Source organism: Anastrepha ludens, chromosome 3, assembly GCF_028408465.1.
Source record: "Anastrepha ludens isolate Willacy chromosome 3, idAnaLude1.1, whole genome shotgun sequence".
Classification (NCBI taxonomy): domain Eukaryota; kingdom Metazoa; phylum Arthropoda; class Insecta; order Diptera; family Tephritidae; genus Anastrepha; species Anastrepha ludens.
Window position 1 is genome coordinate 101,365,960 of NC_071499.1, and position 72,089 is coordinate 101,438,048.

At 37.2% G+C, this 72,089-nt stretch overlaps 1 protein-coding gene across 1 annotated transcript; it reads left to right on the forward strand.

Annotated features, from left to right (window-relative positions):
• Positions 1–15,321: 15,321 nt before the first annotated feature.
• Positions 15,322–41,503, forward strand: LOC128857621 (uncharacterized). Its single transcript, XM_054093371.1, has 2 exons — positions 15,322–16,216; positions 41,223–41,503. Exons 1-2 carry the CDS (start codon positions 15,322–15,324, stop codon positions 41,501–41,503), a joined length of 1,176 nt encoding a protein of 391 aa, XP_053949346.1.
• The last annotated feature ends 30,586 nt before the right edge of the window (positions 41,504–72,089 follow it).

A 72,089-nucleotide genomic window follows, 5' to 3' on the forward strand; every position in this document is an offset into this window, starting at 1 on the left:
AGATTTGTTGTATAAAGTCAATGTGTAGCCCACAAAAAGATACAAACAAGTGATGACAGTTCTTGTCATACTACAAGAAAAGGAGCTTTACGGCTAAGGTATTTTTCAGTGTTACACAGTGTAATACATATACTTTTTTAATTTAACCGATTAGTAAAACAAATTATTATACATTTCTAGTTACTAAACAGTTTTAAGACGATATATGCAGTCAAATATTTTTGGCCGCCTAAATCTTCAAAATCTACCTGTGTGCGGTATTTGACAAAGTATCACATTGCATTTAATTGCGAAGCACTAGAGCATTGGATTTCATTCCACATTTCATGATTGCCTTAAGTCCAACTTTAGTAACCGACATTCGGTAGTAGTTGTGGATAACGCTAAATCCTTTCAATTCGGTGCATCGTCAGATGTTCCAATTTCCTCTGTTCATTAGTTATATTCCTCAATGTTTTGTAATTGCACAGTGTGCCTTATTTACCGATGATGTAATAATCTTCATAAGAGTATGTTATCGCAGTATGTATCTCGATGGTCCTTATAGTTGGTGCAACAAAAAAAAAAAAATCCCTAAAATCATCCTTTCTAAGCTTTGCTCATGTTTTTAGTCGTCGTACCATCTTGGAAGCATTGTTTTAGCCTTGGCATTGCTGAACTCCTTTAAGTTTTGTTTTTGAGTCTCGATTTTGTTAATACTAAAGCTTATTTGATTTGGTTCAACGTAAGAGCAATTTTACTGAATTTACTGATATTCACATTCTAAAACTCATTTATGTTATGTTTGTTTGCTCAAAGTTTGAATATTCCTCTTTGAGTATGTATAGGAACCGCCATAGAACTTTACGGAATTAAAAATGCTATAAAAAAAAAAACTACTCAATATTTTCCAAAATGTTTTTTTTATTTTGAAGTACAATTCTTCCGGTTAATGATGGAACACAACTTCATTCATATGGCATATCAGAATTTCGGCTGATAATGCGATCTTCGAAGACAGTGCGCAAAAGATTGTTCGGAGCATTCGCTGTGTGGCAAGTAGCGCCATCTTGTTGGAACCAAATGCCACCAATACCCTCCTCTTCAATTTCTCGGAACAAAAATTCGTTCAACATGGCTCGGTAACGCTCTGCATTGACGCTTACGGCCACTCCTCGCTCATTTTCGAAGAAGAATGGGCCAATGATGCCTCTCGAGCCCCAAATGCGGCAATTTTGTTTGTTAACATACCCGCTTCATACGCTTCATTCGGTGCTTTTCTTCTTCCCATTGCCGTACGTAATTTTCGTACACATTCTGCAACATTACCATGATTTTCAAAGTAATGTCGCAATATTTCCCAGCGTTCTTTGAGCGTATACTGAACCATTTTCGATCAGCGGAAGAATAAAATTAATTTTCTGTCAAATCAGATGACAGCAAAGTGTTACCATTCTTCAAATAATATCTAGTTCAAATCCGTAATGATAGATGGCGGGCCCTGTACTCCCGAATGGTGGTCACAAATCAACCATTCGGCTACGGCGGTCGCCACACATAACAATATTTGTATAAATTTACATTGAAGCACTTATGCTTTCAATGAACCCCACGCAAAAAAAAAATACTTTTTAGGCATTTCATTGCATGGAAATTTTATCAAATGGGAATTAAATAACGCCACAGAAAATTCCATTTAAACCTACTTATTGCTATTATAATTTTTATAATCTATATGAATTGTAATCTTAGTCTGTAAGGAAGTATTAATCCAGTGGCTTGACTAAATAATATCCGCGCAATCGGAACAAATAAATAAAAATCAAAAGTATACATCATTGGCGTTATTGTGTTTGCCGAAAGTAGGGAATAGGTCCCCCATTTCTTGATGCGCATCCATTCTGCATACGTGCATAGCTTACAGGAAATCACAAGCTTTGAAGCAGTAAATGCTTTTACACCACCAGCTGCAAGTTTGTCACATGAACAACGTACAGCTGCGAGCTGTTTCTGGCAGCAAAGGCAACACAAATCATATTCCTAGCAAACCATTTGGTTTGCCAACTAAAATCAATCAGTCAAACCACAGTGGCATGGTAAAGGGTGTTGACCTCATGCATGCAGTGCGGTATGCTGATGCAAGTTCATATGTAGTTGGATGCACATATATGTACAGGGTGAACCAATTCATCTTCATGGAAATTAAAATTCCTCATATCCATATCAAATGCATCCGAATAATTTAGTTACGTGAAAACACTGGATACGTGAAACTGAGGGATACGTGAAAACATTTCGGATAAATGACCCTTAAAATGCGCGGGCTTTTTAAACACAAACAACTATTACTAGCTGGAGTTTTGATATATAATTGTCAATATATAATAAATATTTGTTTGAAACTAATCAATCTTCTTACCTTCGCATTATATATATTAAGTAATGCCAGGAATAATATTTGTGGCTGGTATCACATCTGCTGTCTGAAGTTTGTCTTAATATTTCCTCTCGAGTATCAGAACACTCATACCTCCGTGTAAAACTAATTATAAATTGAATGAACCATCTCGATTTTTAAACGGTGATTCTAACTTTCCTGACCAACTAACTAAAAGTCTTAAATTCATTTTATATGTAGAGCTCACTTTCTAACGTTAAGAAACTGATGATATCCTTTCTCAATAAATGATTGACGAGATTATTCTTCGAAGTCCATTGAGCTTGTCAAGAAGGGGACTGAATTGGTCTCAAAGACCTCGTACCTGGTCATCGGCATCGCCTTGACTGTTATTAAAGGGGAATTGCAAAACTTATTTCTCATGAAAGCGCAGAAGAAATGGAGCGTCTTTTCCTCATGTGCAATTTTGAAAACTCTTTTGCCGCAGTACAATAGACGTAGGACTCAGAAAGTCCTTCAATCTACAAACTAATATGATATAATCATGGGACGATCGGTAAACATGTAGAAAAGTTTGGTTTTCCATTTAACCTCCATTGCAGAAGCTGTGCGGACCTTTCATATAAGGAGACTGTTGTGTACTTTCTCTTAACATGTCCGGGAATGGAAGCTAGACGGGGGCGGTGTGCTAACTTAAATTCCATCAATCTTCTCTATTATATCAATAGCTCTGGCTAAAGCACTAAAAATTAATATGTACTAAGATAGCCCGAACGTCAAAATTTCGACGTTATATAAATACGGAGAGCCAAATTTAGTCATTCCTTTTTTTAGTATTTATAGTCATAGAAAAAAGTTGAAACATACCTGTATATAAATGTGTAGCTTATGTTGAAACTTTTTACATGATATATGTTTATAGATGTAGTAAAATTATGTGAAAAATATCCCCTTTTACTTGTATTAAGCGATCCTATATTTGTGTATTTCATTTGCGTGGCGGACGCAAGCCGCATATCATACCCAAAAAAACAAACACCATGAAATTATCAACCAGAAAGAAAAAAAAATACTACTTTCAATAATATTTCGGTTTTGTATTATCATTTTAAATTCTACAGCTCTTAAAATACACCATCTACATTTTTATTTAATTTCATTTTCTTTCGTTTATTTCAAGTCTAAAATATTGTAAAGTTTTTTACAGACCTCTCAAACGTAATATAAGCTTAAATTATTAAAGATAGTTAAGTTAATAAATTAAAAAAAGTGAATGTAAAAGTTCAAAAACCTCCTTTCCTCACACCGAAAAGTCAAGCGGAATAGAACTCGATATCTCATTGAAATCTTTTAGTGCGCGGGTAAGTCTCCTAATACGCGCAGAATTTGCATTATAATTCCAAAATGAAATCAGGGATATCATTAACCAATATTAATTTATGCCAAAACATGCTCATGTAAATCTGCCTTGTCGTATACGTAACATCTCAGCAAGTTGCACTCCACCACTGCGCGGTATTCATACGCACCGGCTTACCTCAATACCTTCGAATTATAATTATTAATTTTACCTGAACCTATTCACTTATGTAGCTATTTTAAGGCCGGCGGGCCAATTAGATGTCCTAAATTCAGTAGTTTTCGCGAAGCGTTGTAGGATGAGAAAAAAAAACAATTAGCCAAATGAAGTTTTGGGGATAGTTTAATATATATTATATTTGAACTAAAAAAAAAAGTTTGTACAATCTCCAACAATATATTGTAAGCCGAGTTATCAATAGCTTCCCAGAGCGCCTTGCCACTGAAGTATCCAACTTCTGTACAAAATACAACTTGCAATTTTCATCTGAAAACAAAAAAAAAAGATTATTAATTTTGATGTAATTATCTTCGATGTGAACTAAGAAAATTGGGAGAAACACGTAAAATTCGAATTTTTGGGGAAGGTAGAAAAAAAAAGTGGTTTTTCAAGGAAAAAAAAAAAACTCTTCAACTGGGTAAAAAAGTCGCTTAAAAAAAGTTTTTGGATGTTTTTTTTAGTTCACATAGAAGAGAAAACAATACTGAAGATAACGCATTTTGAATGAAATGGATAGCTTGTTTAGTTTTTTTGCAATCGTGTACATAAATTAGGTAAAATCGTGAAAATGAAAAGCCGAGAAAACGCGCTTCAAAGAGACGTACACAGAAACAATACACTACAACAATAAGCGCACGGTTGCTCGACGCCGCACTACGCTCGGCTCTGTAGCTCTGCAAATACTTGGAATTTAACTCTGAAAATTTGTGTCTCATGTTCTTGAATATCTAAGCTATTGATTTCAGGAAAAAAAAAAAATCGATTTTTTTTACCTTTTAATTGGCCTGCCGGCCTTAATACTTGTGCAAACCGTCTCCACACACGCTATCCATTGGTATATGTTTCAACTGTTTTCTCTGACTGTAAATACTAAACAAAGGTACGACAAAATTTGCTCTCCGTATTAATATATAGATCTATCTACATCTCTCCAGGAAGGTTTTTTCTACATTGTTTGCATAAACTTACAAAAGAGGCGTGTCTGTAAGCCAAAATGTGCTAAAACTCATAAACTTTTTTTTTCAAATTGCAACCAATTATAAATTACTCAACTGATTTCAAAACTATTTTTTGTTATAAAACTATGAGATATTTAATATAACTATGCATTTATAAAAGTTGTTAATTATTTCCTACTACTATTACAACGTTTAAGAGAAACGGAACATTAAAAAAAAAAACATTGCTGTTTCTGTGGATTTGGGCCAAACTCTATTAAGCGGAATAAGCAGGCAAATGCATGCGCTGTGACGTCTATGTTATATCTGATTTTCTTTTTAACGGGTTGTCGGGTTAGGTTAGGTTAGCCTGGTTGGCAATAAGCCACGCATAGACCTTTTGGTCCCTAGCGATACCAGATGGAGACCGACCTCTATGAATACCTAAAGTAGACCTCATGTAGGATGTCAGCGCTTTTGGCGAATCTAAGTAGAGCTGGGAGCTCCGCTTTTGAGACGTCTTCCAGACCCTCAAACAGTGGGGTTCCCAGGCATCTTAGTCGCGTTTTTAATAATGCCGGACAAACGCACAGAAGGTGTTCTAAAGTCTTCTCAACATCCTCTCTGCATTTCCTGAATTTGTCCGTGTTAGCAATCCCTATCTGGTACGCATATGCAGCCAATAGATTGTGGCCTGTTAGCATACCTATGATAGTTCTGCAGTCCTTTCGCGGGAGCGTAAGTATGAATTGATTCAGTTTTTTGTCGTTAGTTCTACACATGACTTTTGCTGTTTTGTATGTGGTCAGGTTAGTCCACCTGGCTTCCACTTGACTTTTCATGTGGTCGTCCATTTCGTTGTATATTGTGTTTAGCGGTTTTGGTATGTCGTTCTCTTGTGCAAGTGGTAGTCTCACAGCAATTTTTGCTATCTCATCTACTATTTCGTTCCCCCATAATGCCTTTGTGACCAGGTACCCAGTAGATATGCAGCCTACTGTTTACGGCTAGCCTTTCTATGACCTCCCTGCTCCGTCGAACATTTTTGAACTTAATACAATATGAGCTTATTGCTTATTGCTAATTGTTGAGTTCTTTCTTGTTCTAGTTTAGGCTAGTTCCGCGGCTTTCCCCACAGCAAAAACTTCCGCTTGAAAAATACTGCTGTGGTCTGGCAGCTTGATAGGCTGCCTTATTCCTAGTTTTGAGCAGTAAATACCCGCTCCCACTCCGTCTGGAGCTTTCGAGCCGTCTGTATAGATGTGAAAAGTTCTATGGCCAGGCTTCATGCCTTTGTAGTGCGAAACCTTCTCTCCCAATTCAAGTACGGAGTAATGTAGTCCGTGCAACCTGAGCTCCTCCTATTGAGCTGTGACCGAAGGTTCTGCATGTGAATGCCCCCGCAGCCTCTAGCCTCCTCGCGGATTGCGCTGCCAGGTTCTCCGCCATAAGGTCAATAGGTGGCATGCTGAGTATCATTTCCAGCGCCGCCGTTGGAGTGGTTTTCATCACTCCTGTTATGCGCAGAGGAGCGAGTCGTTGAATCATTTCTAGTGGCATTAAGTATGCCAGTTTTCTTGTCGCAGTCCACCATACTAAGGTTCCGTACAGCAATATCGGTCTGACGGTTTGGTGGGCACCCGCTGTCAAAACTAGAACGCAATTAATAGCATGAAATTGCACAGAATTGCGGCGGGGATGGATTTCTTGCTGTCGGTTATTTTTACGGGGGAAAAATAATTAGACTCTTTTTTATTTTCTCCGACGGGTTAAAGACTCAAGGCTGCTTTTTTAATTACTTAATGTCAATTTATTTGTTTACGAACAAATAATATTCCATTTGCACAAAAGACCCTACAAATTATCAATAATTTAAACTTCTTTTTAAATTAATTAATTTATAACAAAGATTTTCCGAGTTTCAACGAGTTGCTTCACAAATATAACAAACGAAAAGATTTCACTACAAAGTTAATTTTATTGTAACTGATAAACGTCAACCCGGCCCGTCCTAATAGTGTTTTCTATCCCCATCGCAATTGTTTTTAAGCGGCCGAATTTTCCGACAGAAGTGGATCATCTCATCACTACCCGTCAACCCGTTATCCGCGGTCCCGCTGCATCTCTGCCGCGGTCCTTACTTTAATAGTGTGCGGGCTAATTATTTATATATTTATTTAACGTAAATAAGAGCTACATAAATATTTTTCAGTCTTTTTTTCTATTGGAAAGAGTAAAGCTTGGCATTAAACAAGAACCATAATTTCAATGAAATGGCTTCTACGTAATTTTTCAGTACATTTGCGCGCGTTTCGGCACTTCTCTCATCAATATCATTCTCGATTTCATTTCAGTCGTCCACCAAAGGCGGGCATGTTACAAATTTGAGATGACTTCGGATAATCTTATTGTTTTCTAATACTTTTTTGACTCAATAAAATTCAGTTTTGATTAAAAAGTGCAGCATTTGCAGTAGTTGCTTCTCAACTAAGTCACCCTGTTATACAAACACAAGTACATATGTTCCGTAAGTTGCAATGTTTGCATTAAGAATTAGATATGTTGATAAATAGTGATACTTGCTGTGGGTGTTCCATTTTGGTTTAATAACCATTATGGGAAATAAAGTGAGAAATATTAAAGCACTATTCATACAAGGAATTGGCTTCATTTTTACCCCATTCCCTGAAATGACTGATGACATTCTGAACTATTTTAGGAATGGCAGCAAAGTGCAGCAGCCATAGTAGTAAAGACAGACATCGACACTTTGCTCGGAAGTCACCGCTGGTAATTGCATTTTCTGGGCTTGCTCTGGTGTCCTTGTAAATTGCGCTCTTATTCAACTATACTGGCAATGCGACTGAACGTGCTAAACGTTCTAGTATCCTTCCTTGGAGCTGAAAATGTTTGTATGAACGATTTGTTTGCATGTATATATGTTTGTACTTTTAAACATTGGAAGCGTAAGGTCGAGTGTATGCATATATTTATTTATTGAAGCTGAAAGTAACTGAATGAAGTGTAAAATTGGAAATTGATTTCTGCCATGCAGCTGACAGTAGTTCTAATGATATTTTCATAGCAATACAAGTAACTGGGGAAGGACTACAACACACAGCGCCTCTAGGTAATTTCTGTTTTTATTCGAGATTAAAATAGTCTACATTTAAGTTCTTATATTTGTTAACTGGCTAATTCAAGTGGACTGGGTCGGCACAATAAAGAGGTAGTAAGACTTACGTGGGATTGTTGCATCATAGTACTACCAATTGTTGGTCTTTTGGTAATGCGTATACACTTTCCTAACAAGTTCTGAAGAAGTGTGAGCCTCGTTATCACTCTAGTATGAGTCCATGTCGTAGGAGCATCGAAGATAACGCGAAGATGGATGAATTTGCTGGGATAGGACCCTCATTAAGCCCGACCGATGTGGAATCAGTGGAACCTCCCTTCAGCCAGATTAAGGCGAAACAAGAGTTGCACTATTACAACGTACAATGACTTTGAAAGGGGCTAGCAACATGTGCTATATCCCGGAAGGTTAACCTCAAATACCAAACAACTGCTGACGATGGTCCAGATTAACCGCGGTTCTCACAGGACATATTAAGATAGCAGAGCGTGTAAAGAGGTTAAACATAACTCATAACAATATATGCCGCAGTTGTAGAGAAGTGGGGAGAAGGAAGCTCATCCCCACTATTTTTGCAATTGTTCAGCTTTATCAAAAGCAAAATTATAAGATTATTGGCAAATAATTCCAAAATACCACTAACGAAATTTCAGGCTTAAAACTTAGGTATACATAGCAAAGTGGATATACGAAATAATCCTCATGGAAACCCAACCACCAAAATAACAAGGCACTGTGGCATTAAAACGGCGCTAGATGCGAATGAAATGCCACCCAAAACAAATAATAACATCAGCATTCAAAAGGATCTGCGGCCGCCGTAGCCGAGTGGGTTGGTGCGTCATTACATTCGGAATTCACAGAGAGAACGTTGGTTCGAATCTCGATGAAACACTCAAATTAAGAAAAACATTTTTCTAATAGCGGTCGCCCCTCGACAGGCAATGGCAAACTTCCGAGTGTATTTCTGCCATGAAAAAGCTCCTCATAAAAAATATCTGCCGTTCGGAGTCGGCTTGAAACTGTAGATCCTTCGATTTGTGGCACAACATAAAGACGCACACCACAAACAGGAGGAGGAGCTCGGCCAAACACCCAAAAAGGATGTACGCACCAATTATATTGGGTAGTCGAAAAAGTCTTTTCGTATTTCTAATCAAACTTCAACTTATTTTTTTTTGTTATATTTATAATGAACTTTATTAAACTTTATTAAATATGTACCATTTTGATCGACCACCTTTTGCCATTTTTCTTCTTGAGACATTATTCCATCAGTGTAAAACTTTTGTGGTTTCTCGGCGAAAAACTGCGACAAGTAATTTTCACAGGCTTCTCTTGAAGCCAATTTTACTCCATTAAGGGAGTTCTGCATTGACCGAAACAAATGGTAGTCCGATGGTGCAAGGTCAAGACTACATGGTGGACGCATCAAAACTTCCCAGCCAAGCTCTCCCAGTTTTTACCGAGTCATCAAAGATGTGTGTGGCCTAGCGTTGTCCTGATGAAAGACGACGCCCTTTCTGCTGATCAGTTCTGGCCGTTTTTTTTCGATTGCTTGCTTCAATCTCAACAGTTGTTGACAGTAAAGTGCAGAAGCAGGCTGGAGCAGCTCATAGTGGATGATTCCTTTCCAATCCCACCAAAAACACAGCATAACCTTTCGAGGCGTCAATCCTGGCTTTGCGACCATTTTTTGAGCTTCACCACCCTTGCACCATGATCTTTTTCGCACATTATTGTCGGATTTGATCCACTTTTCGTCTCCTGTTACCATTCGCTTCAGAAATGGTTCGATTTCATTTCGTTTCAGCAAAGAATCGCAGATGGTAATTCGGTCCATTGAATTTTTCACAGACAATTCATGTGGTAGCCAAACATCGACCCTCTTTTTGTAGCCAGCCTTTTTTAAATGGTTCAAAACCGTTTGATGATGAATGTTTAGTGCCTTGGCGATGTCATGGCAGCTTATGTGACGGTCCTGGTCAATCTTTTCCATAATTTCATCGACTTTTTCAACGATAGGTCGACCGGAGCGAGGTGCATCTTTCACATCGAAGTTTCCAGAACGGAAGCGAGCGTACCATTGTTGTGCTACACAAACTGATACAGCATCGTCTCCGTAAACTTCAGAAAATTCATTGGTGGCTTGCGTGGCATTCTTCCGTTTTTATATTGTACAAAAATTTCAAAATATAGCGAATTTCTTCATTATTTTCACTCATTTTTGGGCAGCTATAACTTTTTTTCAACTTCTCCGAATTTAATTTTTTTTGGATAAAATGAAGCTTAAAATATCACCTTTCTAACACCATATGATATGACACAATGTGATTGGTAGCACTGGAGATAGATGACTCCAACGAAATCTATTGACAAAATGCGAAAAGACTTTTTCGACTATCCAATATATATATTGTATTGTACAATATATATATATATAATTATATTCAAAAATATCCAATTCGACTTAAAAACATAATTCTCCCATCATCTGAATCTTTTAAAATTTGTGTTTGAAAATAGTTTTGTAATTCTACTTGCTTCAAGCTTCTCTGTAAGTTTATGCAATTTATGTAGAAAAAACCAATCCAGAAAAGACTGAAAACTTCGAAACCCCAGATTAAGTTGTGCATAGTTATTAGCATGCACCGATATTGTATCGCCTTACTTTATAAGATGCAAGGATATAACATTAATAAAAAATGATCTACAAACAATAAATATCTCACAAGTTTTTATATACATAAATTGCTTGCATGACTGACGTCCACTCGAAAATTCTTCTATTCGAAATTGCCAAATGCAAAAATAAAATTCTGACTATTTCTTGCATTTAAACCCCTACAAACATTTAAGTGATTGTTATTTTATTAAATTTCTTTGTATATGCATAAAAATTATTTCAAAACCATAGACATTTCGTCATTTTCATTGTATAGCCAGGCAAATCAAATAAGAAATTACTTAATTGGTTTTTATGATGTCTAGTGTGTGTGTGTACGCTTTAAGGTGGTTAACCTTCTATAAGTGAAGCGCCAATAGGTATTTCGTGTCTGCGATAAAAAACTGTAACAAAAATGTGTCCGGGCTTACTCGCGCGAACCGCTTCAATAGCCGAGATACACTGTAGATATAAATCCATGTCTGTGTACGGCATCCAGGAACCTTCATACCTACATTTATGTTAAATAGTTAGGTCAACCTAAACTTACCACTATGGTGACTATGTGACCACTAGAGGGGACTGCACAAATTCAACTTCATGATATTACTCAGCGGCGACGTTACTTGGGTGAGTACAAATGCTTTCGAGTGTTTTTTTAGCGATTTACGTATAGCTGCACCCTTCACAGCTCTCGATGAAGCGCTTAACGATAAATGCTATAAAAATTAGCGTTTTGTGTTTAAATGAAAACGCATTCCTCATTTTCTATGAGCTGACTATTTTCATTATGGCGAAATGACTAAACTTTCTAAAATGATTAAACTTTCAAAAATGATTAAACATTACATTTAACATTAAACACACAGGCTGTGCCATAGCGCGCGTAAAAATAGTGTTTGGCTTTTTTTATTTCTTCTATTTATTAATGGTATCGATAGTTGTCTTAAATCTTCCAGGTTCTTACTCTATTTGGATGATAAGATAAAAGGAATTAGTGCTAAAAACATAAATATTTAGTTAGTCGACCCTTTGATTTGATAACAGTAGCAACGCTCGGGGTTGCTTTGCACATTCGGCTGCAGGTACAGTAAGTAAGTGGCGCTCTACTCATGAATTAAAGCGTTTTTCAGGACCATTTGTAACGGTATACTATGTTCCTTGATCTTACGTTTCAAAATAGCCCGCATTTGCCCTGTGGGGTTTGGATCTAGAGACTTCTGGCCATTCTAACAAAACATGTTATTGGCTCTGATCTAACGCATCGTAGTGGCTGATTTGTGACACGGATCATTGTCTTGTTGAAATTGAACTATATCTGAAATATTTTTGCATTAACAAAGCCAAAAGTACAGTTTCTAATACATTTATGAACTTTTGACTACTAATTCAATACAGCCGCAAATTATAATGCTGCCTCCCCCACGTTTGACAATGGATACCATGCAATCTGGATGGTATTCCTCGCCAACCGTTGCTTCACGAACGTCACGTCAGGTGTTCCACATACCTGTAGGCGAGGACAAAAATGAATGGTGAATGAAAAAGATTTGTGTGATTTCCTTGCATTGGACCAGGGTAAGAAGCTATGGTTGTTCATATTTTAAATTCATGTAAACTAAGCCTCCCTCGAAGTTCGGTTCATCAGAGTACACAACATTCGGCCAATCTTCCTCCGAAAAATGTTGGTATCAGATAGTCTGTTTCTCTCGGGCTTTTCGTCCTTATAAACCTGCTTCCAGAAGCATTCTTCTAGCTGTTTGCGCACTAACGTATTTTCCAATATCTTCCGACTGCTGCCCTGACAGAAGTAGAACAGGAGATACATTTTTGCGATTCTTGAGAGACTCCCGTATAAGTTCACTTTTTTCAAGATTGACTACCAAATTTAGAAAGCCAACATATTTTAAGTACTCTTTTGAAAATGCAACTTTTAAGACTTTACGCGCCAGGACTTTTCCCATTATACAATTTATTATTGTAATCAAAGGTTAAACGCTCAAGTGACACACTTGCAAAAAGAAGGGAGTATATGTACATATCCTTACATCCTTTGATAGCTGATTGGCCGAGCCTCCTAATATAATGACTTAGAGCTTTTTGCCACCTCCGAACGGTGTAAAATAAAACAAGCGGGAATAAACAGGCTACTAGTGAGGTACTAACGGAATTTCTTTTACATATTTAAATTGGCAATGGTTACCATATTGTATAGAATACAACATCATTGAAATGTCTGTCGAAGCTTTGTACATTGAATCGAATCCGAGTGTTCTAACTCTCAATTTCTGCTGTATTGTTCCAGCGGAATCAAAGCAGTGGCTTAGGTTATGTTGGCTTTGAAGAATTCGCTCGAGAGTGGCTTATTGGCAGCAACCTCAGAAAACTACAAGACCAGGGGGCTCAACTCATATTTCCTTGTTGGGCAATTTGCGCTACCTACCGTGAAAACTCATATATTAAGTTTTGAAAGTCTCAGTAAGTTCCGTGTCCTTCGCTCATCGGTTAAGAGTTTTGGTTAAAAGCTTCCTTAACTATTCCCGCACCTTGTGAAAGCAGGAACTGCAATTTGATTTATATGCTAGGGCGGGTGCTCCCAAATATTTTCTCAATCGATTTCCCAACGTCTCATTCGTAATTTTCTGAAGCACTAATATGTCACCGGGATATGCATTTCTGGTTTTTGTTATTCGTTCTTCCTATAAGAAGTTTGAAGGAAATTTTGTTAAGGTTAAATCTCATGTCCGGGCTTTGGAACATTTGGTTTTCCAAAACCAAATAGAGATTTATATTCTGCGAAGCCTGTCAATATTAAAGAAAGGTAGGATCTTTATTAAAGCTGATAATGCCACACCGCAAATTACCTTTATATATTCCGTGGCGAAATATAAAAGCACCACATATTGACAAGTTTTGACTATTTATTAAATTCGTTAGTGGTGTTTTGGAATTATTTGCATATAATCCTATAATTTTGCTTTTGATAAAGTCATTTACATAACTATGGGCTGAGAATAAATCTGGCATTTATCATACAAGCTCTTGTGGAGGTTTTCCATTTTCTTTCTACCCTTCTGCCCTTTTGGTTTGCAAGTGTGCTTGACTTAATGCACGAATTTCTACTTTATCGTTGGTTTCATTTAAGTTTGCGGCTTAACTTCCACTTATTTCAAGCGTAAAAGGGCAAGTGGCTATTGCAGATATGCCTTTAGCAGCCGACACCAAAATCTTTCAAGCATTTCTAATTTATTTTTATAGAAATTTATGAAATAAGTGTTCATTCTTCACGCTTTTCAGAAGCTCCAAGGAAGTTAAGTTTTTTGATTTTAAGTAATATTTAAGTAATATAATAATGCTCGTAACTTATTTTAATGCATTCACAAAATTTTATCTCATAATCCCTTAGAGAAAGTGAACGAAGGTAGCGGCATGGCATCACTTAGTACTCGTATTAGTCGGAAATTTATTTTGCCTTTAGGGATTTTTTAATTATTTGCAATCATTTGTTGAACATACCATTTTCTTATAGGGAGGAGCGAAATGAAATGAATTTGGAGTTGCCTTTTATACACTAGAGGTTGACGTGGCGTATACGTACTTTAAAGCTGCTCAAACGAAATGAAATATATTAGATTTATGGGCGCATAGTCGATGTCCTGAGTTACATCACACTTTAGATAGAGTAATAATAAATAGATAAAGTCAATTTTTTTAAGTTAAATGCCCTGCTCTACGGACTTCCGATATTTGCCAAATATATTGTTTAGTGCAAATGAGTTACTCAATACGTTTGGCGGCTAGCAAATGAGCTGTACATGAGGTGCGAATGCTAAAGCGTACTGGAGAGCACTCCGATAAGTTGCATGCCAATTTGTGTTGTGATAATAAAATGAATCCGCTGATAAAAGGTTTTTTTATTAAAACTTTTAAACCCCCACTGCTTTCCCCCTTTATTTTATACATCTGTCCATTGACAGTAAGTACGTTGTTTAACAATTTGGCCAAGATTTACATACGTCGTTTAATGACCAGTGCCAAAGCGATAAAAATTAAAATAAACGAAATAATATACAATTAAATAATCTATATATATAAAGCAAAGTCGAGTTTGTTACAACACTTATAACTCGAGATCTGCAGAACCAATTTTCATGGTTATTGATTCGTTAGATTTGTCTCCGCCCTGAATAGCAGAATACATCTTAAAAACAATGAAAACTCGATATGTGTAACGAATACTTAATCATTTCATTAAATGCTCATTTGTTTATTACATGTCAAACATTTGTTGTCAAATCTTGTCAAGTGTGAGTGTAAATGTCTTTTTGTAAATTGCCTTTATTGTCTATAATTTTTCTTGATAAGCTATTGTCTATGTCTCGAAAGTTCAGACGCTGTTATTATATTTGGTTGTGGTTTTGTGCGAGTGCATATTCAGTAATACCATTAATAACAATGCCGCGTCCTAGAAGATCTAATCTTTCCCAGCGGAGCCGTAATGCAATTAGGCAACGCAATATCACGAGTCAATTGCATAACCAGGCTTTGCTCTTGGTCGAAGATATGTGTTACCTCATGTGCGGCAGTTTGTTAGTTAGGTTAGGAATGCCAACGCCAGATCACGAAATGAATGACGCATTTAATAGAGAATTGGAACGTGAACGTGAATATGATCTACATGAATTAATCCAATCAGTTCAAAGGAATGTACCACTGTTGAATCCTAAGCAGAGGGAAGTCTATGATACACTGATTAATGCAATTGATGATGGAAATGGTGGCTTATTTTTTTTGGATGCCCCCGGTGGAACTAGGAAGACATTCCTCATGTCATTGATTTTGGCCACTGTACGTGCAAGATCCGAAATTGCGGTAGCAATTGTTTCTCCTGGAATAGCGGCCACATTGTTAGACGGATGCCGTACGGCTCACTCAGCCTCAAAATTGCCATTAAACCTTCAAACTACTGACCATCCAACATGTAACATTTCGAAACACTCCGCAATGGCCAAAGTTTTAGTAGGATCAAAAATCATCATATGGGACGAATGCACAATGGCGCACAAACGCGCATTGGAAGCATTAGACCGAACATTAAAAGATCTGCGCAATGACTCGAGATGTGTTGGTGGTGCAATGATTTTATTATTTGGCGATTTCCGACAAACACAAATAAATGCTTACCTAAAAGCATCAAATCTGTGGCGATATGTAAAGAAACTTCAACTGTCTGTAAATATGAGAGTTGCATTGTTGAACGATCTATCTGCTGATGATTTCTCGAAGCAATTGCTGACTATCGGTAATGGCCGTGTTCCTGTTGACGAATCGAGCGGTTTAATTTCATTTCCTCCAAATTTTTGCAATTTCGTCTCATCAAAAGACGAGCTTATCAACAAAGTATTCCCGGATATCATTGCTAACCACAAAAATACTAAATGGTTAAGTGAACGAGCAATTTTGGCGGCTAAAAATAAAGATGTAGATGACCTCAATTTTATAATTCAAAATCAAATCTTAGGTACACTGTATTCATTCAAATCTATCGACTGTGTAACAAACGTAGAAGAAGCCACTAATTATCCAACAGAATTTTTAAACTCCTTGGATGTGCCTGGTTTACACCGCACAATTTACACCTGAAGGTTGGCTCGGTAGTCATCATTCTTAGAAATTTAAACTAACCAAAACTGTGCAATGGAACGCGTTTGGTGATAAGAAAACTGATGAGCAATGTGATTCTCGTGTCGATACTTAAAGGAAAATTTAGAGATGAGGAAGTTCTTATTCCAAGGATTCCGATGATCCCAACGGATATGCCCTTTGAGTTTAAACGAATTCAACTCCCGATTCGTCTTGCTTTCGCCATAACGATCAACAAATCACAGGGCCTATCCTTGACTATATGTGGCCTCAATCTAGAAAATTCATGTTTTTCTCTTGGTCAATTGTACGTGGCATGCTCACGTGTCGGCAAACCATCCGCTTTATTTGTTCTTTCGCCTGACCACAAAACAAAGAATGTCATTTACCACAAGGTGATTGAATGAAAATCTGATTAATGAATTATTTCGAGTGTATCCGAATCTGCACAACATAGTTTTCAATTAATTTTTTCTGACATGTGTTTGAAGTACTTAATTATTATTATTTTTTTAATTTTTACTCTCATTCATAATTTTTGTATTCTTCATCATTCATCATAATAAAATACTTTTATATTTCTACTATATTAATATTATTTTGTATCATTGTATTACGTTCATCAAAGCATAAATTAGTTCAGCTAAAAGGTAACACGACATTCATTGGCTGTTAGGCGGTACGAAGTTCGCCGGGTCAGCTAGTATTCAATAAAAGTTTCACTCTACATAATTACAATTGTACAACAATTTAACAATATAAGAGCAATTTAAATCCCAATGAACAAATATTATTTTCTAGCATTCATTAAGTCGCTTGGTCGAGTTCTCTTTAAGCGTCTTTCAGTGTTTTTCCCCCTTTCCAGAAGTTTGCTGATTTCTACATTATTGTGTTCTTGTATTTTTTCAAAATGCCTTCTTGCTATTTTTTTGGTCTCTACGTCTACCTTTGCTATATTAAAAGTCCTGTGGATGTCATCATTTTTCGTGTACCTGTCAGACATGCTCAGAATTCGAAGAATCTTCGATTGTTGTCGTTGAATTTTTACTATATGAGACGTTTTAGCCGTTCCCCACACCTGTAGTCCATATAGCCAGATTGGTTTAATCATAGCTTTGAACACTAATAGCTTGTTCTGTATAGTAAGTCTGGATTTTGTGCTGATTAACCAATGAAGTTGTCGAAGTTTTTCTGTTATTTCTTTGACCTTTTGCTTAATGTGGAGATTCCAATTTAGTGTCGAATCCAAATGTGTATTTCCCAGGTATTTATTAGTTGATTTTATTGCAATTGCTTTGTCATTTATTTTAATTGGAACTGCAGTAAATTTTGTTTTGGTAGTAAACATAACCTGTACGGTTTTGTCTTAATTTATTTTTGAGCACCAATTATCGAAGCATTCCTTAATTGCGTTTGTGTATCGCTGCAGTTTTTCAGTAGCGATAGTTAAGCTTTTGTCCATTGCCAATAGTATTGTATCGTCTGCGAACGTAGAAATTGATGAATTCGTTTCGTCAAGAGGTGGTATGTCTGCGATGAACAAAACATATACGAGTAGTAGTGGTCCAAGAACGCTTCCTTGCGGAACTCCAGCGGTTATTTCATGAATATCTGAACACTGATTGTCATATTTAATATAGAAACTCCGTTCACATTTTTACTAAAGAAGCAAATGGAAATTTGCTCATTTAGAAGATTTAAATTAATAAATAAATAAAAATCAGTTAAAAGTATGAATTGTATTTTGCTGAGGACTAACTCAAATTATTTGTTGTAACAAAACTCCACAAAAATTGCTCCTTAGTATATATATGTATGTAAGGTAAAAAAAAAAAAAATTTAGAAGAGCGAATCGAAAAAATTATATTTAGGAACAAAATATTATCTAACCTAAATATTAAAATTATTTTCCTTCTTGGTAGAGCTTTACAACGTTTTTCTAACTAATGCAACTGCGAAACAAAATTCCTATTAATCTAACTGATCGCATCTGGCAAACGTTTTCATGCATAAAATGCCTACTCATACATACGTACGCGCATCAAACTTGAATTCTCAGAACTACTGATACTGATTAAACGAGTTTTTCACACATCAAGGTGTGCAAATATTTGATTTACAGATTTTGTTTGCAGTAGCAAAGTTCAATTTAACTTTCCCATACAAAAAACCAAAAAAATAATTTATGGGAATTCGTTAATGCGCAACAGAGAGTCAGAGAGTCGCGTGTTCAAAAATAATGGAAAGCAAACACATTGTAAATATGTAAATATATGCGAAGGGCGATAAAAATAACAGCAATACAAAATGCATACCTTGTTGTTGTTTTAATGCTGTGAGATAATTTGTAATACTGTATGTAAAGTGGAGAAACATTTTCTTCGTCCTGCGTTTACAAGACAAATGTAGAAGGTACTACAAGTAATCACCCAACACACTATGCAAAAGTGCAAAAGCTCATTTTTAAACAAGTACCAGATGCACTAACAAATACCCGGCAAGTGCTGCTCTGTCGTCAAGTCAACGTGTATGCGAAATTAAAGATATAAATCAGCAGATATAACGGTGATTTTTTAGCTATTATCTTTTTAAACAGTTGGTTTAAACAGCTTTCATGTTTTGTTTCACTGTCAAACATCTTCAGTTTGGTCTATAATTTAACCATGAGTCGTCTTACAAACGAACAACGCTTGCAAATCATTCAATTTTATAAAAATGCGTGTTCTGTTAAGAAAGTTTGTCGCGTGCTTCTTCCATTTTATGGCCAGTTTAATCGACCCACTGAAGTGGCTGTTCGAGCTATTGTAACTAAATTTAGAACCAAATTTACATTATTGGATATCAAACCACCAACACGCTTACTTAGAGTGCGAAGTGAAGAAAATATCGCAGCTGTATCGGCCAGTCTTAATGATGACCATCAATTATCGATTCGTCGCCTTTCGCAGCAATTGGGCCTCTGTTACTCAACAACGTGGAAAATTTTGCTAAAGGATTTAGGTGTGAAGCCTTTCAAAATACAGCTGGTGCAAGAATTGTAGTCGAACGACCTACCGCAACGCAGAACTTTTGGTGAATGGGCTCTTGGAAAATTGGCCGAAGATACACTTTTTTATCGAAAAATTGTGTTCAGCGACGGAGCTCATTTTTGGATCAATGGGTATGTAAATAAGCAAAATTGTCGATTTTGGAGTGAAGATCAGCCAGAAGAATTGCAAGAGCTACCAATGTATCCAGAAAAGGTCACAGTTTGGTGCGGTTTATGGGCTGGGGGTAGCATTGGACCGTACTTCTTAAAAGATGCGGCGAATCGTAACGTAACTGTGAATGGTGAGCGCTACCGTGAAATGACATCCAACTTTTTTTTTGCCCAAAATGCAAGAGCTTGACTTGCATGACATGTGGTTTCAGCAAGACGGTGCCACATGCCACACAGCACGCGTAGCAATGGACTTGTTGAGAGGCGAGTTTGGTGAACATTTTATTTCACGTTTGGGACCTGTCAATTGGCCACCCAGATCGTCCGCTATAACACCTTTAGATTTTTTTTTGTGGGGGCTATTTTAAAGCTCATGTCTATTCAGACAAGCCTGCTTCAATTAACGCATTGAAAGACAACATTAAAGCATTTATATGTGAGATACCGGCCGAAACATTGGAAAGAGTATGGCAAAATTGGACTAAGCGGATGGACCATTTGAAGCGCAGTCGCGGTCAACATTTGCATGAAATAATCTTCAAATATTAAATTATATGGATCGATTTAAATAAAAATTTCATGCATTTTTCTGAATTTTACGTGTGTTTTTTTCGTAAACTTTCCTATAGCTCTTAAAAACTCACCCGTTACTTCATTATTAGTCAACGCTATAACCTGGGGTGGGTTTTGGCTTACTCCCCTATTCTAAATCAGACTTCTCTAGCATTTGCTAGTGATATTTGGATTCTGGTGGTTTTGGTGTACAATTCAATGCTGATACTTTGACTTTCACAATTACACAATACCACCATGGTGCTTCAGTGCTAAATTTGAGTGAATTGCAATTTTTCTGCATTTTAAGCTTTGTCTGATACCTCATTTGGTGGCGCTGCTGGTAGTGAACAATGTCTTGTTGCCCAGCGGTTTAGTTTTGCGGGGATACTAAATCATCGCGGCATAGAGGTAACTCCTTTTCATGCAGTCGAATGCAGCTTTGAAGTCTACGCAAAGATGATGAGTGCCGATTCTCCTTTCATGCATCTTACCCAAGACTTGGACTATCGTGAATAAGTGGTTGGTTGTCGATGGTCCAAAGCTAGATTGATAGGATTTAGCCAGTTGGTTGTTGGTGAGCTTCAGCCTTTCACACAATACGCTCACTGGTAGAAGGCATGCTTTCATTCGACGATATTTGGCATAGGAGCTGAATAGCTCATGAATAACTTAGCCAACAGCGGCGGCTCCCGCTGCTTTCTTATTCTTTAAGGGGCAACGCCCAGAAAAACTTTTCAGACGCCCAAAATGCAAACTTTGGCCGCATCGTGCTTCTCTTTCATCGGGGTATGGGCGCAAATGAGCGAGATATTGAAAAATCTCTCTTTGACGTGGATTATTACAAAACGCTCGTCGACCGGAGTGAATGAAAGTACTTGGCGACGATGTTTCTCTTCCACTACAAATCCTACACCGAATTTGCGCTCCTTAACATGTCAACTGCAGTAGACGTCGCAAGGTCCAATCTTCTTCTGTTGCGTACGGTATGTCGCATCTCTTGCATGGCAGTGATGCTTTTACCCTTACGAGGACATCAACCAGTCCGGTTTTATAGCTTCCTATAAAATGGTAATTTTTGTAAAGGCGCGGTGCAAAAAATATCTTTTTTTTTCATGTGCGTGTAGCTTGGCTGTCTGCCTCGTTCAGCTACATTATAAGCCATATAAAATCAACGGGATTTTCAACAAATTCAGACTTGCCTTAACTGTGCATTGTAAAAGTGAAAAACCTATGGAATTTATCTAATATTTGTATAAAGTTTCAAATTTGAAAAATATATGGCGTTTGTTAAGCAATGAGTTATCCTTCAAAGAAGAAATAATCACCATACAAAACTGTTGGCAGGTAGTTCGGTAATAGTTGCGCTAGCGAGCAAAGTTGTAATGAAACGTGGGATCGTTTTAACACTTTGATCGGGACTGAAACCTAAAGATGAAGATCAATCTGTAATTAACATTTGGATGTTCATAAGCTCATGTAGCTTATTCTAACCATATGTTATACCGTACTCATGCTCCTCATGACAACATGTCGTACAGTAGAAAATATTTCAAATTCATTTTTAGAACTTATCATTTCAGTGAAAACCGCAAAAGAAAATGTCAAAACTGGTGTTGAGTGCTAGCATTTCGGCTGGATACACTGATCAGTATAAAGAAATATTAAAATATACATGTAACTTAAGTATTTCATGTTTTTGATGTGAAACATCTATAGGCTCACTTGTAAATCGCCCGCTCTGTGCGAAGAAATGACGAAGGTCAGTGTTTGAGTTGAAAAATGTCAAAAGGTCACAGAAAGCAGAGCCACAGCAGAAAGAAGTTTCATTACTCAATTATTTGAACCAAGTGGAACTATTTTGCAATGCCAAATTTATTGCTTTATTAATTCGAAATGAGAAGTGCAAACTTATTTAATAGCAAATTCGAGATATGCCAGTTGAAATTGAATAAAAAGTTTAAGCCTATGGAGGAAGGCATATTTTAAAGACACATTTTGATTATCATACAAAGTGACACAAAATTAATCATGCTATCGGATTATTTATATTTTTTACAAATAGTGCAGTACGTCAATCATATTTGAAATTTGTGAAGTGTAGAGCTGCTGTATAAAAACAAACAAGCAATGGCGGGCGTAAAGGTCAAAAGTCATCACTCAATATAATTTCTTTATTTAATTTTTTTTTAATTTTATTTAATAATTTTCAAATACAAAACTGGATGATTAATTTTGCGCCACCTGAAAATTCAAAAAATTTCAGCACTCAAAGCACACTTCAAAAAGAATTTCAATTGCAAATCAACAACAATCCAAGAGAATCTACTACCAAATATGGAACAACAATAGAAGCTGTACGAGTATTTGTGAGATATCTTGATAATATTTCATCCAATACTTTTGTAACGTACTTTAGTTATCATCGACCAATCGTCACAGTAATACCGGCAGAGGAAACATCGAATATAACTATTACTGAAGTCACAGATGAAAATATTTAAATTGTGGCTTGATATTAATATCGAATTTTGATATCACATGTAAATAAATGTTTATTAAATAAACTTACCATTTTCTGTAAGAAATTCGTAATACTTCATTTTTCCATCAGGCTATATTTGATTCCTGTAATAATATTATCTTTTATGCATATTACTTGTATACACATGATGTTTCTCATCTGCCAGGCGTCCCATAACGGCTCACATTTTTTTTAATACTGCGCTCAATTTGCTGACATCTCTTACGGCTTAAAGACATTTGACAGTTTATTGGATATAGCAAATGCATTGAACAATATGTATGTATATTATTAATTTTATATATAAAAATACTACAAGCGGCTTTAACATTTTTAAACAAAGAACATATAAAGTTCTTTGGTTCCAATTACATACTCATAATAAACTCACAAGTTGAAATCTCCGTGCATGAAACACCAAATAATAGAAAACGCTTTTTCTAAAAGCGTTCATTCCTCGGCAAGCAATAGCAAACCTCCGAATGTATTTCTGACATGAAGCGGCAACTCTGACCTGGAACGCTGTCCCTTTTATGCACCTGCGCATTGTAAATGTTCCATTCTAAGATATTTAGATGCGTAAGAGTGTTATTGTCTTTTTATATACCTGAAAGGTAAATTTTTATTTTGCTCCCCCCAGCTAAGCCAAGTTCGTGAAAATTAAGTCTTCTAGAAAAATGAAAAAATCTCTTAAGGGGCTATATACAGTTAGAAGGCCGAAAAAAGCGGATTTTCCTGAATTTTTTCTGAGAAAACTTTGAAATTTATTGATCGAAAAATTTGTACACATATTATGTTGTCTTTTAACTCTATTTTAAGACTTAGTATTAGTATATATATACCTATATATAATTGGCGCGTACACCCTTTTTGGGCGTTTGGGCGAGCTCCTCCTCGTATTTGTGGTGTGCGTCTTGATGTTGTTCCACAAATGAAGGGACCTACAGCTTCAAGCCGACTCCGAACGGCAGATATTTTTATGAGGAGCTTTTTCATGGCAGAAATACACTCGGAGGTTTGCCATTGCCTGCCGAGGGGCGACCGCTATTAGAAAAATGTTTTTCTTAATTTTGGTGTTTTCACCGATATTCGAACCAACGTTCTCTCTGTGAATTCCGAATGGTAATCACGCACCAACCCATGCGGCCGCCGTAGTATTAGTAAAAATATTTATTTGGAAAGGAGCTTCAGCTGATCTTCGCGAACTTCTCTCAAAAAACACGTTTTGCGGTGACACCTATATCTTTGAACTGGATCCGCTGAAATTGAAAAACCAAACAGATTTCGTTAAAGTGGTGTTGTCAATTGCATATAATACACCCTCCGCCGCTTCGGCAGCCTTTAATAAGTCGAGCCGATGTTATCTGCGGACCATTCTTCCATCTCGGGTGCTCTCACACTCTCTGAAATCGGAAATGTTCACGCACTGCTCATTTTCTTTTTCGGCATATAAGTGCGTATTGGGACCACGTGTAATTCCTATTGTCTTCATATAATACAATAGTGATGCCATCCCTTCATTAAATATACCGTCATCTTTGTATGCAGCGATTTGATTTCCGGAACAATTTAGCGAGAGATTTTCCAAATCAATTGATTGTAGCTCACGTTGTTGTTTTGTTTAAAACCACCTACATCTAAAGTCTCACTGCTGAGATCTGTATAAATCGGAAATATGGCCTCGGCAGCATCTTCTGGTAATGGCTCATAATCCTGTTTGAAAGTGGATAATTGATTGGCAGCTGCAGCCCTCTGCCAGATTCACCATGGGTCTGGTCCGTCCGGGCACTTATCGTGTTGAGGGTTTTGTCAGTTGAACAATAATGAAAATATGTGGCCCAGATAACATTATAAAGTTTTTTTAACGCAATCACAATTTCTCCGAATTGCTAAGCCATAATAAATTGTCAATTTATCGATCATCTTTCTAGTAAGTTTGCCTTTTCCACCGAGATTTTTTTTTTTTTTTTCTCCTTTTTTGTTTTCAACTTTCTCAACACTCTTTTGACACAATCTCGGAGTCGCCTGTCCATTCGTTTCTGTACGTGTCCAATACATTCTTTTTTCACAACTTCTTGATCACCGTAAGGTGCAGCATTTAAAATTACCGAGCAGTGAACATTGGAACATTTCGACGAATGAATCTACTTTCATTTTCCCAGAAGAACCAGAAGGATTTGCAGTGCAAGTATTTTTATTTCTGCATACCGTTAATTATATTCTTCGGTATGGAGTTTCTTCCACCAAGTTTCACACTGTTTGCAGTAGGCACTTTCTACAATAATTACCAGTATAGTATCCGATCAATGATGTTACACCGTACAAGGAAGGAAACTTTCGCTTTTTCCATGTACCATCGCCAGATGGTCCATCTGTCGAATGGTCATCACCTTGATGTTCGGAAGTCAAATTTTTTTCTTCATTACAAGCCTGTTAAAAAAGTTTTATGTGGCTGTTTTTACACTGGAGTGAATATTATTCATTATTAAATCGTAAGTGGGCTGTGATGTTAAAGCTCGCATGTCAATTACTTCATAAAATTTTGCTGCACCTTTTAACCGTAATCCGAGGACTCTCATGACAAATAAAAATCGTCGATTTATTTCACATGAGTGCGCGACAAAAGGGCTAGAATTTATGTTACGATCTGCACACTTATCACACTGCAAAACAATTTTAACACCAAGTCCTCGTTTATAAGCAGTTTGAAACTTAACATTTCCGTCACAGATTTCACATTTCACATATTCAGAAATTGCTGCAAACTCTGTTATTTCCTCTTGTTCTTTAAATTTTTTCGTTTTCATGTTTCCGTTTCAGCTCTTTTTGGATTAAGAACATTTTGCGGTATTTTGTTCTTGACTTACGTATGCTAAGAGCACGTTTTTGTTGCTCTTTATTACTTGGATGCTCAGCATTGTTGGAGTTCTGACAATAATAAAACAAGCAGAGATAGCAACAATTACAATTAACGCGCTCATGTGAACTTAAATTCCAAAGAAAGTGCAGAAACGCGAGATACCAGCTGCTATGCTTAAGTGGTTGTTTGACCCCCATATCATGGGGACCAACTCCACACCAGCTAAGAGGGATGCTCCATATGCGGATTGGCTAGCCATCCATCCGCTTTGCGCCGAAATCGGTGAACTTTTTATCAGATAATCCTTTAAACTACCGGATCACTGTAGTGTTTGTCAAGCGGAAATAAACGCTATTCATGAAGCTTAAAGATAAGTAGAATATTATCAACAGATATCTGCATTCTATCAGACAGCCAAGCTGCCCTGCGAGCCCTGGATGCATTCCAAATAGCATCATTGAGTGTCTTACATTGCCGCCAATCTCTTAATGAGATGGTCAAATAATATCGTATCATCTTATGCTGGGTTCCAGGTCACAGAGATATACCACGCCATTTGTTTATTTTGTTGTTTCTCAATGTGTTTTTCTGAGATCAGTGATTTTGATGATGTGGGACGGTAGGATATGTTCCCTCCTTCAGTCGACGTTCGATGCTGCTGATACCCACATCTATGCCCTTTTTGGCGAGAACTGATCGCGCTTGGCGTAGTTACAAACGATGGACGACTGGAAACGTTGGACGATCACTTTATCCGTATTTTTTGTCGCCTTCTTACTTCAAGCTGCGCTCGGAAAAGTCATCAATATTTTTATGCACCTTATACCGCTGATTCCACATCACAACAAACTTTTTTGATTTTTAATCGCTTTTGCAGCCGCGGCGTAAGATAATTTCGGCCCTTTCGAACGCGTGTTACGTATACCGCCTCAAAACGCTTCGCGTACTTCTCACTCATTTTCGTTTAGTTGCGTTTACGGGAAAGTTTCGAACGACACTTGAGTGGGACTATTATGAAGCAAAAAGCAGAATGAAGTATATCTTGAATATCCCCGTTCTTTTCTTCTGACACAGGCTGTAAATACAAAAATATTAAACATAAATTGAAGTAAAACAACTATCAAACATTGCAGGAGTTATAAAATTCAGCAGATAAAACGCTCATCATCGGACTCCAATTTTCCTTTATTAAAATAATTAAAATGTACAAAAATGCGGATCGAGACGAAGACTCTACTTCGAATCTTACTATCAACAACTGACCCGATTAAAGTAGTCGATTGACCAGAAGCGTCCAAAATAGGCACATGAGGAGGTTGTTGCACTCCATCAAGTCAATCGTAGGACATGCAAATCTTTAATAACGCACCAGAAGCTCTCAGAAATTAGATGATAGCCCACATCGCACAAGATGTTTACTCTAGATCTGGCATCAAGCACATGACCTTTTCAAGCGTTTGCAAAATGTGTGTGATGATACAAAACTGGACTTGTGAGAATAGGGACGGAAACCAATAGGGACGGGAACTTCTTCAATCATCATACGAAGAGAGATCAATAAGTACTCGTGAAAGAAATAAAGACACCATTTTTTCAAAAAATTTTTTTTTCTTTTTCACCATAGTCTCCTTATAGAAAGGTACACTTCTCCCAACGCGCCGGCCAATTTTTTAACCCCTCCAAAAATAAGATTTGTCGAACTCTCCAAAATATGTATGCCTCTTTCTCGGCGATGACTTCCTCGTTTCAATTACAGTTTTCCCCGCGAGCCATTTCCTTATGTTAGTGATCAAAAAAAAGTCGTAGGGAGCCATATCGAATGAATACGGGGGTGCGACGGCAATTCATAACGCAGTTCATACAGTTCGGCGACGACAACTCCAGATGAGTGTGCTGGTGCGTTATCGTGGTGAAACAGCACCTTTTTTTCGCAAAATGCGTTTCTCCCTAATTTTTTTGTGAAAGTTGTCCAATAACTCACTATAGTATTGTCGGGCCGACACTTTTTTCATCGCCAACTTATCATGTAAAATATTAATTGCCGTTTCGGTCGATCAGAGAGAACCATGCCGTGGGAGGTTTGAAAGATTTTCTCGGTAAAACAGATGTTCGCCCACGTTTAAATTCGTTGAACCAATATCAAACTATCATCTTAGATGGCAAAGCGCCCCCAATGACAGCATCGACCTTTTTCTCCCATCCAAAAACATAAAGCGAACTACTGAACGATACTGCTCTTTTTCCATCTTAGCGCAAATCATGAAACACGTCTTACTCAAATAACTGCAAAATCCAAACTGACCTATCAATTAGTCTGAAATTATACAAATTAGTCTTAAAATATATGCCATAAAAAAAATTGACAAATTATTAAAACAGGTCCAGAATTCTAACTAAGTCTGAATTCGTAGTGCTTCAATGGATCATAATTGCTTCCAACTTAACTCACTTGACTCACTTTGCCCGCTTGCGTGTCCTGTTTGTGTGTCTTTATCTGTTCATTACGAGTCTTTTGTGTGGGTTTGAATACATCTGTACCATTTGCGCCTTTTTGTTTTGCCACAATGCAATGCCGGCAAATGAAATGAGTACACAGAGAGCACACAAATACAAACGCACAATTGAACAGCTTTAGAGGCACCAAGCCTTTTGTGCTACATGACTGTCGCATATTGAAGGATGTCTTTCATGGCACTAAGTTACGTATACCGGCACAATGTACGCACATTTCATCACCTGCTTACCATCCTATATATCATTAATGAATGCACACCCGTCGCGTCGGCTCGGTTACTTCGCCGTCGGTGATGCAAATATTCACCAAAATCTGAACTAACTAACTAACTCTTGGTTAGAAGCCATATATTTTGCCTATAATATTGAATAATTTCTGGCGTCGACTCGATGAAACTGAGTGCGAACGTAAGATTTTGAGTGGAGGCTGCGCAAACTCGAGTAGAAACAGTTTGACCCAATTGTTCACCATAATTTTCTGTTGGTAAGTGCAATATAGATTTTTTTATATGAACTTAAAAAGGCGGAAAAGTGGCTAGGTTAGGTTAGGTTGAAGCGGGTGTCCTGTGGGACACACTCAGGCTCATATCCCATTGTGATGCCGCGTGGGGAGCTTGTGCCTATCTCTCCTAAGTGCTTTTCAAAATTTTTAAAATATCTCTGATTTCTGTGGAACTGAGGACTTCTAAATCATTAAAAAATTGTCTACCCAGAATAGTAAACCTGCGTCTGGATAGAGCAGGGCAGTGACACAGTAGGTGTGAGAAGTGGCTAAGCAATGCTCTATTTCAGACTGAACTGAAACCATGAAACCTTACAAACTGCACTCATTCTAAAAAAGTAAGACTGCTAGTGAAAATAATTGTATAATGACTTCTAAATTATAATAAACTTTAGCTTTAAACCTCCGAGCATTGATATAAATGTACAACGTTACAAGAATTATTACTCCACGACACATAAAGCATTTAATAGAAGTAAAGTGCAGTCAGCTGGCACTAATTTCGTTGCCATTCAAAGTGTTTAAGTTAATTTCTATCAAAGCAATAATTCTAAACACCTTGGTAATTTATGTTGGCACTCCTTGTCTCTATGCAAACTTGTAGCCTGCGGGTGTCGACTGTGCCAACGGCTTACATACTCGACACATTAGAACGAGCGATGGGTGGTTGATGACCTGTCATCTTGCTACTGATAAAAATTATAGGCATAACTCGTTGTTAGTAAATAAATTCTCTGTATTATGATAATATTGGTATAGCTCAATTACGTATGGAACAAAATATCAGCCAAATGGCCGCCACGACTTCGGCGGCACACCTCCATCCGATGGTCGAAATTTTCGATGACGCTGAGGCATAATTGAGGTTCTATGCCGTTAATGTGCCGAGTTATTTCATCCTTTAACTCTTGGATTGTTGCTGGCTTATCGACGTACATCTTTTCTTTTAAATAACCACAAAGAAAAAAGTCCAACGGTGTGAAATCACATCATCTTGACGGTCAATTGACATCGCCGCGACGTGAGATTATTCGGCCATGAAATTTTTCGCGCAAAAGAGCCATTGTTTCGTTAGCTGTGTGACAAGTGACACCGTCCTGTTGAAACCACATATCGTTCACATCCATATCTTCCAATTCGGGCCATAAAAAGTTCGTTAACCTCTCACGATAGCGAACACTATTCACAGTAACTGCCTGACCGGCCTCATTTTGGGAAAAATACGGTCCAATGATGCCGTCGGCCCATAAACCGCACCAAACAGTCACTCTTTGTGGGTGCATTTATTTTTCGGCAATCATTCTTGGATTATCATTCGCCTAAATGCGGCAATTCTGCTTATTGATGAATCCACTGAGGTGAAAATGTGCCTCATCACTGAAGATGATTTTCTTCGATATGCATTTTGATTTGAACGCCCGTTTTCATAATAAGTCTGAATAACTTCAACGCGTTGCTCGATTGTATATCTTTCCATGGTTCAAATTGAATTAGTCTGAAATTGGAAAATGTCAAATGAAATGCAGAAAAAAACTTGACGTTTAGGTGTGGTTCACATTCAACATCGGCCCTTAAGCCACCCTTTATTGTGGAAATGCAAGAAAAAGGGAAAGAAAATAAGCCGTTTGGATAAAAGCACCCGAACGGCAGATGATTTTTTATAAGAAGCTTTTTTATGACAGAATTATATTCGGAGGTTCGTCATTGGCAGCCGAGGGGCGATATCTATTATTTTGTGTATTTGTCCCGTGTGATAGGCGCCCCAATATTAGAGAAAAATGCTCGTTCTCTAGTTGAAAGAACTGGCATCGCTCTTTTTATGGTTTTGATTATTTGGTCATTAATAGGTAATCTAATTCAAGTTTACTGTAACAGAGTTTAAATGGTGTTCATTTTTGAGATCAACTATAAACTTTTTCTTAACTGCTGGAGTATATTTTAAATATAAATAGTCTTTAGCCCGAAAGGTTGACTTTCATATAGGGCCCAAGCTCGGTTCAGTAAAGCTTGCTTTTATAAGAATTCATTATAAATTTTGCTCACTCTTTAACAGCATCACATAGTAAATAAATAACATGACGATGTGATTGCCAATTGTGAATACACTTATCCGACGCTCTGTTCCGCTTTTCCACTGGAATGTTAATTCGATTCTTGTCCTAAACCGGTACAAGATTGAGTCTGTGCAAATGTTAATCCAGGTGGCGCTGCTTTTGGCAAGGAACCCAACAAATTTTACGAAGAAAGAGTTTCACCTATAAGTCTATGTATGTAAGCATGAAGGCACTTCACTCAGACATTAAAGAACACTGACGTTAATAATTGAAAAAAGCAGAAAATCGTGTAAACTAGTGATGGGCAAACTAAGCACATTTGCACTGTGCAGCAGCGTGTGCTTCTGCGTGCTTAAAAGTGCTAGGTGAAGGGGGATAACAAAGCACAGGGAAGAAACGGAAAAATTGAGCGAGTTGTGTCTGTGTTTGTATCCTGAATGAGAGAGCAATTATTCATGAATTCTTCCCAGGGATGCCAACTTTTAACTTCATATCAATAAATTTCTAAAAAAATAGGTTTTTTTGGTAGATTTTTCTTCAATAACTAAATTTAATACATACTAAACTTTCTATTATAATAATGAATTAAGATAATGAACAACAATGAACAAGCAATTAAACATTTCAAAAGTTCGCGTAATACTGTTTTTTAATTGCTAGATGTAAAGACGATTAAGGCCTCTGAAAATATTTAATTTGAGATTAAACTAAAATCTTACACATTGGAAAGCAATGTCAGTTAAATCTTCAATAATATTGATCACTGCATATACTGACGAATCTGTAAATTATTCACACTTATCTTATGATTACTTAAATAGTTTTTGAGATCGGATATATTTTTGTAAATTGATTTTTTTGAATTGAACTAAGAAATCCGGAAAATCAAACTTTTTAGCAAATTACTTTATAAAACTGCAAACTCTCTTCAGCTACCGAAGTTTGTCAAATGTTTCAGAATTTTTAGCTACTATATGATACCATTTCTTCTTTTATTTTTCATAAAAAGTGGACGTGATTGACAACTAATTTCGCCCATATAAATCCAATACACTCTGAAATGCACAACTGCGTATAAAAATAAACAACCAAGAGTATATACATATGTATATAAATCATAAATAATAAAATCAACAATACCCAAAATTGATTCCCACATTTAACAACTGCGGCAACTCTTACTCATAAGTTTTGACATTTCATAAATAAAATCCGTTTTTTCGTAATTTCTGCACTTTTTGACGATATTTTTTAAGACCGTAAGTTACGTATTATTTTCGCATAAAAAACCACTAATATTAAGTGTATTTGTATGGTGTGGATGCAGTGAAAGCGCTGAAAATTCTATTTAAAAATTTGAAACGGCGAACGGCAAAACAAAGTGCACAGTGTTCGACTGCCGACAAAAACATAATTTTATTTCTAATGTGTAATATATTACTCTGTTTTAACTTTTAATTTAGATAAATAAAGTTAAATAAAATATGCAATATAAAACATTTGGTTCAGCATGACCTCAAATAAAAGAACAATGTTAAATTTGAGTCCGAAGTGGAGTGTAACTTTTTTATGCAAATATGTAGACGGAGAATCATAATGCCTTGTATGTGAAAAACGTGAGGTGTGTAAGGTTTTTAACATAAAGAGACATTATGAGCTGCACAGGAGTGAATATGATGAATATGTAGGAGAAGAAAGGAAAAGTATGTACAAATCCTTAAGTCTAAATGAAGAGCCCGATTCGATGTGCCAAATTACAGAAAGTCGAAAAAATTCAAATTATTAAATTTTTTTTTTAATTTCTTAGGAAAGCGAAGATTACGTTGTAGATGCATAGCGTGCAACTTATAAAATCGCGTTAAATCTTGTTCGTGAGAATCGTGCATTTTCGGATGGTGAAGTCTTGTATATTAAAAGCAGTAGGAATTTTGTCCCCTTATCTCGTAGAACTCTAAGCAGACGAGTAGATGAAATGGCGGAAATTACAGAATCGCAGTTAAAAGAGCGTATAAAATCATTCACAGCGATTTCATTGGCAATTGACAAAAGTACGGATATATCCGACATAGCCCAATTAGCGATTTTTATCCGAGGAGTTGATGCCCACCTAAATATATGCGAAGAACTTTTGGACATTATTCCAATGAAAGGGACGACTAAAGGTGAAGATTTATTTCAATGTGTTAATGAACATGGTATTGAACGCATGGGTGTATCATGGCGAAAAGTGGTTTGCGTTGTCATCGATGGTGCGAAATCCATGAGCGCATTCAAACAAATTTCTCTAATCATTTTTGTGTACTTTGTCATACTGTGCGCATTGTCATATGCGTGTGATTTGAATTTGAGAGCAACTAAGTACTCACCAAGAATACCCACTCTGCTATGATAATTTCCTCAATGTTTTTTGAAAAAATCCTCTATTTTTTTTAATGGAAACATGTATAAATTGTCCTTTTTAACAAAATAAAATGTATAACATCCATTGTTTAAATAAAACATGGCTGGTTGAGATTACTGTTCGCTGTTCTGACCAGCATTCTTTAAAAAAATGCACTAACATAAAAACATACGATATACATACATACTTATATGTAAACGAAGACAATTTTTTCATTCAGAAAAATATACACCGATTTGTCAGTACAAATTTTTCTCCACATAGTTTGAAACTATGAAACTTTGACATGCGAATGTTCAAACTTCTTGATTATAAAATCGCCTATGCTTCTTGATTACAAAAATTATATTATAAAAGTAAATAAAATAGAAATTTGCAAAGATGATGTTAATATTCAAAGAAGCGTTTCCAATAAAAAAAACGAAAAGCATTTTATTATTTAATATGAACGATCTAGCAAATCCCAACACTTCAAAATCCCCTAACATGGTATGAAGTCCCCTTATCTGGTAACTTTGCTATTGGCAAAGCTTCACTCTCTTTTTTACAAACACATATGCGTTGCTCAGAACTGATTAATATACGTACACGCCTATTGCTTACCCTCCTGATGTAAGTTTGTCGCCCCCTCATCTAGCACTTTGCTAGCACGCTCTGCTGCGAGCGTGCCACTCTGCTGCCCGTCCCTAGTGTAAACAGAATAATTCATTATTAATTCTACAATATTTCAAAAACTTCTATCTGAACTTGGACATGAGCAGTTGGCCAGAAGAATATGACAGGTGGTATTATGCTCTGGAGCGATTGGAGGTTGAATGCTAACTTCAAAAGTAATTTTATTGATTTTTACTAAAATACTTTCTCAAATTCGATAAAACTCACACAATTAGAAAATACAGTTGACAACCAAGGATGATAGATTTACAAGTTTTGCTTTTCAGCTATGGTGGAAAAGAAAATTTGAGAGGAATTTCGGCTGATACGTCACTTGGCAGATTCCACAGCCGAACTCTGCACGATGATTTCACATGTATTCACACACTCGTCCAATCAGTCATTGTTCAGATAGCAACGAAGTGTCATTGGTTGATTTTTTCGTATATAACGAATACAATTTCAGTTTTTTTGTAAGATTCTGTAAAATTCGCTCAGAGCGGAATAACGGAATGTTAAAGAGCACACCTTCCCAATTCTCTTCACCATGCAAAGGTACATTAAAAATTCGCAATTGCACAAGGAACTGCGGCGCCAGAGTATTTCACTAGAACAGACTGAAAGAAATTGACGAAAGTTTTCCCGTTGCTCCTTCAGACTTCTGAGACTTCAGTAAAATAACCAGGAATATATGTACTATCGGCAGGAGTACCTTAGGAGTTCACATGCATAGTGATATTCGGGATCCTGTAATACTTAACACGTTGAGTGCCACCATACAACAAAAAAATGGGGTTCGTCCGGCCACGATTTTTTTTTTTTACATAATACAATAGACAACAATTCTGAATATCCGATTTTTCTTAAAATATATGTAATATTTGATAAATAGCGGTACTTTTTGTTTATGGTGACACGTTGGTCTCACAGGGCCAGGAGATTGACCTGTGCCACATGAGACCAACGTGTCACCAAACATTCTTCTTTGCGCTTTAAACCGCTTGCAAGCTTTAGCGTTTATTTTGATTTCAAATTGTTTGACTGAATTATTAGTTAGTGATTCTGTGTGCGTCGGTGAAAAAGTAAAAAAATGTCGTCTTATGAAAAAAACAAGAGCATACACTTGTGCTATGGCAAGAACTTATGTCCGATGAGGAAAATGAGAGGAGTGATACGTTTGCTAATAATGATACATCGGATGAATATCAACCAAGCTCAAGTGATTCCCACTGTAGTGAATATAGCGAACCACCTCCTCGTAAAAAAAGAGCAGAAGTAAATCCTGAGGATGAACCATCAACTTCAAGACGCGAAATGGACGCTATTGATCAAAAGTTTTCGAGTGTTATTGAAAATTTGCAATTTTCCGATTCCGAAGAAGAAAATGAAGAAGTAAATTTATCTGAAAATATAGCAAACATATCTCACACAAACGAAAGGAGTACCTTTGACTGGTATCCTGCAGATGGAAACAAATTTAAAACTTTTTCTTTCACCGAAGAGTCTTCTGGCTTTCAAAGTAAGCTATACGATATGTACAATAAAGAGCCAGTGAACTTCTTCAAATTGTTTGTAAGTAACGATATATTGGACCTAATTGTAAGTTGTCGCCATTGGAAGCAGGTAGATATATTCAATATCTAAAATTGTTTGTGTTTACTTACTGGAAACAAATCGCTATGCTTCTCAATGCACCCAGAAAGACTCTTTGCCGAATTCCCGTATTCAAAAATGGACACCAACTAATCGTAATGAAATTGAAAAACTTATCGGTATAATCATCTGGATGGGGTTGTGCCCATATCCTTCATTGCTATCATATTGGCAGAAAAAGTCGATTTATCAGAATTGCTTGCCCAGCATAATGCCAAGAAATCGTTTTCAATTATTGCTGAAAATGCTGCATTTCAACAATAATGAGGATCTGACAGAAAATAGGTTACATAAGCTTTCACCATTAATAGAAAAACTTCGGGAATCATTTCAGCAACATATTATTCCATCTGAATATGTCTGTATCGATGAAACACTTGTACCCTTTCGCGGAAGACTAAAGTTCCGCCAGTACATTGCAAATAAAAGACACAAGTTTGGAATTAAACTATTCAAGCTGTGATTGGAATACGGGTATACCTATGATTTCAAGGTATACTGTGGAAAATTGAAAGATGAAAACATGAGTGAACCATCTAAAGTTGGCATTGACCTTATGGAAAAACTACTTGATCAGGGTCGTACACTTTGTACATATAACTATTATACGTCTGTTAGCTTGGCAAATACTTTACTGCACGTTAAAACGCATTTGATTGGTACTCTGCGATAAAACCAAAAATTTAATCCAAGAGAAGTAATTCAAAGAAAACTGAAGATAGGAGAATGTATATCCATGGAATGTAAGGAAGGTATTGTGGTTCAAAAGTGGAAAGATAAGTACGAAGTATGGGGAAGAAATGATAAAAGTAAAACAAAGACAACGAGAAGTATTGAAACCAAAAAATGTAGTTGAATATAACAAATACAAATCCTACATAGATATATATGACCAAATGAAATCTTACAATACCTGTCTTCGCCGTTCTTTGAAATGGTATAGGAAACTTGCCACAGAACTAATAACAGGAACGGCTTTAGTGAATGCTTTTGTGGCTTATAAAGAAATAACCAATGAAAAACTATCAATAACAAATTCAAGGAAAAAATTGTTGAAAGTTTAATAGAAAAGGATCATGAATTGGATGTACCAGAACCAAAAGCTCATAGATTGGAAGATCTCGGTCGATCAAAACGCCGTCGGTGTATAATATGCTACAAAAGAATAGCTGAAGAGTCGGGTAGAGAACAGGCTACCAGGAAAACACCGCAAACCACATTGAAATGCGTAGCATGTGAAAAATACTATTGTCTTCAATGTTTCTTTGACTGCCATAAATAACACAAAATTCAATAAATTGATGTAAAAATGTTAATGTACTTGAAGTGAGTTTATTTTTTTACTTTTTTTCGTAATGAATTGATTTAAAATTATTTAGGTATATGAATTTGACTGTAACTAATAAGTCTATTTTAATCAAAACCTGTATCCAAAAGCTATTATTTCTCAATAAAAATATAAATAAAACCTAGACGAGTAAAAAAATCCGTTAATTTTAATCACTTTTTGAATAGGCCATATGATGCCACATTGGTCTCATACCCATAGGCCAAGCAGCATAAACAATGCAATGGCTCTAGTATGGCGGGAATACACTACTACTAATAGCCTCTTTGAAGCAGCTGCATCAGCACGAACCGAAATCTCACACATTATACCGTGAGACCAAGAGTCACCACGAGGCCTGAAAGTCTCTTCGCACTGTGAGACCAACCTGGACTCAAATGGCACTCAACGTGTTAATGTGCTGACTCCGTGTCTGTTTCAGTCTTAACAATCAACGGTTTGAATGGTGAGATTATTACAATAGCCGTTTTTCTAACAGCTCCCAAGGCAAACACCTTCACTGTGTTGTAACGTCTCCTCAATAACTCATCTATTCCTGTAAATATTTGCTGGGATTAAGTTTTGCCTCTGAAAGGGTAATGAGAATTATGCCAAAAATCTACTCAAATTTTCGCCATCGCTTAGCACATTCAGTGACCATCGTGCATTCACTGGTGATTGCTGAAACATAATATTATCATAAAATAAAAATAATTGGAGGATAATTCCGCTGATACCAACTTGTAATTATATTTGTTTAGGCAAATCCTTTTTAAATACCAGGATAAAGTTTCGCCAACAGTTTGTATGAAAAGCTGTTTTATTTTCTCAACTGGCAAATTTAATATTGCCGCATTTTGCTAGAATCAGAAAGAAGACAATAAATTTGACGCTTTCAAACTTTCACGCAAACTAATCTAAAAGGCTAATTAACCCAACGCTGTTGGGGTTAAAAAAGTTTGTTAACAGTGCGGTGGGACTTGCTGCACTCCAAAACCTAATGCGGCTTAAAAGAAACGAAACATGGCCACTAAGCGTAATTGATTCAATTTGAGCAAAGTGACTTTTATATGAACAAACTTTTACACTACAATAACAGTAATAATATTAGTAGACTACAAGCTTCCCTACTTGCAAGTACTGCCGCCTGGAAGACACTGCAGGCATTAGGGAGGCGCACCGATTTTTCAATTTAAAGTTAGAATATACACCAGCTCCAATACCACAATCCATTTTTGAGCCATCTTATAGACTGTAGTATCGAAGCTGTTAAGTGAGAGTCCCTTATTCTTTTCCGTCGGAGATGGAATGAGAGTGGCAAAGTTTCTATTGAATGTTACCCTCGGGATGATACGAGGGGTGCCTTTTATATGACGGGATTAGAGAACAAAAACAAATTTTAATCATCGAAAATTACTTTATTGATTTTCAAAATAATCTCCATGAAGATCTATACACTTTTGCATGCGTTTGAACCAATTGTCGAAGCACTTTTGCCACTCTGAATGAGGTACCTCCAAAACATGCATTCTGAATGCCGCAACCGCTTCTTCAGGTGTCGAAAAACGTTGACCTCTCAGTTTGTTTTTTACGTACGGGAATAAAAAGTCATTCGGTGCCAAGTCAGGACTATACGGCGGATGACCCATTAATTCGATGTTTTGGGTGCTCAAAAATGCAGTTGTTTGAGCCGATGTGTGAGAGCTCGCATTGTCCTGGTGAAGAGTGATCCGTCTTTGGCGATTAGTTTTCCTAATTTCTTGGAAGACAACTGGCAAACAAATGGTTGTGTACCACTCAGAATTTACTGTTCTGCGTTGTTCTAGTGGTACGGTTGCGACATGTCCAGTTTTTCCGGAAAAACAGGTGACCATTTGCTTGGAAGTGCTTCGTGCGCGAACAACTTTTGTTGGATTTGGCTCATCTTGAAACACCCATACATTCGACTGCTGTTTACTTTCGGGCTCATACGCGTAAATCCATGATTCATCACCTGTCACGATGCCTTAGACGTGTTTCGAAGCCCCGCGATCGTATTTTTTGAGCATATCCTTCGACCAATCAATCGACACGAGCCTTTTTTTGAGCGATTGACAAATTGTGTGGGATCCAACGCGAACACATTTTTTTGACAGTCAAATGTTTATGCAATATTGAATGTATGCTGGTCCCACTAATGCCTAAGATTGTCTCAATCTCACGATAGGTCACATGACGATCTTGTAATATCAGTTCGCGCACAGCATCAATGGTTTTCGGAACAACAACTGATTTTGGACGACCTTCACGAAATTCGTTTTGGAGTGAACTACTCCCACGATTGAATTCACCATACCATCGATAAACACTGGTCCTTGATGGAGCTTCATCGCCAAAAAATGAATTAAGTTCATCCATGCAATGTTGCTGAGTTAATCCACGTCGAAAGTTGTAAAAAATAATCGCACGAAGATGTTCACGATTTCATTCCATTTTTGGACCGAGATGAATCTTTCAAGTTTCTGTAAACAACACAAATAGCGCTCGTATTTCAAAACGTTCCAAGTACATAAAAGCCAAAAAATGTCAAACTTTGCGATACAGCTGTCAGTTGCTAGACTGCACCACCAGGATTGCCAAATCCCGACATATAAAAGGCACCTCTCGTATAATCAGTCCTCTCCGAGGTATACTGGGTTTGCCGCAGTAATAGGTTGTTGTCAAGTTTTTTCCTTCTAGCGACCCGCTTCATTTAACCTAAATGCACTCATGGTATGTAGATCTACTAGAATAACGTGTTTCAGTGTGTTGAGAGTCTCCCTAGGATATGATCTAATTGCAACGACCGCTTTGCACAGACTGATTTGTATTTTGCTAAGTAATTTATTGTTGTAATCTCTTCCAAGAGTTTTCCACTAAACTACCGAACTGTATAACAAAAATTCATCATGTAACCGTCTTATACAGCCATATGTACGAGTACTTTAAGTGGAAAATCCAGTATTAAGTGTGATTAACAAGAAAAAGATTCAGTATCGTTGTTTTGGGACGTTGACCTCTGCGAACTTGCTGCAAACGAAAAGTCGGCGTTAAAGAGTCTTCAAGATGAGTTTCATCAAGTGTTGTCTTGTCATTTTGTGGTCCTAGCTGATATATATCTAAGAGGTTAATAACAGAGTGGATATACTCAGAGCGCGCTAAGTACTGGGATTCATTGAGGGGCATCAGGCCAGCAAAACCGATTTAATATGGCTAACCTTAGGTGTTTTACAGGTTTCCCTTATCGAAAGTCGACTGCGTTTGCATTTGCATCATAAAGGACTGCATGTATGAGTAAGAATGCCGACCAGGTCTGGATCCGATGAAATGCCTCAACAAGTTGTATGTGAATGCCCGGTATTGGCTGGAGTCTAGAGCGATTAAGGGTATCTTAGCTTACATTTGGGGCTTAAAAGTGCCTTGAGTGCGGGCTAGTGATGTTGTATTGAGAAATATATATCTTCTAGCTCACAATATACCTCCGCTCTAGGGTTACTCAACCACTTAATATGCCATAAATGGTAAATTAAACCCTAAACATCCATTACCAGTAATTTATACCATGGCGTGGTAAAATTTAATAGAATGTGCACATTATATCCTGCCTTAAATTCAACGCTGAAAATCTTTATATAAAATAAAATCAAATAACTTCATGGCATGCGGTGATAGCATTCAACTGAAAAAATAATTTTCAACTCTTATTTTCATTGAAGTATAAAGCGGCTGTATAAGTTCTCTGACATATTCATACCGATCTGCGTGCATAAATTTAAATAATCCTACATATCTACGTATAAGCAAACTTTTGTAAAAAAATCAATCCCACATATTTAATTGCTTTGGTTTGCACTGTTGAAATTATTTATTCTCGCAGCTCAACTGCAATTTTTTTATGTCAAGTGTGTCACCACTGGTTAGCCTTTTGATGTCAAATAGTAGCTTATCCAGAATATTTTTCGAAATAATAGCGTCCGTACATCGAAAATTGTTATTACTTTTCACATATACATACATACATATATAAGGGCATAATCGTACGCCCAAAAGGCCGTGTATGCATGTAAGTGTGTTCAGTTACATACACACAAACAGTGGCTGTTCTGAAATTTGCCCTGAAGGTAATTTATAATTTTTATGGAAGTAGTGCAAAACATGTGCAGAGTGAAATGGTTGGCCACAAAGTCGTCAACATATTAAAAATTAAAATTAAATATAATTTGGTTGGTTGGTTGGTTCGAGTGGTGATTCTTCCAGAAACAAACTAGCGCTTCCGCACCATTTTGTTGCCACATCCTCGTTACCAACTTGTTTACCAGTTATTTACGGCATGACTATATCCAGCCTGTGCGATTTAAAAACGTTATTAGATTGTTGATATCTAAGCCAGGCAGTTGTTCGAGCCCATCGCACAGCGGTTTGCCCAGGGTTAACCCTTAACTGGTATCGTGGGGGCCGCGCAGACCCCACGCGTTTTATTTTTTTGAATTTCTTAAAAACTACGCATAGTACGCGGCTGCCATTTTGAGTAATCTCATTACGTCGCGACACGGGGCCCCAGTTCCGTAAGTGTTTAGTAAATATTTTATTTAACTTATTTGTTTGCTTTACAGTTATTTTGCTAAGATGGCGAGAGTAATAGGACTATAGAAGAAATACTGAACGAGGATTCTGACTCGGAATCAGTACTCGGTGGCCATCTAGAAGAACAAATCAGTGACATTGATGGAATTAGCGATTGTGAGGAGCCGTCAACACAAGACTCAGATAGCAGTGAGGATCTGGGTCCAGAAATTGAAGCATGTTCTTCAAAGAGTGAAGATGAACCTGTTGCAGGACCGAGTCAGAGCAGTTACTATGGAAAAAATAAATACAAATGGTCTAAAAATCCACCAGCAGCAACATAACATCGTTAGACAAAGACCTGGATTGATTGGTCCAGGAGCGTCAAAAAATGAGATGACTACCAAAGAATCATTTGAACTACTTATAGATGGTAATATTATACAAATTATATTATAACTAACTATACAAACGAAAAGATTACAGAGAGTTCAGAAAAGTATTCCAAAGGTGCGTTTTGGACAAATCATGTTTCTGAAACGGAGATGAAAGCTTTTATAGGTCTTATGTTACTGGCCGGGGTATTCAAATCTGGACATGAAGATGTAGAATCTTTGTGGGCCACAGACGGAACTGGTCGCGAAATTTTTAGAACAACCATGGCATTGAAAAGATTTTTGTTCATTTTGGCAAATCTACGGTTTGATGATATTGCATCAAGGGAGGAACGAAATACTGTAAATCGGGCGGCATTGATTTCTGAAGTGTTTGACAGATTTATAGAAAATTGTCAGAAGAATTACAGTTGTTCGGAATATATAACCATTGGCGAAATGTTATGTCCATTTCGAGCCGATGTTTGTTCCGGGTTTACATGAAATCAAAGCCTGCTAAATATGGCATCAAAATGTTATGCCTATCTGATGCTAAGACTCACTATTTATATAATGCTCTCATATATACTGGGAAACAGCACGATCGTACCAGGTGTCAACAATCCATACCTACACAATCCGTACTACAGTTAGCTACTCCAATTTTTGGATCAAACAGAAATATAACAGCAGATAATTGGTTTTCTTCAGTGGAGCTGGTAGATACATTGCTGGAAAAGAATTTGACTTATGTTGGGACATTTAGAAAAAATAAACGTGAAATCCCCTCCCAATTTCAAATACTGAAAAAAAAATGAAAAGGAAGAACTACATAAAATCAGCTGGGATGGAACTAATAAAAGAACATGTCATAAATCGGAAAGCTGAGTATTCAATGTACCCACGAGAACTGCGAGAAAAGATTGATCGTTTAGTAGCATCTTATAATATAACTGCAACATCTGTGACTAATTCCACGCCTGAAGTTGCCACCTGCCGAAATGATCTAAAAAGAGGGCGCTGTTACTTATGTGATAGAAAAAAAGACGGGAAATTTGTTACAAAATGCAATAATTGCAAGCATTTCATTTGCAAATTGCACAGTAGCACAAAAGTACTGTGTGATAGTTGTCAACACTGAAATTAGTCCACTTATAATGTTCCTAAACACTTCGGTTTATAATTTTGTGTTGATTTTTTTCTAATACGTTGAAATACTTATGTTTTAGTTTATTTTTTCAAAGTTGATTTTATAAGAAATAAGAAAACATATATATGTTAGCTAAAGACTTTCGAAATAATAGTTTTTTTTTTATTTTTATAGTGGTAAGAAAAAAATACCTAAAAATTTTCCAAATTTTCTGATCTCTTGTAGTAAATAAGTTAAAAGAAGTATATAAATAAAAACTTACAATATTAATTTCATAAAACAAGCTTGTTATTTGTCCTATCAAAATAATTCTTGAAAAAAATTGTAGACATTTGTATCCTAGAATCTAATTTTAATAGGGTGCCGCGCGGCCCCCACGATACTAGTTTCGTTAGTCAAATTTACGATACCAGTTAAGGGTTAACATTCTGTCTCTCCATAGGGCAGGGCACAGAGGAAGTGAGAGATAGTTTCCTTTTTCTCCGGTTGTTTAAAACTGTGACGGTGTATGTTGTGAGGGATGCCCGATTTGGCTGCTTGTTCTCCGACAGACCAAAAGCCAGTTATGACTGCCGACTGTCTCCAGGCGCCCCGTCCTTTCATGTTTAACAATGTTAACGATTGTTTGAGGTTGTAGGTGGGCTATAACGTTCTGGTAATTTTGCATTTCGTCTTGTCTCTCCATCTACAATCCGCGGTTCGGAGGTATTTTAAGGAAATTGTACTCTTGACTGCACCTAATGTTGTGAATACGGATTCCGCAAGAGCGTTATTCATGGCTGATCCCCTTTTTGCCAGTTCATCTGCTTTTTCGTTACCTTGAATATTCCGATGTCCCGGGACCCAGATGAAGTTAACATTATGGCTTTCACTTAAGGTGGAAAGGCTATTCCTACTTTGTTCCACACCATAGAGGTTGTTATAGCTGAATCCAGTGCCTGGATTCCAGCTTGGCTATCCGAAAGAAGAGCGATATTGCCCTTAAAAGAGAAATCTGCGATTACTAACCTACAAGCTTGCCTAATTGTCAGTACTTCCGCCTGGAAGACACTGCTGGCATTAGGGAGACGCTCCGGTTTTTAAATTTTAAGTCCATTAGAATATATACCAGCGCCAACACCACAGTGCATTTTAGAGCCATCTGTATAGACCATTCCTCCGTAGATGGAAAGAGAGTGGCAAAATTCCTATTCCTCACCGAGGTTAACTGAGTTTGTCGCAATAATGGACTGGCATGACCATACGTTTTTTCTTTACAGCGACCCGTCTTCTAATGTGTAGGTCTATTGGAATAATGTGTGTCAGTGCGTTGAGGGCCTGCTTAGGACATGATCTGATTGCACCGACCGTTATTGCACAGGCTGATCTTTGTATTCTGCCGAGTAATTTTGTGTTGTAATCTCTCCCTAGAGCTCTTCACTAGACTACCGAACCATACGATAAAATTAGGCGTACAACCGCCTTGTACAACCATAATGTATGCTTAAGTTGAAAACTCCATCTTCTTCCAAGCATACGCTTAGAGGCATATAAAGAAATTTCTGCTTACCCGTTCTTCGATATTTAATTTCCAGCTAAGTTTGAAGTCCAAAGTTATCCTAAGTACTCCCAGTGTGCAGTCAAAGTGAGAGGGTTTTTCCGTTAATATATGGTAGAGTAAAGATTGGTACCATATATCTGGTGGTAAAAAACATGAGTTCTGTTTACGCGGGTTTAAACTTAGAACACAGCCTGTTGTCCAAGAATTAAGCTTGCCTAGTGCCCTTTGAATGATCCCACTGATCATATTAGGACACAGTCCTGACGCCATTAGCACCACATCATCAGCGTACGCCACCGCTTTTACCCCAGCTCTGTTAAGGTTTACTACGATTTCGCTAATCACATATAACCAAAGAAATGGAGATGATACAAACGCTCTGGCTTTGAAAGTATTCGATGCGGTAGCAGCTGGTGGTAGCAGAGGAAGAGGAAGGCCTCCTCTGCGTTGGAAAGATCAGGTGGAGAAGGACTTCAAGATAAACCCTCTTTAAAACTACTTCACGTATCTATTGAACATTTGAGTCAAATTCGAGTGGGGCCAACCGAATCAGTGCGTCTGCATATATTCACACTTCACACACACACATACGAGTACATTGCTACAGATAACATAGATATGGTATGTTAGTTTATGCAAATAACATTTTGTGGCGTGGTGAGTGATACGCTGAAATCCGACACCTCGACCATTTGAGGTATTACGCATTATTATGTTGTTATAATTTTGCAAACGTGAAACCCTAATCATACAATTCGGGTATGACCCAATGCTTTTGAATAATTTACTATGCATAGTTGGGCATTTCAGACACACTCGTATGTAAGTATATAATATACACATATATGTACGTATGAGCATAAATGGGTGTGAGTACGCGTATACGTATGCCTTTACCCTTCACGTAGACCAAAACTCCAAATATCCCAAAGAAGAAACTTGAAATTATTTATTATATCTGCAAAAAAATAAAAAATTAAAAGAATTTGGTTCAACCGAAATTAACCGATTTTGGCAATTTCATTTTAGCACATTTCAATTTGATATCCTAAAGAAGAAACAGCCCTACTTACTTATATTTGCATACGAGTAAGGCATACAAATGGGACTTATGTATGCTGTAGAATATTTTATTTTGTTTGATACTTGTGTATTTGCTAAGTAAAGTTGTAACAACGATCCAACTAATCTAGAAGCTACCTATAAAATGTTAAATTTGATTGAACATTTTACCTCTTTTGCTTAAATAGTATTAAATAAAGTATAGTATAAAATATTATAGGTATCGACAGAATACAAAACAAAGTTTAATTAAAAAAAGTGCGTGTAGCGTAGTACACATAACAGAAGTGAAACTTTCAAGGCAGACAAAGAAAGAGGGAGAGACCCGAGCGAGAATGAGAGAGAGAGAGAGAGAGAAAGAATATATATCTAAATAAATTCACAACATTTGCAGAGAATACAAATAGACAAAATTTACAAAAACAAACGGAGAAGAAATGATTTGAGGGCATGCACCTGGAATGCCCGGTCCCTTAATGGGGAGATGCCTCTGTCCGGCTGGTTGATGTCCTCGTGAGAGTAAAGGCTAACATCACTGCCATCCAAGAGATGTGATGGACGGGGCAAGGCAAGAAAACCAAAGGACCTTGCGACGTCTAATACAGCTGCCATGTAAAGGAGCGCAAATTCGGTGTCGGATTTGTTGTGGGAGAGAGACTTCATTCCGGTGGACGAACGTCTCGCAATAATCCACAACAAAGCGCGATTTTTTAACATCTCGCTAATTTGCGCCCACGCCCCGACAGAAGAGAAGGACGATGCGACCAAAGATTCCTTCTATAAGCGCTTGGAACGTTCCTATGAGTGCTGCCCCCGCCACGACAAAAAAATCGTGCTTGGCGACTTCAACGCCAGGGTGGGCAAGGAGGGAATTTTTGGTCCCACAGTCGGAAAATTCAGTCTACACAACGAAACCTTCCGAAACGGACAGAGGCCGATTGACTTCGCCGGGGCCCGAAACATGGTAGTCTGCAGCACCAGATTCCAGCATAAAAAGTTACACCAAGCTACCTGGCTGTCCCCTGATCGAAATACGCGAAATCAGATCGATCATGTTGTAATAGACACGCTTCTAGTGAAGTGCGAGGAGCTTGAGATGCTGGCTAACATGAACAACGCCCGAAAATTCTGTCAGAAAGTTCGGCGGCTTACAGAAGGTTTCAAGACCGGGGCGTTTTCCTGTAAGAACAAAGACGGCGAACTGGTGACATCCAGAGCAACCTTAAATTATTGAGGGAACACTTCTCGAACCTGTTAAACAGTGATAGCTGCGCAAGTCACAGAGAATTTGAAGGTCCCGATACCCCAATCGTCGACGACGGAATTGACGTTCCGCTACCCGACCATGACGAGGTGAGAATAGCGATAACGCGGCTAAATAACAATAAAGCCGCGGGCGTCGACGGACTGTCAGCTGAGCTATTCAAACTTGGCGGCGAGGTGCGTGCATTAGCTCCTATGCAAAATACGTATAAAATATTTTATAAGAGCGTACAATTGTTGGCGTAGGCCGATGATATTGACATCATAAACGCGGCTATGACGTCCTTTGGAACTTTTAACACTCTCTACTTTCGCGCTAGCAACGACATGACGAAATGCAGGTGTATTTGCATATGCTTCAACGAATTCAACGAATTCACTTTAATTCAACGAACATGATACACATCGTCATGCACACAAAACCCCTGCAGCTAAAAATAAAACACTTAAAAAATTATGCATGAATTTCAAAAACAGCAACCGTCATCAAAAATGGAGCTTCAACTGAATTCTAATTTAGCACAGCGGTGGCCTGCAGAAGTTTTATCAGTTTTTTTGTAGATTTCCAAAAACAGTATTTAAGATTAAAACTTGTTTTCGATTTCCTCATATTTGCGTTTTTGTTGCCAGTTTTTACTGCCATACCTTTTTTTGAATAAGACCATTTCCAGGTGCAGCAACTTCATTTTTTCGCGATGCGATTCCCTAGGATTGACTTACATACCCGCAGAGTGTAGGTATGTGCATGCGTGTGCATATCAAGTTTCATTGTATTGTAACTGGAAAGCCTTTTCTGATTTTTTCTACTTCTAGTGTATTTTCACTCTTATCCGGTTGTCAGAAGTTGATTGGGGCAAAGAGTGAACAAAATCGAAATGGTGGCACGAAACAAAAAACAAAACATGGACGAAAAATATCAAACTGTGATAAGATTCAACGCTTATCCTTCCATTAAGCTCCATAAAACCTATATAAAGGGTGTTTTTTTAGATATTTATAATTATAAATTTAAACACCACCATAAGCGAATATTTTCTTTTAAGATGTATGGCATTGAGACCGAAAAAGATATTGAGGAAAGTTATGAAATCTTATGCTTCAATAGATTTTATTATGGACTCACATCATGCAGTGCCGCTCAACTGAATAGGTTTGAAAATCATTTCTTCTATTTTTGCTTCTCCCTTTGTTCCTATGGCATTTTTTCCTTCTTTCTTTTTTGTTTTGATTCATTTATTTATTTACTCATAATATGACAAAAAAATTGAACGGGTTCTATGCAACGGTAAATCAGAATTTTGCTTTCATCGTGAAATTCGCTAAATTGGTCTATTTTTGGCTCATCTGATTAGGTTTGACAACTTTGACTTCACTTTTTGATTGACTGCGTGATTGAAAACATATAATTTCTTTGGTCTACTTAAATTTAAAGTAATTGCTACCATTTTTTTTTAACATGGGTCGGGGAAAATCTTTAACCGATTTTGAAAAAGGTCAAATTAAAGGCTATATTGAATCTGGCCAAAACGTGGTAAGCAATTTTCTTCGTAATGAAGCCGATTACGGGAAAAAAATGAAAGGAGGAAAAAAATATGCAACAACGGCATCAGAGAGGCGACTAATCCTTCGAACTGTTTCGAATTCCCACCTCTCTGCCAGTAAAATCAGGGGTGAATGCGGTGTAAATGCTAGTTTGGCAACGGTAAAACGAGTTATTTGGAGTGCTAAACACTTTAAGAGATTAAAAATAAAAAAAACCTCCTCTCAATGATGCACGGAAGGAAGCGCGACTTCGAATTGCGCGGGATCACATGACATGGAACAAGGAGTGGAAGGCTGTGGCCTTCTCCGACGAAAAAAAGTTCAATCTCGACAGACCGGATGGCTACAACTATTATTTTCACGATATTCGAAAAGAGGAATGCTTTTTGAGTCGTCATCACTCCTGTACAGGAGGCGTAATGGTTTGGGGAGCCATATCGTTTTATGGAACTTGCGAGCTTCAGTAGGTTTCATCAAAGATGAATGCAAATGTCTACAAGGCTGTGCTCCAAAAAGCTTTTCCCCAGTTTTCCGAAATTTTTGGACCCATTCAATGGACGTACCAACAAGACAAAGCCCCCATCCATACAGCCCGGCTTACAAAACAGTGGATTAAGGACCAGAATGTCAACTTGCTCGAGTGGCCTTCATACTCCCCAGACATATATATTATATTATCGAGAACTTTTATCCAGGAGAGTGTATGAAGGGGAAAACAATTTCAAGACTCGGCGACCCTGGTTGAAGCGATTAAAAAAGCCTAGTCAACTATTTCACTGAGTGAGTTGGTATTATGATCGATCATTTGGCTGAAAACTTTTCATTTTGGGCTCATATATAAATCGTTTTCAAGTATTCAAAGAGTATTCTAATACAGGATTTTTAGAGTTTTCCATATATATTTTTAAGCCAAGGCACAGCCTACAATCACTTGCGCTTTATTTCATAGAGTTGGTCCCGCTTTTAGGATTCCAATTTTGGCCAAAATAACAACGGCTTCTAATATGCATGTGATTTTTTATTTGTTTACCTTTCAGCTATATTGTTAAGAGCTGAGCAAAAAAAGCGAAAAACATTTTGACTCTACCGACAGCAAAACTTGATGCCTTCTTCGTGAAAATCGGAAAGAGCAATTTGCTATCCAATGAGGTTGCAGACAGAGTGGGACATTATCGTGTAACTTTTTAAACAAATATTGGAGCAAGCGCCCGAGTTGTAGAACGCTTACTTCCGAACCATTACTCGGAACTGAGTAGGCAATTGAACAGGAACTCGCTTTTTCAATGAACGAAAATTACGAGATATACAGAATGCAGAACTGTGGCCAACATCAGACAGTTAACCTACTCTCAGCGATTTTGAAGGAATCAGCAGAGGAAAAAACTGAGATCACTAACATAATACTTCGTTGCCGTCTCAACAACGACTGATTGGACGAGTGTATGAATAGGTGTGAACTGAACGAGAAGGATTCTGCTGCCAAATACCCGATAATGTGGAGGCCGAGCTTACTCTAAAATGTGGCTTCGGATTGTAAGGCCCAAAAGCTTAGATAATAACATTCCTTGGATCATTTGAGAAGAAAATGCTGTGGAGGTTTTATACACATATAAAATACCCAGAGCTCAACTTCCCTCACTATGGGGCGCTCCTCTTATGCTTGCTGGTAAGGTGAAGTACCTAGGTATTATCCTTGACAGCAAGCTTACATGGCAGCCCAATATTGAGGAGAGGGTGAGGAAGGCAACAATCGCCTTGTATGGGTGCAAGGGCGCAATTGGCAAAAGATGTTGCCTCTCGCCTAGAGTTGTTTTCTGGATATATAATACTATTGTAAAGCCTATCTTGTTATATGGAATCATAGACTGGTGGAACTCACTAGAGAAGACGACATTGGTGAAGAAGCTGGAGAGAGTTCAGAGGTCGGCACCGATTGGAATCAGTGGTGGCGCTCAACGCAATGTTAAATGTGGTACCCGTAGATATCGCAGGCAGAATTGCCGCTACACGTACCCCAATCAGACTGAGGGGCTGGAGCTGTAAGCTCAACCTCACTTATGGGCACTCAAACATTCTTAGAAATTTTGAGTTCATCCCTCTGTCAACAGACCAGTGTATACTCTCGTTTAGTCCAACCGGAACATTTTCCACTCACATCCCGTCAAGGGAAGAGTGGACGGAGGGCTACACTTGAGGGCAGGGCCTGGTGAACTTGTTCACGGACGGATCGAAGTTGGAAAGAAAGGTTTGCGGAGGAGTCTTTTGCGAAGGGCTCCCCATCAGACTAAAATTCAGGTTACCAGACCACTGCAGTGTGTTCCAGGCAGAGGTAGCCGCAATCAAGGAGGCAGCTGATTGGCTGCTCAAATGTGTACTAACAGTCAAGAAAGTAAATATTTACTCCGACAGCCAAACGGCAATAAGGGCCCTCGGGTCTATGACGGTGCATTCGGAATTGGTCAAGGAATGTTTGACCTCACTTTCGACTGCGTCCGAATTCTTTGACATCAGTCTCATCTGGATTCCCGGTCACAGCGACACTGCGGGAAACTGTGAGACGGACGAGCTGGCCAGACAAGGGACATATGAGGTGATTTCCCCGCGGAGGGAGAAAATAGGGTCCCCCTGACTACCTGCGGTCTGCTCCTGGAAAGATGGGCATCGCGCCCACTCAGCGAGCGCTGGGCAAATACACAAACGTGTAAAGTCGCGACATCCTTCTGGCCGAAGGCGTTTGGGCGAGCTTCTGAGGCTGACAAAATATCAGCTCTCCAATCTAGTGCGTTCTCTCACAGGACACAATGCGCGAGGAATACATGCTGTGAGACTTGGAATCACCTCGGGTCCTTTTTGCGCTGGATGTATGGAGGATGAGGGGGAATCATCTCAGCACCTTCTCCTTCCCCTGCTCTGGCGGGGCTAAGATCCAGGCATCTTGGCTCTTACTCCTTTGCCACGCCTGCTGATCTCCCAACCATTCCATCACCACCTCTCCCCGCACTCTCCCTGCATCCCATCGGTCCTTCCCTTTCACCTCACTTCCTTCACAATGGTATCACAAAGGACGAATCCTTCTTCGTCCAAGTGAGCTTACTCCCTGGGCAACCATACCAACCTAACCTAACCTTCTACATGCCTTATGTGATAAAACGGATGAGCAGTGTAAGCTTTACAGATTCAAATAAATAATATGGTTAAATCAGATTCAAAGATATGGACATGGATGACATTACGCAATGACAAGTGAAGAAGAAGGTCATCAAATTAGTGGTCCTAATTCGCGCCAGTTAGCATGACAAAGATGTGGTAGAAAATTATAACCACAAAATTATATTATAATTTATGATTTAGTGCTGTCATATACGGGTAGCACCGAATTTCGATTTTATTAGGTCCTGATACTACTGTGTCTATACATAAACATTTTCACACCCTAAACGCCACATAAATAATACTTGGTTTTCACTTAGTCACACTTGACACCAAATGTGGTCATAGGTATAAAATCAGTTTGCAGTCAGATATGACCATCTATTGTCATATAAAATTACAAAAGAAAAAATTTCAAGTTGTTAGTAACTTAGTGCCACATACTTGCTCGTCACTGTGCAATAATGAATGTGAAAGAATGCAAATTTTTAAACGAGATTACCTTTTTTATTCAAAATAATCTGCTCCAAAATTTTGTTGTTGCAACAGCTTCTTCACTCGACGGGATAATGATTTCAAGGATCTGAAGAGATAGTATTCACTGGGAACCAAATCTGGTAAATAAGGTGATTTGTTAAACACTCCGGCACTTTAATTCATAAGGCATCGTCAAAATATTCGTGTAAACATGTGAATTATCTTAAAGGGAAATGATTTTAGTTTTTTTGCTGTGAAACAGGTATTTTTAACAAATTTTTTCATTCAGCTGATCTTAAAAGCTGTAACAATAACCAAAGTTTATTGTTCCACCTTTCTCAAGATAATCAATAAATAAAAGAAAACTGCTGTCATACCCTTTTTTGCTGATCGTTCTTACTTCACCCACGTTGGAGTTCAACAAACAGCATCAGTTCATTGTAAATGTTCAGGATCTGCAAGGCACCAACAAAAATGTCAGCCATAGTTGTAAAATACTGCAGAAATTCCCTTTTTTTCTGGTTAAAGCGCTCCAAATTGCACGGAGAACTTCGTTTTTGATTCAGTTTTTGTGTATGTAATCGCTAAGAAATGCGGCACTAATTTTTGGAATAGCTTTTCCACATGCACTTCGTTTGAAATATGGAGTATCCAATGATATGAGAGCCTATGGATATATTTCGTGTCAATTGATAAAAGTATTTCAGACATTGTCCTACAATCAAACCTGTTTTCCGAAAAATTTACGACGATTTCCAAAGTATGATACTTAGATCACTTGATATGGAATCGCGCTGAAGTGTTAGTATCAGCAATTTCACGCATAGCCAAACTTGGAAATTCACAATAAATAGCTTACAATTTCTCTATTCTGATTCAATTTCAACTGGCTTGTAAACAAAGAATGCGTTGACAGATCAATATAAAATTGTTTAGCGTTCAAATCAGAGATAAGTATTAAAAAGGTGTGTATATATATATAATTGGCGCGTACGCCCTTTTTGGGTGTTTGGCCGAGCTCCTCCTCCTATTTGTGGTGTGCGTCTTGATGTTGTCTCACAAATGGAGGGACTTACAGTTTCAAGCCGGTTTGCCATTGCCTGCCGAGGGGCGACCGCTATTAGAAAAATGTTTTTCTCAATTTTGGTGTTTCACTGAGATTCGAACCAACGTTCTCTCTGTGAATTCTGAATGATAGTCACGCACCAACCCATTCGGCTACGGCGGCCGATTGAATGCTGATTATTTACTGTCCATCTCCATACCCAGCAATTATTATGTTTTGTAGTGGATTCGCTTATTTTATTTGAATAAATCAAAAAATATAACCAGCAAATGCTACACAACACAGTTATACAAACAGGCACAGTTTTAGTGTTTTAATCTGAAAACAGGAAGATATCAATATCGTACAAAGCTGCATTTCGGGTCTTTGTCATTTCATATGTGTTTACAATATTAACATTATTATCATTAAATTACTTAATTTTACAACATAATATTAACATTAAATTACTTAATTTTACAACAAATGTAATTGATTTATAATAGATTCTATAAGTGGTTGCATTTGCCCAAATTCATAACCATGAATAATTGGGAATATATCAGTGGCACTCGCACTTTTGAACTGAATATTTTGAATATTTGCAAAAAGTAACATTTATATTTACAAACAACATTTTTGAAATTATGTGTGACTTAAATCTCCATAATTTTATTGCTCTGTTCTCTGGTATGTAGTTCGGGTTACGTATACGACATGTCCGCTTCCGAGTGTAAATCACGCGCACGACTTGTATGGTATACAAAGCATTTTGAAGTAGCTATGTAGCTCCTTTAAGCAGATAATTTTAATTGTTCAAAATAACTGTAAGTTTGTCAAATCATATCTGAGTTCATCAACATTTTCCTGCGCATGCGCCATTTCTCACTCTTAGCCATTGAGTGAATGTGCCGTCAATTCGTTGTCTTGAATTTGAGGAACTCAAAGGTGGGGTGAATATAAATTCAATTATTTGGTTTTCCAGTAAATAAGTAGAAGCACCCAATGTCGGGTACGTAGGCGACATGAATTTTTATTACCATAATTAATGTACTCTGTGCAAGTCTCATTCCAACAAAAAATTTAAAAATGGTTTATGTATGATGCCTTTGCAAAACAGGGTGTTTTGATGCGCCACATCGTTTTATCTTTTCTCTAGAAATAGCAACACAAATCAAAAAATGTTGCAGCCAAATATGGTACTACTAACTTTTTTTATTTATGTGCTTAGAAATATCTGAATGGTCGCATATATGGCACAAAAGCGTCTTTCCAGACCCAAATTTAAATTTATACCAGAGACTATTTAAAATTCATTTAACCGCAAATATAATTATCTAAGATGGTGGTTTTAGCTATATTTTATTCTGATAAATTATTTGTTCCTTTATTTTTTAAGCTGTTTTTCTTCAAATGAATGGAAATTTAAAAAAAAGTTTAAAAATAGTTAAAATAATCCCCTATTCCAATAAGTAAAGTTAAACTAGGCTTCGGGTTTTATGAAAATGGGCGTTCCACTTTGTGTTCAATTCGCACATTGCGTGGACTATGGATATTATTTGTCTTCATCAAGGCGGTGCCAATGGACCGTTAGCGAATGAAATGTCCAGAACACATTATTTCATAAAAAAAACTATAGTTTCGTCATAGAGACTTTTAGTATGCGCATCCTGCGTTGCCAGAGAACTCGTGTTTTTTTGTTTCATACATAACTAAACTAAACAATATGTTAAAATAAACAATTTATTTTGACGATTTTCGTTATTTAGAAAACAAAATCTGCGATCTTGCTGAATCACACTGACACATTAGTTTTGAAAAAAATTTACCTGATAGAACTCGCTGTGGCTAAATATTTCGAATACTCGTATACCGGGTCGTATTCGGTTCATGTTCTGAATGTCTATTACCTACGTATCTATTTTAATATTGAGAAAAATAGAGTTAAGGTTGTTGGAACAGCTTGTCCTTATAGTGAAGATGTAATGCTGTCACACATCCCAAGCTGTCCTTTGCCATAACCATTAGCACACCAGAAGGGCTGAGTAAGGATCTATTCACTAGATTAGCTGCATGGATTGTTGTATGTGACGAGATCACGAGTCGGAAAATATCCTGACCTAATTGTGTACGAACCAGACGGAAGGCAAAAAATAAGTAAGATTCTGTCAGCATCGCCATCATCATCAAGTGGTGATTATAGTTTGGCTGGTATTCAAGCCTATTCGGGTAAGGTTCGTTAGAGAACTTTTTGCTAATAAAGATTGTTGAGAGTTGCTGTTATGCATGTGCGCAGTGTGTCCTAACTATCGAAAGCTTTGGGATTTTTTATTTATAACGACGTCTTCTCAGCGGCATAAGGTCAGCAATTCGCCGTTGCCGCGTATGGATTCAAATAACATTCGGAGTACTTTTATTTCGAAAAATCTCAATCTCATTTCATCTTTGCTAGTCATTATACCACACTCGCAGCCGTAAGACAGCACCGGCATTATTATTGACTGGCGAAGTAGTAACAAGTAAGCAGTTTAGACTTCAGCAATTTTGTGTGTACGTTATACGTTTCATTTACTGCCATTATTCTGTCATGTATTGCGTCGTGGTATGTGGAGTGCTATAAATCTTTCCAAGAAGCTCTAGCCTGAACCGATGCGACGAATACAACTAGAACTACGCGCTTGCAAAGACAAGCTTGCGGAAATACTGCAAGACTTTTTTGACAACCTTATATATAAATTCACGTATTTGTATTTGCATATGCCTTCTTATTGATTATTATTAATTTGATTTACTTGAAGAATTTAAAATAAAACCAAGTTTGTTAATAATACCTGTTGTTTTAATGTTATTATTATTAATTTTTTTATTATATATGAAGGAAAAAATGTATGGTAATATTTACCATATACCTTATAAGATATGTTATATACTACATATATTAGTAAACATGCATATACATATACAATTTCGCGCAATTTTCAAAAAGAATAAATTTCTATGTAAAGATGCATACAAGTCATATGGGCATATCAAATATACGAATCTATTCCGTACGCAAGCAAATGTAAGCTAATGTGCTTGAACTGCAAGCGAGAGCGCGGAACGAACGACAAAGAGCACAATCGGTCCCCGCGTTCGGCAACGTTCGACATCTGGCTCTGTCCTACTTGAGTGAGCATATATATGTATGTATATGCGCATATGTAGGTATATAAATTCACATACTTGTATTTGCATATGCCTTCTTCCTGTGTGCATGGTAATGAACCAATTCTCTGTTGAGAATAAACGATGATAGGAAAAATAGGAAATGTAAGGGAGTGTTTCGAGTGTAAAGTGTCTTGAAAAAGGCAAATCGATGATGGTGCCTCTTAGTGTTGTTGACTTATTAACGTCTGATGCACAATCGAAATTGAAGATATCTTTCATGAATTTGATAAATGTTTCGTCATTTTTCACGTTTGTGTAAATGTAACTTGACCTATTACATTGCAATTCCATTTACCTCCTCCTCTATATCCATACAAAATATCTATCAAACAAATAAAATTAAAATTTTGTTTTGAAAATTGCAACCATTCCATCAATATTTTCTTATGACGTTGTCACGTTAAACTATCGTCAGTAAACCGACAGGCAACCTCTTTTAGCCCTAGAATACTAACCAGTCCACATTCAACAAGTTAAACATGATTTCAATATTTCTATTTTTCGAACTGCGAAATGACTATTTTTAACCCTGTTTCTCAATTTTAATTTTTTAATTTCAATTTCACATTGTGAGCTATGCGACTTATATATTTTAAATAATAAAATGAAAAGGAATTACAAACGGTGTGCTATGTAACATATGGGTAGCATAATACATTTGAAAGTCTCGTGGTGATAGAGTAGATTAGTACGAAGTGGCAGTAGTTGTGCATTCAGAATGTAGAATTTTAGAAGCGATTTGTCTAAAGAAATCTGTTCTTGCGTTTGTTTGCTGTTTCGCAATTTGAATAGTTGGTGTTAAAGTTCCCACGAAAATGTCAAACATAATGCTTCCGTAATTTCCAATAAAGTTTTCTCAGTATGAAACACTTTCAATTCTTTTGCTTTTCTCTGTGTATACAAAAGTGTAGGCGATTTTGGGTTAAGGTATAAGGTATAAAAGAACATTTGTTGCATCTTCCGGTCACCGTTTTTGAAAATGTAAATAGATTTTGAGATATATAGTTTATGTTTTCATTTAATTCCAATTTAGTTTTAGTGCTTTTGACAGAATCGATTCCATTATACAAAGGACAAAATAATGCCTTGCCACCAATTCGGATTCAGGCAAAAACATTCCACCATCCAACAACTTCACAGAGTTACAAATAAAATTTTTGAAGACATCGATAAAAAACGAACATGTGAAGCAGTATATCTCGACGTAGCCAAAGCTTTTGACACAGTATGGCACGCAGGATTTCTACAAAAACTCTTGACTTATTTACCAACACACTACCACGAACTGATGAAAAGTTATATAACTGGAAGACAATTTTATGTAAAATTCGAAGATAAGTATTCTAATATACTAACAATGGAAGCAGGTGTACCACAAGGTAGTGTCCTTGGGCCGCTTCTTTACCTTCTTTACACAGCTGATATCCCTACACCGGCAACTAAGAATTCTCTAATAGCAACATTTGCAGACGATACTGTCTTGCTAGCATCAGACAAAGATCCAAGAACGACTGCTTATAAACTTCAGCAATTACTTGACAACACCACTCAATGGTTCGAGAAATGGGGAATCAAAATAAACGGAGATAAAACCGCCCAAGTCGCATACACTAACAAGAGAAAAAAACAATACAATCCAATATTCATAAAGAATAAACAAATCCACCACGACACAAGGGCAAAATACTTGGGTATAGACAATAAACTTAACTGGAAGTTACACATTGGACAAAAACGACGCGAAATCAAGACTAGGTTTAAACAACTTCATTGGCTTTTGGGAAAAAATTCAACGCTCTCCCTAGAAAATAAGATACTAATATACAAAGTAATTTTAACACCAATATGGCAATATGTCTCAGAGCTTTGGAGAACTGCGAGCAGTACAAATATAAAAATTATACAACAAACGCAAAATAAGATACTCCGTATAATATCAAAAGCAGAGTGGTATATACTAAATGATAATATCCATCGAGAACTTAAAGTAAAAACAGTCCATGAAGAAATACGCAACAACAGCTTAAGACACACAAACCGACTACTAGAATATTCTAACAGGGAAATTCGGTAACTTCCATTAAAAGAGGAAACCGAGACGAGGAGGCTTAAGCGCAAACGACCAACTGACCTGCAGATGTAAATGGTGTCACAATTTTATGAATATATTTATTCATTAAATAATTAAATTAATTAAATAACGAGTTAATTTTTGTTTTTTTCTTAGATAAATGTATATAGTGGTATTGGCTTCTAAATACTGTTGAAACCCAAAAAGAAAGAAAAATAGTAAATATTTTAAGTTGAAATAGAAACAATAATAAAGGGTAAAAAAAACCAAAAAAAAACAAAAAAAAAAATTGAGTGCTTAAAGAGTTTAATTTTTTATTTCAAATTTCCACTTGAATATTTTCTAGAATTTTTCATTTTTTGGGAAGCTTTATGAGCTAAATACATAATATACAAATACATTGTATACAATATATTTATATATATAATTGGGGCGTACACCCTTTTTGGGTGTTTGGCCGAGCTCCTCGTCCTATTTGTTGTGTGCGTCTTGATGTTGCTCCACAAATGGAGGGACCTACAGTTTCAAGCCGACTCCGAACGGCAAATATTTTTATGAGGAGCTTTTTCATCGCAGAAATACACTCTGAGGTTTGCCATTGCCTGCCGAGGGGCCACCGCTATTAGAAAAAAGTGTTTCTTAATTTTGGTGTTTTACCGAGATTCGAGCCGACGTTCTCTCTGTGAATTGCGAATGGTAGTCACGCACCAACCCATACGGCTACGGCGGCCGCCATACATAGTATACAATACGTATACATATTGCTATGGGAATAAGTTCTTGACCTTTCTTAACCAAAGTTACGAATTATTTCAACAATTAAATATTACATGATATTATGTGAAGTATGTGCCACTTTACTACATCTTTCAGGCAGCATACGGATTTCTCTGACGAAAAATTAATGTTCTTTTGACTTGGTGCATTCATTGAGCCAGTTTGCGATGCTCTTGTAAGAAGTGAACCGCTCTCCACGAAGGGCTGACTGCATTGATTGGAACAGATGGTAATGCGAGGGTGCAATGTCTGGGGAGTACGGCGGGTGGGGCAAGAATTCCCAATTCAGTCCCTCTAAATATTTCTGGATCGGTTCAGCAACATACATATAGCCTGGCGTAGTCATGCAGCAAAATCAGTTTATCATGTCAACCGTCCCATTCCGGGCACTTTTCTTTGAGAGCTCGATTCAAACGCATTAGCTGCAGTTGGTAACGATCACCAGTGATGATTTCAGATGGTTGAAGGAGTTCCCATTAGATGACACCCTTTTGATCTCACCAAATGCACAACATAACCTTTGAAGCATGAATATTTGTTTCGCTCTCAATTGACCTGGTGCACCTGGCAGGCTTCAACATTTGCGATGCTTAGGTTTATCATAGTATATCCATTTTTCATCACCACTGAGGATGCGATGCAGAAAACCTTTTCTTTGCTGTCGATCAAGAAGCCTCTGAAGCCTGACTTCTCGCAAATGTAATAGGTATATTTATAAGTTCGTGCGGTTTTACAACAGATGGCGTAACTTGATTATTATTCCATCGATCCACATTTCCAAACATTCATTGGAGAGCTACTGTCGTAAGGCACAAACGTCAGTATAAGTTTTTTATTTGAAGCGTAAACAACAATATTTTTACCACACTTGAAAATGTCGAATTTCGTGCCAAATAATGTGTTTTTGCGGGGAATTCTTCTTCATTATTTTAATATGAAGAAAAAAGCAGCCGAAAGTCATCGTATCTTGGTGGAAGTTTATGGTGAGCATGCTCTATCTGAGCGAACGTGCCAGAAGTGGTTTGCACGCTTTAAAAGTGGTGATTTTGGCTTGGAAGACGAAGAACGCGAGGGTGCGCCGCCAAAGTTCATGGATACCGAATTGGAGGAATTGCTCGATCAAGATCCGGCTCAAACGCAAGAAGAGGTTGCAAAAACTTTGGGAGTTGATCAATCAACCATTTCCAAACGTTTAAAAGCCATGGGAATGATCCGAAAGGTAGGCCATTGGGTGCCGTATGAATTGAAGCCAAGAGACGTTGAACGCCGTTTTATGGCATGCGAACAACTGCTTCAACGGCACAAAAGAAAGGGTTTTTTGCATCGAATTGTGACTGGCGATGAAAAGTGGGTCCATTACGACAATCCAAAACGTCGGGCAACGTATGGATACCCTGGCCATGCTTCAACATCGACGTCGGCGCAGAATATTCATGGCCTGAAGGTTATGCTGTGTATCTGGTGGGACCAGCTGGGTGTTGTGTATTATGAGCTACTGAAACCGAATGAAACGATTACGGGGGATGTCTACCGACGACAATTGATGCGTTTGAGCCGAGCACTGCGAGAAAAACGGCCGCAATACGCCGATAGACACGACAAAGTTATTTTGCAACATGACAATGCTCGGCCACATGTTGCACAAGTGGTCAAAACATACTTAGAAACGCTCAAATGGGATGTCCTACCCCACCCGCCGTATAGTCCAGACCTTGCGCCATCCGATTACTATCTCTTCCGATCGATGCAACATGGCCTGGCTGACCAGCACTTCCGTAATTACGATGAAGTCAAAAAATGGATCGATTCGTGGATTGCGGCAAAACCGACCGAATTTTTCACAAAGGGAATCCGTGAATTGCCAGAAAGATGGGAAAAAGTAGTAGTAAGCGATGGACAATATTTTGAATATTAAATTTGTAACCATTTTACGTCAATAAAGATTCAAATTTCGAAAAAAACCGCACGAACTTATTCATAGTCCTATTGGTTTTTCCGGGATCTTCACGATTCACACGAATGTCAACTACTGCGATCGAAACCTAACATAGGTACTTATACACTTTCAAATCACCAGTATAGGTATTACTAGAGCGAACACAAAAATAGTATCAGCAGCGACACCTCTTTTACGAGGGTGGAAACTTATTCCCATACTCAATATATAACCTTTTTAACATTTATAACATTTTTAATAAAATGAATACATTTACTGAGATGGCACATAAAGTATATTGCTTATTTGATAGGTTATTTTGCGCGAAACGAACACAAACACGAAAATGCATCTACAGGGTGGGCCAAATAAGACCTTCTAATGTTAAACACAAATACCTTTTGCAATAATCATTTATTTTGGTTAATTATTTTTATACATTGAATATATTTTATGGAAATTATGTATGAAACATTACATCAGTCAAATGTCCACTATTTTTCTCAATACAAAGATTGGCTCTTTTTACCGCGTTTTCCATTCCACCACATAATGTTTCTGCTTGAAGGCTCAGTATTTCGTCTCGAATATTTTGCTCCAGCTGTCTTATAGTCTCTTGTTTATTAAGATACACTTTGTCTTTCAAATATCCCCATGAAAAGAAGTCGGGCGCCGTCAAATCTGGCAAACGAGGTGCCCAAGGGAAATCTGAATTTTTGGAAATCAGACGTTCGCCAAAAATTTCACGCAGCATGTCCATAGTTTGCCTAGCAGTATGCGCAGTTGCTCCATCTTGTTGAAAGCACAAATTAGGATACTGCTCCGCCATTGGCCGCAAAAAGTGTTCAATCAATGTTCTCTTAGAAGCTCCTGAAGTCGATTCCGGCGTTTCATTCTCATTTTCGAAGAAATATGGACCGATAACTCTAGTGACCATAACATCGCACCAAACTGTACATTTAGATGGGTGCAACTGATGTTGGTGTGTTGCCCTTGGATTTTCAGAGCCCCACAGTTATATTTGCTGACATAACCATTTAAATGGAAATGCGCTTCATCCGACATATGCCTATATTTACGCTGCGTTAAAACAATTGATCGTTGACAAGAATAGAAAAACTCGATGATTTAACGCGTTATGTTGTACTGTAGGATTCCATAATAAATTTCCAACAATTCAATTATAACCTACAAAAAGAGAAAAATAAATATGTCAGAAAATTAAGAAGTTAGTTTTTTATATAAGGCAATCAAACTATTACGTTTGAAATCCATGACTGATTTTCTTTTTCACATTTACTCTCGGCAAAACGCTTTCGCGCGCTTGTAAACAATAATTTGGACTGCCATTTAGTCTACTAACAGACAGCGGGCGGTCTGGACCCTGTAGCATACGAGGCCAACATTAACTGCTCGAGACAAAATTATAAACGTTGGTGTTTCCAACTGGCGCCATGTCTTTATACACCTGATCTTTCCAGCGCAGAGGAGGCCTTCCTCTACTACCACGAGATGATAACGTATTCAATACTTTTACAGCCGGAGAGTTTGTATCCATTCGGATGATATGACCCAGCCAACAAAGCTGCGCTATGTCTATGTCGTCATAAAGCTCTTACAGCTCACTGCTTCATCGGCTACGATACTAGCTTTCACCAACGGGAAAAGGTCCAAAATTCTTCCACGGAATCGTTTTCTCAAACTCTCCATGGAATACCTCATCGGATGTTGTCATCGTATAAGCTTCTGGGTCATACGTTAGGACGGGCATGATGAGAGTCATGTAGAGTGTTAGTGTTGTTCGTCGAGAGGATGGTTGCGTATGTAGAAGTTCTCGCAAGTGCCCTTCACCTGGGAGTGGACAGGCCGATCCTGCTGCATACAGTTCAAGTTGTTCAAAGCTTCCGAGCTTCGCCCAGGTATCCTATGGATAGCTCCAGGTCATCCGTTTGAGAGCGAGCTAATGTGAGAAAGCGAATCACCCAAGCATATCCAGTTGTGCGCTGGGTTTGAAACCCGCCACGTAGAAATCCTTCCCCAGTAAAAACGAAACCAATGCCTCGGATGTGAACTGCTTTTTCGTATCTATGCCATTAATATAAATATTAGAAAGGAATGGTATATCGAGCTTTGTCGTAAACCAATATCGAAGGTTACCTTTTTTGATCTCGGCAGTCACAGTTTAATGTTCACAACACTCCAGTTATTTCAGTTTTCCTGTAGGTGATTTGTAAAATCAAAATTTATTTAATTCTGTTTTTAAGAGCGTTTACCCCTTCAAAGTCAGTGGCAAACTTTCGATTGCGTTCCCTTTAATAAAAACCGCCTGCTCTGTGAATCTGCAGAAACACACATAACAAATTAGGGGAAAAACATGGCCAAATTCCCAATAAAGGATGTAAGAGTCAATGAAGTAAGAGTAATAAAATATATGTACATATGTATATGGTAATTTTCCATACCTTGCAATTCTTTATTTAATTTCTGTTGTTACTTTTCATCTTTGCACGCGCCATTGCTTAACCTAAGTAATGGTATATAAATAATTTCTTTCAGGAGTGTATAGAAATACTGGTACAGAATATTTTTCTCTTACCATTTATACACACTTTGTTAATTCTATTCAATTTTCATATCTGCATTTCTCGAATGTTTCGTTAATATCAAATGCCTCTGCTCTTATTAGGTATGTACAGTTGTGTATGTGTTAGTAAATTGTTTATTCACTCGATTAGATGATTGTAAAATTCCCTTTTTTATTCCTTCAACGCCCATTCATTCCAATTCTGTGCTTAATTAACTAAGTAAAGAGAAAAATCATTGGCATAGAATTTAATTTAAAAGCAGAATCGCATAGCAGCTTACACCTGTATTTCCATATAAATACATATATCTACTTATACATACATATATATTTGCATACGAACTTGCATTCAGTAATGAGCTACTATTCACTCTTTTAATATTAAATTTTTTCTGTGCGGATTTTTTAATGGGCTGGATGTGGTTTCGGTTTTTTACAGTGAATGTGATTGAGTGGCTTCAGCAACAGAATAGCGCAAACTCATTCAGCTCAGCCACCCCTCTGTTCTGAAGCTCACTGTATTTGGTGAACGAATGCACACTCACACTTACATAGTAGTAGTTATTTATTAGTTTTAGTTGTTAGCTTTAGAGCACTTTTGAGGCCTTCAACCGTCCGAATGCTTTATAACTTTGAAAAAAAAAAAAACAGCACAAAATATCAAACTCCTTGTTGGTTAGCTGCTCTAAATAGATATATACGAATCTAAATTTGGAATTTCAGTAAAGCTAATAGGATACATTGAAAATAAATGAAACAGTGAGAGAACTAAAGGAAGAGGGTTAACCTTAGATAAAAAACTCACTTGGGAATCACATATAAATAATATAACAAAAAAAGCCACGAAATCCTTGTGGGCAACCAAACAGGGAGATCCTCAGCCCTAGTATGGCCCTCTGGATACACACCCAAATGGTTAGACCAATCATACTGTATGGGGCACTAGTATGGTGGAGCAAATCTATCCCACAAACAGCGATAACCAAACTGGGAAAAGTACAAAGGCTTGCTTGCCTATGCATCACAGGGGCTATGAGAACTACCCCAACAGCTGGCATGGAAGCACTCCTTAATCTCCCACCACTTCATATAGCAATCCAAGAGGAAGCAACTACGCAAGCACATGAAAGAAAATTTCAAATTAGGCAACCTCACCGGTCACCTAAGTATCCTAAATAAAATCAAAAACACCATAAGCATGACTCAAGTCTCAGACCACATTGACACAACCCTCTGTTTCACATAAGGTTACACAGTTATCTTTCCCGAGAGGATCGAGTGGAAAACGAACCCGAAATGGATGAATGATGATTCACAAAAATGGCTCACTGATGGATCGAAAACACCTAATGGTGTAGGAACAGGAGTAGTGGGGCTCACAATCCACAAATCATTAACTCTCACCAGGGACACCACCATCTTCCAAGCGGAATTATACGCAATAATGGAAGCAGCAAACATCATGCAACGTTGAAACCACAAGAGAATAAAGATTAGAATACTCTCGGACAGCCAATCAGTTCTAAAAGCTATAGATAGCTATACCTACAACTCAAAAACCCTCTTAGAATGCCACAAGGCACTCAATAACCTGGCAGCCAAAAACAATGTCTCATTTATTAGGGTACCAGGACATGAGGGATATGACGGCAACAAAAAGGCAGACTTTCAAGCCAAAAAAGGGGCAGATGTAAGCTTCATCGGACCTAGTCCCATGTTTGGATTCAACAAGAACAACCTGAAACAAAAAGTAAAATACTGGGCCAAAACTCTAATAAATCAGCATTGGAACAACGTAGAGGGTCTTAGACACTCCAAAAAGTTCCTAAGTTTCAACGCTAAAAGAGCTAACATGGTCCTCACGTTAAGCAAAAAGAGCATTCGCACTCTCACAGGCGCCCTCACGGGTCACTTCGCCTGCAACAAACACCTACATAAATTAGGCATAACTAACACTAGCACCTGCGAAGATGAGGAGTCTATAGAACATCTCATTATCGAATGTCCGGGGTTGACGCATAGAAGGAAAAGGTTTTTAAACAAGTTCATGCTTACAGATGAAGACCTTCAATCACTCCCTCAGAAGGAGCTGGTACAATTCATAAGCTTACTTAACAGTCAATAGACAGCATTGGGTGCACAATAGATCAATATGGTAGCAGTGCTAAAGGCCCATACCTTAACCCTCTACTACCATTAACCTTTAACTATTAAAGCTAATAGGCCAAATAAAAAATACATTTGGTGAAGTGGTTGTTTGAAAACTGGCCGTTGAACTTAGCAAATGAAATTCTTTGGCAAAAGTCTAATCGACACAAAATCCATGTGGTAGTTGGTTAAATTCAGAGCAAAATGCATTTCAGTATGAAGTGGTGTATACAGGGTTAATGGGAAAGTCGTCCAAGATACTGCAGAGCATGATTACTAATTTCTGATCAATGTGGTTATAGGGCATGAAGTACAAAAGTGACAGTCGAGACATTTGATTTTAAAAATTATTTAAATAAATATAGTTTTTTACTGAACGTCCATCTTTTTTAAATGATGGTTTAAGAATCTGATTTTTTCTGTTTTTAGTAAAAGGGTATGTCAATTAATAAAATCAGAGGTAAATTTTAACTAAGCAGAGTTGCAACTTTATAAAGCTTTGAATATTAAATGTTTCACTAAGTACTGTAATGGAGGCTATTCTTTCCCTTTAACCCTGTACATGTAGGCATAAATAGTACATATATGTGTGCAATGTTATTAAATTTTATTGAACTTGTGTTGTTTAAAAAAATTGCAAGTAATGAAATAAAATATTTCCTGTGTTTGGAATGTAATTTTTTACTTTGTATGATAACGTATTGATTACCAAATGTACATCGTTGGTAAGAGGTTTCGTATGTCACTGATTTTTTTCTGGTTGTCTACTAAGCACCCTACTTGCATATGAACTAACAACAAAAACAATAAAAATAAAAGTTATAAGAAACGAAATATAATAATTTATAATACATTATTATTTATTATTGTCAAATATTAATATATATTGTCAAATAGACAAAAATTTCCATCAGTTTTAGTTGAATAAAATTCTTCTGACTTGGGCTGATTTCATTTTGTATAAAATTGTCAATTACTTACGAAGTTATAATGAATTGTGCGTATTCAAATATTACGTTGTGAGGTTAGTCTTTCAAATATAAAAATCAGATATTAAAAAAGATGTATTTTTTCCGCCAAAGTCGCACTGTGGCGCGTGTTCGCGACGTAGGTTGTCTTTCTTGGGTTAATGACCCTCGGGACCCACAAATGGAATGACACAATGTTTGCCGAAGGGCAACCGCTATTAGAAAAGACTTTGTCTATCTGTTGTGTACGGAGTTTCGAACATGGGCAATTTCGAATGGTAGTCAAGCACCAACCCACTGGCTATGGCGCCCGAATAGCTTATATCTTGTACTATATGTACTGTGGGCAAAAAGTAAGGTGAGTTTGGTTGTAAAATGAAAAATCTTTATTCATTCTTGTAAATCAATTTCATCCCCTTCAAAATAATCCCCTCTCGATGAAATACACTTATGCCAACGATTTTTCCAATCCCCGAAACATGCCAAATAGTCCATTTCCGGTATAGCCATCAGCACCTTCTTCGATTCAGCTTTTATCTCCTCAATCGACTCGAAACGCGTTCCCCGGAGTTTTGGGAATAGACAGAAGTCACACGGAGCCAAATCAGGCGAATACGGTGCTTCCGGAACGATATGCGTGGAATTTTTGGCGAAATGGTCACGAAGAACGAGTGCAGTGTGAGACGATGCATTATCGTGATGCAAAAACCAAGAGCCGTTGGCCCATAATTCTGGTCTTTTTAGACGAATAGTTTCACGTAAACGACGCATAACGCTCAAATAATATTCTTTATTAACAGTTTGGCCAGGTGGAAGGAATTCATAGTGCACCACACCACGAAAATCGAAAAAAACTGTCATCATGATCTTTATTTTTGAACGACTTTGACGTGCTCTTTTCGGTCTGGCCTCGCCTTTAGCACGATATTCGCTTGATTGGTCGGTTGTTTCAGGGTCGTAAGCATAAATCCAAGTATCATCTCCCGTAATGATGCATTTGAGCTTGTCCTGATAGTCTGAAAGCATTGTTTCACACACATCAACGCGACGACGTTTTTCCAAGAAATTGAGAGTTTTCGATACCAAACGAGATTTGACTTTTCGTAGGCCCAAATGGTCTTTCAAAATGGTTTTCACAGATCCTTCTGATATTCCGATCATATCAGTAAGGTCTTTAACAGTCAACCGACGATTTTTGAGCACTAACTCCTTCACTTTATTGACGTGTTGGTCATCTGTTGACGTCGATGGTCGTCCGGAGCGCTCCAAGTCATCAACACGTTCTCGACCCTCTTTGAAGTCTTTGTACCACTTATAAACATTTTTCTGCGACATACTAAACGTTTCCGCAGCCGAAATTTCATTCCGCAAACAAAATTTGATGGCACTTCTCTGCTCAATCAAATCAGACATTGAAACATCGAAAAATGCACTCTTGGTCGTTTGGTAAACACAAGCGTAAATATATTACTGATAATGACATTCACATGAAAGTTGGCCCAGATGTTATTAACAGTGCTGCCAACTCATGAAAAAATAACTAGAGCGAAATTTTAATCCCGCGAAGTTTGACAAATAAATTCACCTTACTTTTTGCCCACAGTATATGTTATTAGTCTTATTTGAGGTTATCGCTCATATAAATAAATGGACGGATGGAAATTAAAACCTTTTTTTTTTGTTTTTAATTATGGAGGATTTTCAGAATATTTATAACAAAAATTTTAAATTATTATAATTTTAAATGAGGCATATCTGCTTAGAATATTAACACACCCATTTTCAAAAGCTTTAAAGTATACATATATATAGATATTTTTATATCTTCAATACCATCGTTCGTATCAATCAGCATAATTATTCTTCACCAGCTACAGAAATATCACTCTTTTGCCTTTTTGTAAATTCACTGCTATATACCACCCATTTTAAACAATCATCTACTAGGCGAAGTGCAGTTCATGTAAGTAGTTTCATTAAGAGAGATATCTCATGAAGATATCTAAGTTGATCCTTCCTTGTTGAAAATTATCTAAATTTTCATTGTGTTTACAAATTTCGTTTAGATATACTGTATGTATGAAGTTTAAATGAAGTTATCGTAAAACGGCTAAAAATACAAATAGACAGGGTAAATGGGTAAATAAATTCCTCCTGTTCTGAATCTAACTTCCTACTGTGACAAACAACGTTTATGGGAACAATGTCATAATGTCTAAGGGTGTTTTTTTATAGAAAGCTGAACGAATTATTGAAAAATGTTCTGTAATGAGGATAGGCGGACGTTAAGAAGTTTAAATCCAGAATCAGAATGAGCTGCAGTGCAAGTCTGCCTACTTTCGAAATTCTTTTAACAGATATATTTGAAAATCATACCTCTTTTCTGCTTAATTCAGGCGCAATGTGAAACAAACAAATATTCCTAGTTGAATTGGGAATACTAATAAAAAAATTGCATTGAATGAATTGCCTAAAACCAATAGATCCAGGAAATTTTGATTGCTTTTGTGAACGTTGCATTTGTAAGTGAAATACAAGCTGAAACAGTCAAAAGCTTTTGAATGCAGCTACTTAGATGTTTTGGGGGAAAAATGTGGGGATTGAAAATACCGAACCATTTACAGTCAAGAATCGTATCCACCTGCTCAATCATTCAGACAGCCTACTTATGCAAATGTGAATGTGCATAGCTACCCACAAGGAAATTCTACATAGAACGAGCACCCAAAATCGACTGTTATGCCAGACAGAATCGATGCTATGCGTACTGCGCGAATTGATAACACAAGATCGTCATGTCACATATCGCGAGATAGAAGAATCCTTGGGCGTTAGTGGCAACAGCATACAGGCAATATTGCATGGACATTTGATCGTCAAGAATATTTGTTCTCTGTAGATACCGCATAATTTGAACATTTGCCCAAAAGGGACTCAAGTGGGTTGGTGTAAATAAACTCAGCCGTGGTGAATTAAAGCACCAACAAAAGATGTTCGCGGAAGAAGCACCTCAAAGGAAATGGTCACCTGTTTTTTCGGAAAATCCGGCAATAGTGCAACTATAGGGTGGGCCATGTAAAATTTGCTTTTTGAATCGGCTATAAAAAAAACTAATCAATATTTTTTCAAACTTTTTTTTTTATTTTGAAGATTGAACATTGCCATTTATGAATAAAAAATAATATCGTTCAAAAGACTGCCACGAATGGCTTTACAGTAGGCTATTCGATCAACTCAATTTTTAAGCACATTTTCGATTGTTTGGGCTCCTATTTCATGAATGGCAACTTCGATTTCGTGTTTTAAAGCATCAATCGACTCTGGATGGTTCGCATAGCATTTATCCTTAACGGCTCCCCACAAAAAATAGTCCAACGGGCGTAAATCACAGCTCCGAGGAGGGCAATTGATGTCGGAATTCAAAAACGGTAGCCAAAAGTTCGAGTGCAACTTTGGCAGTGTGACAAGTTGCACCGTCCTGTTGAAACCAAATGTCGTCTATGTCATCCTCTTCAATTTTTGGAAACAACTCGTTGAGCATGTCACGGTAACACTCGTCATTTACTGTAACCGCGGCTCCTCGCTCATTTTCGAAAAAAAAAATGGCCCGATGATGCCGCCAGACCAAAAACTGCACCAAACAGTGACTCGTTGTGAATGCATTTGCTTCTCTACAATAACGTGTGGATTTTCTGAGCCCCAAATCCGACAATTTTGTTTATTGACGTAGCCACGGATGTGAAAATGAGCTTCAGCAGAAAAGAAGAAGAAGACTCACCACTTTGGAAAGAGGTTTTCAATATTTTCCAAATTTTGTTCAAGGGTATAGCGTCCCATTTCGTAAATGTTAAACCGTTAAGTAAATTATGAACACATTTGACATGTCATTTGTGTTACCATTCTCAAAAAAATAGGTGGTTCAAAAAGCAAACGCTATATGGCCTACCCTGTATGTGTGAAATTTTAAGCCGGCTTAAGGCTTAGGAGTTCCGTTTAGAGCGTCAAGTTTGTAAACAAAATTTCATGGGAAAAACTTTATTTTCATTTTTGAAAAGTTCCCCTCTCAGAATTTTTTATTTATATTTGCTTTTAATAACAGCTGAGACTATTCTCAGTAATGACTGAAGATAAATAAGTAGTATTGGTGCCCACTGCATTATAAATATACTAACTAATAATTAGCCAAAGTAAATATTTGCCACTTTTTATAGTAATTCGGAAGTGCATGGTTTCGAAATCTGGGATACGGAACACAAAATAAGGGAACAAATTTTCTAATAGAGCTTAAGTGTATTTTATTTATCTAGGTATTTTTATTACAGTTAGAAATGAAAATTGTTGTTTTCGAAATATAAATATAGTGACAAACTATACACAAACTAAAATACAGTTGCTAGGCAACCAAAATTAAAATAAATATGCAAACGTTCAGTCAGGTTTCAGCACAGTTCAAAATTTTTTTTTTTTCAAAGTGAGAATGTGTAAGAGAATTCCAATTAACTTTTTTACTTCATAAATAAGAGTGAATTACACAAAATGCATTCCAATGCCATGGCTCAACTTGTAGTATTTCGTTAAAAACACCCTTTCTGCATCCTCATTCTCTTCTCCATCCACTTTGGTATGAGTCAAACTTAACAATTATTTAGGAATTTGTGAAATTTTTTTGATTTAGTCAAATTAAACATTTTTCTGTAAATTTTCTTTTTGCTGAAAATTCTCTACATTCCCATTATTATAAAAAATTTGTACTTTCCCTGCTACCCACCGAAATTCTCCATAAGCAGGGTACTCTCCCTATTTCTGGCATCACTGCTCGTATTGGTATGGCATTAATTTTACTTGACTATTTTGTTTTCTGGCGTGTATGCAAATTCATTCGATTTCAGCATTCAGCTCTGGTACATACCATGCGTACTTAATTTTGTTAAATAACTCCTGGATGTAATACTTCAAGTTCACCGTTGCTTTATTAAAGTTCGCTACATTTTGAACTTTTTAGTGAAGAACTTTATAAGGCATTTAACCCTCTACCGCATATAACGCCAAATATGGCTTTTACCTTTGATTGTGTTGTATTTTTATAAAAACGGGACTAAATCAAAAGAGAATAATAAATATCACATTCTATGCTTTGTTTTCTTCTCATACGCAAAACTAAATATTGTCAACAAGTGTTTTAGCTACCTTTTCCGTTATCTTTTTTTGAGTGCTTCAAGTGTGAGAACAAAAGCAAATTTTGAAGTGATTTATGTGCACTATTGCATAAAAAATAAAAGCAAGACTACAGCAAAAAATATATATTTGTATAGAAAGTGAAGTTATTTTTTGAATAAAAAAGTAAGTATCTTGTGTTTGATTTTTTGTAAAAACTGACGAAGCCGTATATGGCGTTTCATGCACTAGGTAAATAATGAACTAACATATGTGTATACATATTTCTGTTTTGTTTTTTGATAAATCGCAATGGAATTTCCTAGAATCGAATGTACGATCATTTTATGGTAACTTAAAGTATGTTCATGAAGTTAATAGAGGTGATCAAAGTGATGATGACTACATATCTGATACCGACGAGGAAGACTTTGTAAGTAAACCGCCAGAACAGGAGCATATTTATGTACCAGAGACTG

Bases quoted from the DNA above. Each gene is read 5' to 3' on its own strand.
- LOC128857621 (XM_054093371.1), top strand. From the start codon at position 15,322: ATGAATGACGCATTTAATAGAGAATTGGAACGTGAACGTGAATATGAT. The intron at 16,217-41,222 runs GTACACTGTATT...TATTTTGCTAAG, and splicing joins AATTCAAAATCAAATCTTAG to ATGGCGAGAGTAATAGGACT.